Raw genomic sequence first — 72,089 nt, 5'->3', positions numbered from 1 at the left:
CCGGTCTACTCCTCCTCAACAGTACTGTCTGGTAGAGGGACCCTCTGTATATCCTACAGTACTGTCTGGTAGAGGGCTCTGTATAACTACAGTACTGTCTGGTAAGGGAGGTACTGTATAACTACAGTACTGTCTGGTAGAGGGCGGTCTGTATAGACTACAGTCCTGTCTGGTAGAGGGCTAGTCTGTATAGACTACAGTACTGTCTGGTAAGGGCTACTCTGTCAGACTACAGTCCTGTCTGGTAGAGGGCTCTGTATAGACTACAGTACTGTCTGGTATCTGTCCTCAACTACAGTACTGTCTGGTAAGGGACTGTGTCCTAACTACAGTACTGTCTGGTAAGGGCGGTCTGTATAACTACAGTACTGTCTGGTAACCCTACTGTATCAACTACAGTACTGTCTGGTAAGGGCTACTCTGTATAACTACAGTCCTGTCTGGTAAGGGCTAGGTCCTCATAACTACAGTACTGTCTGGTAAGGGCTACTGTCATAACCCAGTACTGTCCTCCTAAGGGCTTTCCTGTAGGCGGTCTGTAGACTACAGTTTGTCTGGTAGAATTTCTGTCCTAGACTACAGTACTGTCTGGTAAAGGGAGGTCTGTAAACTACAGTCCTGTCTGGTCAAGGGCTACTCTGTATAGACTACAGTACTGTCTGGTAGAGGGCTACTCTGTATAGACTACAGTCCTGTCTGGTAGAGGGCGGTCTGTATAGACTACAGTACCTCTGGTAGAAGGTCTGTATAGACTAAGTACTGTCTGGTAGAGGGAGGTCTGTATAACTACAGTACTGTCTGGTAGAGGGCTCTGTATAGACTACAGTCCTGTCTGGTAACATTAGTCTGTATAACTACAGTACTGTCTGGTAACCCTACTCTCATCCTACAGTCCTGTCTGGTAACCCTACTCTGTATAGACTACAGTACTGTCTGGTAGAGGGAGGTCTGTATAGACTACAGTACTGTCTGGTAGAGGGCGGTCTGTATAGACTAAGTACTGTCTGGTAGAGGGAGGTCTGTCAAGCCTACTCCTCCTCTGGTAGAGGGCGGTCTGTAAGACTACAGTCCTGTCTGGTAATTTTATTTCTGTATAGACTACAGTCCTGTCTGGTAGAGGGCGGTCTGTATAGACTACAGTCCTGTCTGGTAGAGGGCGGTCTGTATAACTACAGTCCTGTCTGGTAGAGGGCGGTCTGTATAACTACAGTCCTGTCTGGTAGAGGGCGGTCTGTATAGACTACAGTACTGTCTGGTAGAGGGCGGTCTGTATAGACTACAGTCCTGTCTGGTAGAGGGCGGTCTGTATAGACTACAGTCCTGTCTGGTAAGGGCGGTCTGTATAGACTACAGTCCTGTCTGGTAGAGGGCGGTCTGTATAGACTACAGTCCTGTCTGGTAGAGGGACCTCTGTATCAACTACAGTACTGTCTGGTAGAGGGCGGTCTGTATAACTACAGTACTGTCTGGTCAACCCTCTGTATAACTACTACTGTCTGGTAACCCTACAGTCTCTGTCAGAGGGAGGTAACCCAGTACTGTCTGGTAACCCTACGGTCTGTATAGACTACAGTACTGTCTGGTAGAGGGCGGTCTGTATAGACTACAGTCCTGTCTGGCAAGGGAGGTCTGTATAGACTACAGTACTGTCTGGTAGAGGGCGGTCTGTATAGACTACAGTCCTGTCTGGCAGAGGGACTCTGTATAGACTACAGTACTGTCTGGTAGAGGGAGGTCTGTATAACTACAGTACTGTCTGGTAGACAGAGTAGTCCAGTGACAGTCCTGTCTGGTAGAGGGCGGTCTGTATAGACTACAGTGCCTGTCTGGCAGAGGGAGGTCTGTATAGATGCAGTACTGTCTGGTAGAGGGAGGTCTGTATAGACTACAGTACTGTCTGGTTATGGAGGTCTGTATAGACTACAGTACTGTCTGGTAGAAGGGAAGGTCTGATATAGACTACAGTACTGTCTGGTAGAGGGCGGTCTGTAAAACAGTACTGTCTGGTAGAGGGAGGTCTGTATAGACTACAGTACTGTCTGGTAGAGGGCGGTCTGTATAGACTACAGTACTGTCTGGTAGAGGGCAGTCTGTATAGACTACAGTCCTGTCTGGTAGAGGGCGGTCTGTATAGACTACAGTCCTGTCTGGTAGAGGGCGGTCTGTATAGACTACAGTACTGTCTGGTAGAGGGCGGTCTGTATAGACTACAGTACTGTCTGGTAGAGGGAGGTCTGTATAGACTACAGTACTGTCTGGTAGAGGGCGGTCTGTATAGACTACAGTCCTGTCTGGTAGAGGGAGGTCTGTATAGACTACAGTACTGTCTGGTAGAGGGCGGTCTGTATAGACTACAGTACTGTCTGGTAGAGGGAGGTCTGTATAGACTACAGTACTGTCTGGTAGAGGGCGGTCTGTATAGACTACAGTACTGTCTGGTAGAGGGCGGTCTGTATAGACTACAGTACTGTCTGGTAGAGGGCGGTCTGTATAGACTACAGTCCTGTCTGGCAGAGGGCGGTCTGTATAGACTACAGTCCTGTCTGGCAGAGGGAGGTCTGTATAGACTACAGTACTGTCTGGTAGAGGGCGGTCTGTATAGACTACAGTCCTGTCTGGTAGAGGGAGGTCTGTATAGACTACAGTACTGTCTGGTAGAGGGAGGTCTGTATAGACTACAGTCCTGTCTGGTAGAGGGCGGTCTGTATAGACTACAGTCCTGTCTGGCAGAGGGAGGTCTGTATAGACTACAGTACTGTCTGGTAGAGGGAGGTCTGTATAGACTACAGTACTGTCTGGTAGAGGGCAGTCTGTATAGACTACAGTCCTGTCTGGTAGAGGGAGGTCTGTATAGACTACAGTACTGTCTGGTAGAGGGCGGTCTGTATAGACTACAGTACTGTCTGGTAGAGGGCGGTCTGTATAGACTACAGTACTGTCTGGTAGAGGGCGGTCTGTATAGACTACAGTACTGTCTGGTAGAGGGCAGTCTGTATAGACTACAGTACTGTCTGGTAGAGGGAGGTCTGTATAGACTACAGTACTGTCTGGTAGAGGGCGGTCTGTATAGACTACAGTACTGTCTGGTAGAGGGAGGTCTGTATAGACTACAGTACTGTCTGGTAGAGGGCGGTCTGTATAGACTACAGTCCTGTCTGGTAGAGGGAGGTCTGTATAGACTACAGTACTGTCTGGTAGAGGGCGGTCTGTATAGACTACAGTCCTGTCTGGTAGAGGGCGGTCTGTATAGACTACAGTCCTGTCTGGCAGAGGGCGGTCTGTATAGACTACAGTACTGTCTGGCAGAGGGCGGTCTGTATAGACTACAGTACTGTCTGGTAGAGGGCGGTCTGTATAGACTACAGTCCTGTCTGGCAGAGGGCGGTCTGTATAGACTACAGTACTGTCTGGTAGAGGGCGGTCTGTATAGACTACAGTACTGTCTGGTAGAGGGAGGTCTGTATAGACTACAGTCCTGTCTGGTAGAGGGCGGTCTGTATAGACTACAGTCCTGTCTGGTAGAGGGCGGTCTGTATAGACTACAGTCCTGTCGGGTAGAGGGAGGTCTGTATAGACTACAGTACTGTCTGGTAGAGGGCGGTCTGTATAGACTACAGTACTGTCTGGTAGAGGGCGGTCTGTATAGACTACAGTACTGTCTGGTAGAGGGCGGTCTGTATAGACTACAGTACTGTCTGGTAGAGGGAGGTCTGTATAGACTACAGTACTGTCTGGTAGAGGGCGGTCTGTATAGACTACAGTACTGTCTGGTAGAGGGAGGTCTGTATAGACTACAGTACTGTCTGGTAGAGGGCGGTCTGTATAGACTACAGTACTGTCTGGTAGAGGGAGGTCTGTATAGACTACAGTACTGTCTGGTAGAGGGCGGTCTGTATAGACTACAGTACTGTCTGGTAGAGGGCGGTCTGTATAGACTACAGTACTGTCTGGTAGAGGGAGGTCTGTATAGACTACAGTACTGTCTGGTAGAGGGAGGTCTGTATAGACTACAGTACTGTCTGGTAGAGGGCGGTCTGTATAGACTACAGTCCTGTCTGGTAGAGGGCGGTCTGTATAGACTACAGTACTGTCTGGTAGAGGGAGGTCTGTATAGACTACAGTACTGTCTGGTAGAGGGAGGTCTGTATAGACTACAGTACTGTCTGGTAGAGGGCGGTCTGTATAGACTACAGTCCTGTCTGGTAGAGGGAGGTCTGTATAGACTACAGTACTGTCTGGTAGAGGGCGGTCTGTATAGACTACAGTACTGTCTGGTAGAGGGCGGTCTGTATAGACTACAGTACTGTCTGGTAGAGGGCGGTCTGTATAGACTACAGTACTGTCTGGTAGAGGGCGGTCTGTATAGACTACAGTACTGTCTGGTAGAGGGAGGTCTGTATAGACTACAGTACTGTCTGGTAGAGGGCGGTCTGTATAGACTACAGTCCTGTCTGGCAGAGTGGCATTGTGCATACACCAGCATTTCCTCTGAAAATGACATTTCATGTCTGGGAGGCTGGGACAGGGCAGGGCAGTCAGTCTATCACTGGGTGAATGAGTACTGTGGGGGAGGGGGGGATTTTCAGACTGTTCAGTGCCAACCAGCAGAAATAGTCAGAGGGGGAGAGGGGGGGTCAGCGTCAGCGTCACCACAAGGGAATGTTTCTCCCCTCCCCCTCCTCCCCGACACAGTCCTCCCCTCCCCCTCCTTCCCCCATAGAGCCAGAGGGAGACATTGTTTAGTCTGAAGCTTGCAGCAGGAGAGCGTCACAGTGTCTCGTAAACAGACCCTCCCTTCCTACGTTCAAACTGCTAATTACACTATCAGCACACAGAGATCATCTTACTGTGTGTTACAGGGACAAGGTCTTATGTTGGATAATATTTTGAAGTCTTCGGAGCAAGTCAGTGCTTACGGTTCACAGTTCTGCTTGTGTGAAACATTTAGTGTGGTAGTACGTGCTGAGAGCCGTCTACTGTGTGTGTGTGTGTGTGTGTGTGTGTGTGTGTGTGTGTGTGTGTTTGTGCGTGTGTGTGCGTTTGTGTGTTTGTGTGTGTGTGTGCGTTTGTGTGTGTGTGCGTTTGTGTGTGTGTGCGTTTGTGTGTGCGTGCGTTTGTGTGTGTCTGTGCGTGCTTTTGTGTGTGTGTGTGCGTTTGTGTGTGTCTGTGCGTGTGTGTGCGTGTGTGTGCGTGTGTGAGTTTGTGTGCGTTTGTGTGCGTGTGTGCGTTTGTGTGTGCGTGTGTGCGTTTGTGTGCGTGTGTGCGTGTGTGTGTGTGTGTGTGTGAGTTTTTTCTTTACCTTCTACAACGATACTTCAGTGTTTGGTTTGTTAAATGTGATGCGCCACTCTGTCGCGTGTAGCATTGTCTGTGTTCATAGTTTTCTCTGTTTGCTACTTGAGTTGTCTCTCTCCTTCTCCTTCTCCTCCTGCATGCTGCCGTCACCCCGAGCCCTGCCCCGTCACCCCGAGCCCTGCCCCGTCACCCCGAGCCCTGCCCCGTCACCCCGAGCCCTGCTTCGTCACCCCGAGCCCTGCTCCGTCACCCTCGAGCCCTGCCCCGTCACCCCGAGCCCTATTCTGTCACCCCGAGCCCTGCCCCGTCACCCCGAGCCCTGCCCCGTCACCCCGAGCCCTGCCCCGTCACCCCGAGCCCTGCCCCGTCACCCCGAGCCCTGCCCCGTCACCCCGAGCCCTGCCCCGTCACCCCGAGCCCTGCCCAGTCACCCCGAGCCCTGCCCCGTCTCCCGAGCCCTGCCCCGTCACCCCGCCCCGTCACCCCGAGCCCTGCTCCGTCACCCTCGAGCCCTATTCTGTCACCCCCGAGCCCTGCCCCGTCACCCCGAGCCCTGCCCCGTCACCCCGAGCCCTGCCCCGTCACCCGAGCCCTGCCCCGTCACCCCGAGCCCTATTCTGTCACCCCCGTCACCCCGAGCCCTGCCCCGTCACCCCGAGCCCTGCCCCGTCACCCCGAGCCCTGCCCCGTCACCCCGAGCCCTGCCCAGTCACCCCGAGTCACCCCGAGCCCTGCCCCGTCACCCCGAGCCCTGCCCCGTCACCCCGCCCTGCCCGTCACCCCGAGCCCTGCCCCGTCACCCCGCCCCGTCACCCCGAGCCCTGCTCCGTCACCCTCAAGCCCTGCTCCGTCACCCCGAGCCCTGCCCCGTCACCCCGAGCCCTGCCCCGTCACCCCGAGCCCTGCCCCGTCACCCCGAGCCCTACTCCAGAGTCCAATGGCAGTGAGCTTTACACCACTTCAGCCAACGCTTGGCGTTGTGATCTTCGGCTTGTGTGCAGCTGCTCGGCCATGGAAACCCATTTCATGAAGCTCCTGACGAAGAGTTCTTGTGCTGATGTTGCTTCCAGAGGCCATTTTGGAACTCGGTAGTGAGTGTTGCTTCCAGGGGCTGTTTGGAACTCAGTAGTGAGCGTTGCTTACAGGGCATTTTGGAACTCAGTAGTTAGTGTTGCAGCTGAGGACAGATGCTTTTTACACGCCATTTACACTCTTCTGAGGACCCATTCTGTGAGCTTGTGTGGCCTACCACTTCACGGCTGAGCCGTTGTTGCTCCTAGATGTCTCCATTTCGCAATAACAGCACTTACAGTTGACCGGGGCAGCTCTAGCAGGGCAGTAATTTGACGAACTGACTTGTTGAAAAGGTGGCATCCTATGATGGTGCCACGTTGAAAGTTACTGAGCTCTTCAGTAAGGCCATTCTACTGCCAATGTTTGTCTATGTAGATTGCATGGCTGTGTGCTTGATTTTACACACCTGTGAGCAACGGGTGTGGCTGAAATAACCAAATCTACTAATTTGAAGGGGTGTACACATACTGCTGTATATACAATGTATCTAATAGGACCATTATTCTGTATTGTGAATTGATGTGGAATGTTATGATTGTTTCCTATCGTTTTGACAGAAAACCGGCAAAAATGGCAGTTTAAGCAGTGAGCGAAATTGTCAAACCTGGTAATATCAGGCTGTATAATGGGACATACACCTAACAACTTCAATGACAAATTTCACTGAACAGGGGAAAATAGCCATCACCATACAATACATCACATTGTATGAAGAAACAATACTACAAGTCGTAGCTCCATACTACTTGTCAGACAGAGAACCGATACTGGCCATATCCGAACACCCATACTAGCGTACTATTACGCGAAAAAATAATGTTTTATAGTTTGTGAGAATTCTAAAATAGTGCTCCGAATACTTAATCTAATGTGTGATTGCGTTGACTCTCTCCATTCGTTCATTTATGGAACAGTGCGTCAATTTATCTGATTATCAGTTGTTGTCAAACACGTGAGTCGGAAAAGACGAGTGAATTCTACAAGATCAAAAGTCGAAATTATTATGCAGTTTAGGTATGTAGTACATTAGTACACGTGTTGGGACACAGATAACTGGTTTTTGGGGGTGGGAATAGCATGGGGTGTGAGGGGTCTGGGGTCTGGGGTCTGGGGTAGGAATAGCATGGGGTGTGAGGGGTCTGGGGTCTGGGGTGGGAATAGCATGGGCTGTGAGGGGTCTGGGGTGGGAATGGCATGGGGTGTGAGGGGTCTGGGGTGGGAATGGCATGGGGTGTGAGGGGTCTGGGGTGGGAATAGCATGGGTGTGAGGGGTCTGGGGTGGGAATGGCATGGGGTGTGAGGGGTCTGGGGTGGGAATGGGGGGTGTGAGGGGTCTGGGGTGGGAATAGCATGGGGTGTGAGGGGTCTGGGGTGGGAATGGCATGGGGTGTGTCTGGGGTGGGAATGGGGTCTGGGGTGGGGCATGGGGTGGGGGGTCTGGGGTGGGAATGGCATGGGGTGGGTGGGAATGGGGGGTGTGAGGGGTCTGGGGTGGGAATGGCATGGGGTGTGAGGGGTCTGGGGTGGGAATGGCATGGGGTGTGAGGGGTCTGGGGTGGGAATGGCATGGGGTGTGAGGGGTCTGGGGTGGGAATGGCATGGGGTGTGAGGGGTCTGGGGTGGGAATAGCATGGGGTGTGATAATGGCATGGGGTGTGAGGGGTCTGGGGTGGGAATGGCATGGGGTGTGAGGGGTCTGGGGTGGGAATGGCATGGGGTGTGAGGGGTCTGGGGTGGGAATGGCATGGGGGGTGTGAGGGGGGGTCTGGGGGGTCTGGGGTAGGAATGGCATGGGGTGGGGTGAGGGGTCTGGGGTGGGCATGGGGTGGCTGGGGTGGGAATAGCATGGGGTGTGAGGGGTCTGGGGTGGGAATGGCATGGGGTGTGAGGGGTCTGGGGGAATCATGGGGTGTGAGGGGTCTGGGGTGGGAATGGCATGGGGTGTGAGGGGTCTGGGGTGGGAATGGCATGGGGTGTGAGGGATCTGGGGTGGGAATAGCATGGGGTGTGAGGGGTCTGTGAGTGGCTTTTGACTATTGTTTGGGATTCCTCATGTCTTACTCATTGGAAGAAAAAAGGTTTGGTCCGAATCGGATGTTCGGTACAATATTTATTTGATATTATATGGATGCTATACATTTTTAAAAATGGCCAATTTTGGGTGCAATCAATTATCCTGATTTCTCAGGGGTTCAAAATGTGTTATATTTCAACAAAAATAACGTTGCAGGAATGCTTATCTTCTCTGTTCCTAATGGCAGAAACCATTTCAAAACAACTTGAGATGGTGGGTGTCATGGTTTGCTGAAACGACCTGATGGAATGACCTAGCTACAGATGGGCACACCAGATAATAAGATATAACCAACATTATACTGGTAGTTATAGGTGTGTCAAAACATTGCCAGAGATATTTCAACTGACATGGTATTTGCGATACTGTCTTCGTTCCTCATTTTGTGGAAACAGGAGTCTCATAAAATGTCTGTGTCCAGTTGCAGGGGTCCGTTTGAATTTAGAAAAATGCTCAGTTGTTTAAAAAAAATAATAATACAAAATGAGACTCCTGTTCCCAAGAATTGAGGATGAAGATGGTATCACGAATACCAGGTTAAAAATGACCAGTATAAATGGTCCAAAATGTTTTGGTTAAATCACTTTATCTGTCTGGTGTTACAATCTGTAGCTCGGAAAGGCCCAGGTAATAGAATAGTCAATATAAACTGGGTGGTTTGGAGCCCTGAATGCTGATTGGCTGACAGCCGTGGTATATCAGACCATATACCATGGATATGACAAAACACTAATTTTTACTGCTCTAATTAAGTTGGTAAACAGTTTTAAAAAGCAATAAAGCACCTTGGGGGTTTATGAGATATGGTTAAGATATGAGAAATGGTTAAGAGATATATATATATATATATCCATTATCTCAAAGCTATTTTCAAACCTATTTTCCAATTACACCATATGGAAATGTATTTATGTATACTTATTTCATCGCATTAAGCAAAACATCGCAAGGCCAAGAAAGGTTCAACTTACCAGCGACGGGACTGAGGAGAAGGATGCCGTACAGCCCCAGTGCCAGCCCCGACATTCGGCCCAGGACTGCCATGGCTGGTGGGATTAATTGGGACGGGCGGTTTCTCCAAGGAGTTCTCCTTATTTCACCCCCTTCAATCTGTGAGCTAGACGAGCACATTCGCCCGGACTATCTAATAATCTAACATAGTCCAGATCAAATACGATGGATGAATAAATGTCTTCTAGGTTTAACAGTTGATATTTATGATTTTTTATCTACCCTTGATTGTCCAAACAGTCATTTAGGTCCCAGACAGTGCAACAACAAACAAAAAAATGTGATTAAAAAAATATTTAAAAAATCACAAGCTAACATCAATATTGCAACAATTGATGAGCTATGAAAATAGCTAACGTTGTCCGTCTACTTTAGGACCCAGCTAGCTGTTGTTTTTGATTGCCAAAACGTTTTATTTCGACATCCGAGTCTCCTCTGTACTGGGCTACAGTAACGTTACCTACAGTCAGCCATCAGACGTTAACCTTCTCATAACTAACAAGCAAACCAGCATTCACGAAAGAAAGAAAAGATATATATATATATACACTTCAAAACAACTATCTAGCACGCTGTTTATGATAGGATTTTACAAATCCATGAACGCAGCTAAAGTAACCTTACATTTCCCAAAGGCCAACTAACGTTAGATAACGAGACAGTCATATATTTTTTGTATGGCTGGTTCTGTCATGGATTTCTGACATCTGATCGGAGAGATAACCACGAAGATTATACTCATTTAGCTAAACGACTAAGCAAAATGGATGATCCAACTTGTTTTAAATATATATTCCGATCAAATCCGTCTGATATCCAACACGCAGACGAGAAGGAAAGAAATCCTCTTCTGCCCAGATGAAAATGTTTCACGTAGCGCAAGACTGACTGGTAGCGGGTCGGTACGCAGAGACCGTGGCGATTAGACTCCCAAAAAAGGCCTTTTAAACCGAAGAGGGAAAAAATGGTTGATTTAAAAATGTTGTATTATTCAAAACAGATTTCCAGTAACTATTATATGTAGCTAAAATGTCCATTTAATTTTTTCTATGTCCCTTTTAACCATAGCTTTCTGTTATCCGCGCCCAGCCTTCAACTTCGCTTCTGTACAGTCTAGGGCCGAGCTGCTACTGGGCTGGCTCATTCCAACGTTATGGTGCCTCGTCGTTTTGGGGAGGGATGTATATACATATATATTTACATTTTACTATTCTATCTGATAAAGTAAATGTTTGACTTTCAGAAAAACACATGGGTCATTCACAGGCACTTCATTTTTTGTTGGTGCATTTTTCAAACTGTTAGGTGCGTAATCCTAAACAGGATGGAAACGTGGGGCCTAAATTAGCCATAGCTCTGTGAGTGAGCAAGCATAATGGTGAACAAATCAACAGGATTTGAACTTCTCTATCAATATTGTAACATTTTGAAATGTGGTTAATTTTCGCTATAATTTTACACTAAATGAGAAGTGATATTTGTGGTTAATTTTCGCTATAATTTTACACTAAATGAGAAGTGATATTTGCTGGGACAGAAAAGGTTCCCATAATATTGGAATGAACCAGCTGGCTACACGCAGGCAGACAGACCGAGGCCCGCCTCCTCCACTCAATGCTCTCACCGGTCATTATCAACACAACGTCACAGTAAACTGCACTGCGGAGAATTCCGTCTGTCTGCTGGGGGTAAAGGCGACCCCAGGTCCGCTAAAAACAACTAGGTTTTGTTTTCAAATGATTGTTAAATGAATGTTACAACTTTTTGGGGAGGATTTGATATCATCACCTCTTGAAGAACTTCACATTTCCGATTATTCCACATTTAATCGGAGTCAAGCCATCTACATATAGAATTTGATGCATATGTTTGATTTATCCAACCTATGGACCACACAGAACGCACTGCAACTACCTCTGCAATGCAATGCTGCAAGGCAAACGTAGCTTTCCATTGGAAATTAATTTACTTCTGGTGTACCAAACCACAATTGTATTTTTTAAATTTTATTTTACCTTTATTTAACTAGGCAAGTCAGTTAAGAACAAATTATTATTTTCAATGATGACGTAGGAACAGTGGGTTAACTGCCTTGTTCAGGTGCAGAAAGACAGATTTTTACCTTGTCAGTTTAGTGATTCAATCTTGCAACCTTTCGTTACTGGTCCAACGCTCTGGTCCAACGCTCTAACCACTAGGCTACCTGCCTCTTCTAACCACTAGGCTACCTGCCTCCTCTAACCACTAGGCTTTCCATTCCATTGGAAATTAATTTACTTCTGGTGTACCAAACCACAATTGTATTTTTTAAATTTTATTTTACCTTTATTTAACTAGGCAAGTCAGTTAAGAACAAATTATTATTTTCAATGATGACGTAGGAACAGTGGGTTAACTGCCTTGTTCAGGTGCAGAAAGACAGATTTTTACCTTGTCAGTTTAGTGATTCAATCTTGCAACCTTTCGTTACTGGTCCAACGCTCTAACCACTAGGCTACCTGCCTCTTCTAACCACTAGGCTACCTGCCTCCTCTAACCACTAGGCTACCTGCCTCTTCTAACCACTAGGCTACCTGCCTCCTCTAACCACTAGGCTACCTGCCTCCCCCCTCTAACCACTAGGCTACCTGCATCCCTCCTCTAACCACTAGGCGACCTGCCTCCTCTAACCACTAGGCTACCTGCCTCCTCTAACCACTAGGCTACCTGCCTCCTCTAACCACTAGGCTACCTGCCTCCTCTAACCACTAGGCTACCTGCCTCCTCTAACCACTAGGCAACCTGCATCCTCTAACCACTAGGCTACCTTCCTCCCTCCTCTAACCACTAGGCTACCTGCCTCCTCTAACCACCAGGCTACCTGCCTCCTCTAACCACTAGGCTACCTGCCTCCTCTAACCACTAGGCTACCTGCCTCCTCTAACCACTAGGCAACCTGCATCCTCTAACCACTAGGCTACCTGCCTCCTCTAACCACCAGGCTACCTGCCTCCTCTAACCACTAGGCAACCTGCATCCTCTAACCACTAGGCAACCTGCATCCTCTAACCACTAGGCTACCTGCCTCCTCTAACCACTAGGCTACCTGCCGCCCCAACGCTATTGGTGTGATCAAGGCGTTACGCCTCATGTCCACTAGATGCATCAAACTCCCTAGTGGCGCAGCGGCCTAAGGCACTGCATCTCAGTGTAAGAGGCATCACTACAGTCCCTGGTTTGATTCCAGGCTGTTTCACATCCGGCCGTGATTGGGAGTCCCATAGGGCTGCGCACAATTCGCCCAGCATTGTCTGGGTTTGGGCCAGGGAAGGCCGTCATCGTAAATAAGAATTTAACTGACTTGCCTGGTTAAATTAAAAATGTGCATTCTGGCGGAAGTCATTCATTGTCAACGGAGCAGTCCACAACGCTACGTTGGGGGTACCTCACTAGGCTGAGGAGCGTTGTGTGTGCCGCCTTAAATATATTCAACCGCTGCTCTACCATGCGGTGGCACAAACACACACAGATACCAACCAGCTACCTTTTAAAAAGTGTGGAAAATGTGTTATAGACATCCGGCGAAACAAAACTAATGATCAGTAACATCGATTGTGAGGGTAGCCTATCCATTTGGCATCTAGCTAGCTAACTAAGCAAACACCTTGTCATTTAGCGTGCTTCATCAGAGATTAGGTTTTTTTTTTTGGAAAGAGCTTGACATCAGCAAGTTGTCATCCTGGTAAAGTGGTCAGTCAGACTGTCATCTTCACTATCAAACAATATTTGCATATAGCTATCTAGTATCCCCAGCCAGTTAGCTTGTTAACCTCAAAAAGTATAAGCTTTTAACACATTCATAAATGGCAAAAAAAACAACAACAAAAAACAAACATTTATCATAAGGAATAATGTTTTGAAGTGTCTGTCCTATATCAAGGAGACATGAGAAAGATCAGGAAATATTTTAGTTGTTTTTGGACACATATTTAACCCCTTGTTCTTATTGGCACAAAACGATCTCCATACTTCCATTGGGTTACCTTCAGATGAGTCTCGGGACAATGGTGGGGGTCCTAGAGTGAAACGGAGAACACCATCGTGTTTGTGAGAGTCTCCCGTTTCCATAGAAGGGTCAGTGGATGCTACAGGTGGTTTAGTGAGAAGAACAATTTTCAAGATGTCTCCTGGTCTGACAAACACCTCTCTAGTTCTGTCACCTTTCACCTCAGATGGGATGTCTCCTGGTCTGACAAACACCTCTCTAGTTCTGTCACCTTTCACCTCAGATGGGATGTCTCCTGGTCTGACAAACACCTCTCTAGCTCTGTCACCTTTCACCTCAGATGGGATGTCTCCTGGTCTGACAAACACCTCTCTAGTTCTGTCACCTTTCACCTCAGATGGGATGTCTCTTGGTCTGACAAACACCTCTCTAGTTCTGTCACCTTTCACCTCAGATGGGATGTCTCCTGGTCTGACAAACACCTCTCTAGTTCTGTCACCTTTCACCTCAGATGTGATGTCTCCTGGTCTGACCAACACCTCTCTAGTTCTGTCACCTTTCACCTCAGATGGGATGTCTCCTGGTCTGACAAACACCTCTCTAGTTCTGTCACCTTTCACCTCAGATGGGATGTCTTCTGGTCTGATAAACACCTCTCTAGTTCTGTCACCTTTCACCTCAGATGGGATGTCTTCTGGTCTGACAAACACCTCTCTAGTTCTGTCACCTTTCACCTCAGATGGGGAAGGCCGACATCGGCGGATAGGCAGGAGAAACTGAAATCTGTAGTTTAAACTGGAAAGATTTCAATGTTATTTTGTTACGCACAGGTGCGGCAATAGACCCTTAATGATATTAACTAGCGATGTTGATGTGATCTGTTATTAGCTAGCTAGCCAATTTGACGTGGTCAAGCAATTAAAGTTAACCATCATGTCTGTCAGCGGCAATCGTGATTAAAGAGTGACTGCCCCTAAAGATGCCTATTTGACCTCGTTATGAGTCAGAAAAATTGATTCTCGTGTCAAAATGGACTTCAAAGTGTAAATAGGATAAATTTGGTCATAAAGTCAGTCTCGTCTAAAAAGGTGTTTAAACCTGAGTGTGTTACAATGAGTTGAGTTTGGATTACAATTATGTCAACAAATCATGCCCCATTTTGCCAAGCTCCACATTCAAATCGACCCTCCGCCCACTTTGCTTCCCTTCATTGAATGGGGCCACGCCTTCCGTCCACTTTGCTTCCCTTCATTGAATGGGGCCACGCCTTCCGCCCACCTTGCTTCCCTTCATTGAATGGGGCTCAGTTGTTTCATCGCCACCAAGCGTGGTCAAAGGATCACGGGCCCCTATGTGGATTGACCTCCACAGTCAAAGTTCTGCCGAAAGACCGTATTAAGCTGTTGGAATAGTTTCTTGGAGTTCGTCAGTCCCCATGTCTGCACCAGTGTAACCAGTATAACCAGGGATACTGGACGATAATGACCTCTCTGGTATAACTTAGCTAATGACGTTAGATAACGTTATTGCTGGCTATATAGGTAGCTATAGTTGGATGAAACAAGGCAGTCTAGCTAACGAGGCAGGCTAGATAATGAGGCAGTCTAGCTAACGAGGAAGGCTAGATAACGAGGCGGGCTAGATAACGAGGCGGGCTAGCTAACGAGGAAGGCTAGATAACGAGGTGGGCTAGATAACGAGGCAGTCTAGCTAACGAGGCGGGCTAGCTAACGAGGAAGGCTAGATAACGAGGCGGGCTAGCTAACGAGGAAGGCTAGATAACAAGGCAGTCTAGCTAACGAGGCGGGCTAGATAACGAGGCAGTCTAGCTAACAAGGAAGGCTAGATAACGAGGCAGGCTAGATAACGAGGCAGGTTAGATAACGTTTCAACCTCGTTTCAATTAGGTTGTAGCTGAGAACAGTGTCTCAGTGATACTGCTGGTTATGTATCATTATCATTAAATGTCTGCTTGTTTTAGTCAATTGCAAACTACAGTACAACATTTATGCAAAGTGAAACTTGTCTAAAGACATTGCCTGTTCTCACTATTTAGAAAAACGTAATATTGTTGGGCTTCCCTCGTGCTCCTTTTCATGACAGTACTAGCAGCCACATCAAATCTAATTTTATTAGTCACATGCGCAGAATAAAACAGGTGGTTAGTTGAGGTAGTATGTAGATGTAGGTAGAGTTAATTAAAGTGACTATGCATAGATGATAACAGAGAGTGGCAGTGGTGTGGAGAGGGGAGAGGGGGCAATGCAAATAGTCTGGGTAGCCATTTGACTAGATGTTCAGGAGTCTTATGGCTTGGGGGTAGAAGCTGTTCAGAAACCTCTTGGACCTAGACTTGGAACTCTGGTTGCCGTGCGGTAACAGAGAGAACAGTCTGACTAGGGTGGCAGGGGTCTTTGAACATTTTTATGGCCTTCCTCTGACACCGCCTGGTATAGAGGTCCTGGATGGCAGTCTGGATGCTCTCGATAGTGCAGCTGTAGAACCTTTTGAGGATCTGAGGACCCATGCCAAATCTTTTCAGGCTCCTGAGGGGGAATAGGTTTTGTCGTGCCCTCTTCATGACTGTCATGGTGTGTTTGGACCATGTTAGTTTGTTGGTGATGCGGACACCAAGGAACTTGAAGCTCTCTACCTGCTCCACTGCAGCCCCGTTAATGAGAATGGGGGTGTGATCGGTCCTCTTTTTCCTGTAGTCCACAATCATCTCCTTTGTCTTGATCACAATTAGGGAGAGGTTATTGTCCTGGCACCACATGGCCAGATCTCTGACCTCCTCCCTATTGGCTGTCTCGTTGTTGTCGGTGATCAGGCCTACCACTGTTGTGTCATTGAGAAATGTAATGGTGTTGGAGTCTTGCTTAGCCGTGCAGTCCAGTTGCAGAGGGAGGTGATGTTTCTGGGATAATGTTGTTGATGTGAGCCATGACCAGCCTTTCAACGCATTTTATGGCTACAGACATGAGTGCTACGGCTCGGAAGTCATTTAGGCAGGTTACCTTGGTGTTCTTGGGCACAGGGACTATGGTGGTCTGCTTAAACATGTTGGTTTTACAGACTGGGTCTGGGAGAGGTTGAAAATGTCAGTGAAGACACTTGCTAGTTGGTCAGTGCATGCTTGCAGTACACGTCCTGGTAATCCGTCTGGCCCTGCGGCCTTGTGAATGTTGACCTGTCTAAAGGTCTTACTCACATTGGCTGCGGAGAGCGTGATCACAGAGTCTTCTGGTACAGCTGGTGCTCTCATGCATGTTTCAGTGTTATTTGCCTCTAAGCGAGCATAGAAGAAGTTTGGCTCATCTGGTAGGCTCGTGTCACTGGGCAGCTCTCGGCAGTGCTTCCCTTTGTAGTCTGTAATGGTTTGCAAACCCTGCCACATCTGACGAGCGTCAGAGCCGGTGTAGTACAACTCGATCTTAGTCCTGTTTTGATGCTTTGCCTCTTTGATGGTTTGTTGGAGGGCTTAGCGGGATTTCTCATAAGCTTCCGGGTTAGAGTCCCGCTCCTTGAAAGTGGCAGCCTTTAGCCTTTAGCTCAGTGCTGATGCTGCCTGTAATCCATGGCTTCTGGTTGGGGTACGTACGATCACTGTGGGCCAAAAAAACAAGGCCAACAAAACCCACTTAAAACACTTAAAAAACAATGTTGAAAAGGAGATGCTAGCTAACTTCGCTTTGTAGGCGTACGTTGGCTGGAATAAAAAATACATTAGGTCTAATTACCACTACATTCAGCCAACTACACAAAGTTTCTACCGATAGCTAGCATAGTCAACATCATCAGCTAACAGTAGGTTGGCAAATGGGTCTTTCTTTTTTGTCGAGCCTGATTGGAAATGAACCTACTTCTCAGGTATAGTTCACTTTTATTTTATATTGCTCCAGTTAATGGAGGCCAATGTTGAGAGATATCGCTACCCTTCGCGTTAGCCCAAAAATGTTGCAGCCGACAGGATTTTTTAGTGACAACATGTTTCTGGCTGCTTTCTTCTGTTACACACAGGTGTTCGACGCATGATAATTAGCACAGGTGTTTGGAGCATGATAATTAGCACAGGTGTTTGGAGCATGATAATTAGCACAGGTGTTAGGAGCATGATATTTAGCACAGGTGTTAGGAGCATGATAATTAGCACAGGTGTTAGGAGCATGATAATTAGCACAGGTGTTAGGAGCATGATAATTAACCCACAGGTGTTAGAAGCATGATAATTAGCACAGGTGTTAGGAGCATGATAATTAGCACAGGTGTTAGGAGCATGATAATTAACCCACAGGTGTTAGAAGCATGATAATTAGCACAGGTGTTAGGAGCATGATAATTAACCTACAGGTGTTAGAAGCATGATAATTAGCACAGGTGTTAGGAGCATGATAATTAACCCACAGGTGTTAGAAGCATGATAATTAGCACAGGTGTTAGGAGCATGATAATTAACCCACAGGTGTTAGAAGCATGATAATTAGCACAGGTGTTAGGAGCATGATAATTAACCCACAGGTGTTAGAAGCATGATAATTAGCACAGGTGTTAGGAGCATGATAATTAACCCACAGGTGTTAGAAGCATGATAATTAGCACAGGTGTTAGGAGCATGATAATTAGCACAGGTGTTAGAAGCATGATAATTAGCACAGGTGTTAGGAGCATGATAATTAGCACAGGTGTTAGGAGCATGATAATTAACCTACAGGTGTTAGGAGCATGATAATTAACCCACAGGTGTTAGGAGCATGATAATTAGCACAGGTGTTAGGAGCATGATAATTAACCCACAGGTGTTAGGAGCATGATAATTAACACAGGTGTTAGGAGCATGATAATTAACACAGGTGTTAGGAGCATGATAATTAACCCACAGGTGTTAGGAGCATGATAATTAGCACAGGTGTTAGGAGCATGATAATTAGCACAGGTGTTAGGAGCATGATAATTAACCCACAGGTGTTAGAAGCATGATAATTAGCACAGGTGTTAGGAGCATGATAATTAGCACAGGTGTTAGGAGCATGATAATTAGCACAGGTGTTAGGAGCATGATAATTAACCCACAGGTGTTAGGAGCATGATAATTAGCACAGGTGTTAGGAGCATGATAATTAACCCACAGGTGTTAGGAGCATGATAATTAACCCGCAGGTGTTAGGAGCATGATAATTAACCCGCAGGTGTTAGGAGTATGATAATTAACCCACAGGTGTTAGGAGCATGATAATTAACCTACAGGTGTTAGGAGCATGATAATTAACCCACAGGTGTTAGGAGCATGATAATTAACCCACAGGTGTTAGGAGCATGATAATTAACCCACAGGTGTTAGGAGCATGATAATTAACACAGGTGTTAGGAGCATGATAATTAACCTACAGGTGTTAGGAGCATGATAATTAACACAGGTGTTAGGAGCATGATAATTAACCCACAGGTGTTAGGAGCATGATAATTAACACAGGTGTTAGGAGCATGATAATTAACCTACAGGTGTTAGGAGCATGATAATTAGCACAGGTGTTAGGAGCATGATAATTAACCCACATGAGGGGGAATAGGTTTTGTCTTCATGTGTTAGAAGCATGATAATTAGCACAGGTGTTAGGAGCATGATAATTAGCACAGGTGTTAGGAGCATGATAATTAGCACAGGTGTTAGGAGCATGATAATTAACCCACAGGTGTTAGGAGCATGATAATTAGCACAGGTGTTAGGAGCATGATAATTAACCTACAGGTGTTAGGAGCATGATAATTAGCACAGGTGTTAGGAGCATGATAATTAACCCACAGGTGTTAGGGCATGATAATTAACACAGGTGTTAGGAGCATGATAATTAACCCACAGGTGTTAGGAGCATGATAATTAGCACAGGTGTTAGGAGCATGATAATTAACCCACAGGTGTTAGGAGCATGATAATTAACCCGCAGGTGTTAGGAGCATGATAATTAACCCGCAGGTGTTAGGAGCATGATAATTAACCCACAGGTGTTAGGAGCATGATAATTAACCTACAGGTGTTAGGAGCATGATAATTAACCCACAGGTGTTAGGAGCATGATAATTAACCCACAGGTGTTAGGAGCATGATAATTAACCCACAGGTGTTAGGAGCATGATAATTAACCCACAGGTGTTAGGAGCATGATAATTAACACAGGTGTTAGGAGCATGATAATTAACCCACAGGTGTTAGGAGCATGATAATTAGCACAGGTGTTAGGAGCATGATAATTAACACAGGTGTTAGGAGCATGATAATTAACCCACAGGTGTTAGAGCATGATAATTAACACAGGTGTTAGGAGCATGATAATTAACCTACAGGTGTTAGGAGCATGATAATTAGCACAGGTGTTAGGAGCATGATAATTAACCCACATGTGTTAGAAGCATGATAATTAGCACAAGTGTTAGGAGCATGATAATTAGCACAGGTGTTAGGAGCATGATAATTAGCACAGGTGTTAGGAGCATGATAATTAACCCACAGGTGTTAGGAGCATGATAATTAGCACAGGTGTTAGGAGCATGATAATTAACCTACAGGTGTTAGGAGCATGATAATTAACCCACAGGTGTTAGGAGCATGATAATTAGCACAGGTGTTAGGAGCATGATAATTAACCCACAGGTGTTAGGAGCATGATAATTAACACAGGTGTTAGGAGCATGATAATTAACCTACAGGTGTTAGGAGCATGATAATTAACACAGGTGTTAGGAGCATGATAATTAACCCACAGGTGTTAGGAGCATGATAATTAACACAGGTGTTAGGAGCATGATAATTAACCTACAGGTGTTAGGAGCATGATAATTAGCACAGGTGTTAGGAGCATGATAATTAACCCACATGTGTTAGAAGCATGATAATTAGCACAGGTGTTAGGAGCATGATAATTAGCACAGGTGTTAGGAGCATGATAATTAGCACAGGTGTTAGGAGCATGATAATTAACCCACAGGTGTTAGGAGCATGATAATTAGCACAGGTGTTAGGAGCATGATAATTAACCTACAGGTGTTAGGAGCATGATAATTAGCACAGGTGTTAGGAGCATGATAATTAACCCACAGGTGTTAGGAGCATGATAATTAACACAGGTGTTAGGAGCATGATAATTAACCCACAGGTGTTAGGAGCATGATAATTAGCACAGGTGTTAGGAGCATGATAATTAACCCACAGGTGTTAGGAGCATGATAATTAACCCGCAGGTGTTAGGAGCATGATAATTAACCCGCAGGTGTTAGGAGCATGATAATTAACCCACAGGTGTTAGGAGCATGATAATTAACCTACAGGTGTTAGGAGCATGATAATTAACCCACAGGTGTTAGGAGCATGATAATTAACCCACAGGTGTTAGGAGCATGATAATTAACCCACAGGTGTTAGGAGCATGATAATTAACCCACAGGTGTTAGGAGCATGATAATTAACACAGGTGTTAGGAGCATGATAATTAACCCACAGGTGTTAGGAGCATGATAATTAGCACAGGTGTTAGGAGCATGATAATTAACACAGGTGTTAGGAGCATGATAATTAACCCACAGGTGTTAGGAGCATGATAATTAACACAGGTGTTAGGAGCATGATAATTAACCTACAGGTGTTAGGAGCATGATAATTAGCACAGGTGTTAGGAGCATGATAATTAACCCACATGTGTTAGAAGCATGATAATTAGCACAGGTGTTAGGAGCATGATAATTAGCACAGGTGTTAGGAGCATGATAATTAGCACAGGTGTTAGGAGCATGATAATTAACCCACAGGTGTTAGGAGCATGATAATTAGCACAGGTGTTAGGAGCATGATAATTAACCTACAGGTGTTAGGAGCATGATAATTAACCCACAGGTGTTAGGAGCATGATAATTAGCACAGGTGTTAGGAGCATGATAATTAACCCACAGGTGTTAGGAGCATGATAATTAACACAGGTGTTAGGAGCATGATAATTAACCCACAGGTGTTAGGAGCATGATAATTAGCACAGGTGTTAGGAGCATGATAATTAGCACAGGTGTTAGGAGCATGATAATTAGCACAGGTGTTAGGAGCATGATAATTAACCCACAGGTGTTAGGAGCATGATAATTAACCCACAGGTGTTAGGAGCATGATAATTAACCCACAGGTGTTAGGAGCATGATAATTAACCTACAGGAGGTTCCTTCTGTCTCCGTAAACAAGTGTTGTGACGTGTAAATATGGCTGTGTGGGAACATTAACCTAAAAAAAAAAAATATTTCTTGCTTATGAGTGATAAGTTCCTATTGCTTTCAATCCCCTCTTCAAACTGACAGGTCTGACCCCTCTTCAAACTGACAGGTCTGACCCCTCTTCAAACGGACAGGTCTGACCCCTCTTCAAACTGACAGGTCTGACCCCTCTTCAAACTTCAGCCCTGAGACCTGTCTCCTCCCTACCTCCAGTCCTGAGACCTGCCTCCTCCCTACCTCCAGTCCTGAGACCTGCCTCCTACCTACCTCTCTACCTCCAGTCCTGAGACCTGCCTCCTACCTACCTCTCTACCTCCAACCCTGAGACCTGCCTCCTCCCTACCTCCAGCCCTGAGACCTGCCTCCTCGCTACCTCTCTACCTCCAGCCCTGAGACCAAGCCTCCTCCCTACCTCCAGCCCTGAGTCCTCTTCTCTCTACCTCCAGTCCTGAGACCTGCCTCCTCCCTACCTCTCTACCTCCAACCCTGAGACCTGCCTCCTCCCTACCTCCAGCCCTGAGACCTGCCTCCTCCCTACCTCTCTACCTCCAGCCCTGAGACCTGCCTCCTCCCTACCTCCAGCCCTGAGTCCTCTTCTCCCTACCTCCAGTCCTGAGACCTGCCTCCTCCCTACCTCTCCACCTCCAGCCCTGAGACCTGTCTCCTCTCTACCTCCAGCCATGAGACCTACCTCCTCCATACCTCCAGCCCTGAGACCTGCCTCCTCCCTACCTCTCTACCTCCAGCCCTGAGACCTGCCTCCTCTCTACCTCCAGCCCTGAGTCCTCTCCTCTCTACCTTCAGCCCTGAGACCTGCCTCCTCCCTACCTCTCTACCTCCAGCCCTGAGACCTGCCTCCTCTCTACCTCCAGCCCTGAGACCTGTCTCCTCTCTACCTCCAGCCCTGAGACCTTCCTCCTCCCTACCTCTCTACCTCCAGCCCTGAGACCAGCCTCCTCTCTACCTCCAGCCCTGAGACCTGTCTCCTCTATACCTCCAGCCCTGAGTCCTCTCCTCCCTACCTCCAGTCCTGAGACCTGCCTCCTCCCTACCTTTCTACCTCCAGCCCTGAGACCTGCCTCCTCCCTACCTCTCTACCTCCAGCCCTGAGACCTGCCTCCTCCCTACCTCTCTACCTCCAGCCCTGAGACCTGCCTCCTCCCTACCTCTCTACCTCCAGCCCTGAGACCTGCCTCCTCTCTACCTCCAGCCCTGAGACCTGCCTCCTCTCTACCTCCAGCCCTGAGACCTGTCTCCTCTATACCTCCAGCCCTGAGTCCTCTCCTCTCTACCTCCAGCCCTGAGACCTGCCTCCTCCCTACCTCTCTACCTCCAGCCCTGAGACCTGCCTCCTCCCTACCTCTCTACCTCCAGCCCTGAGACCTGCCTCCTCCCTACCTCTCTACCTCCAGCCCTGAGACCTGCCTCCTCCCTACCTCCAGCCCTGAGTCCTCTTCTCCCTACCTCCAGTCCTGAGACCTGCCTCCTCCCTACCTCTCCACCTCCAGCCCTGAGACCTGTCTCCTCTCTACCTCCAGCCATGAGACCTACCTCCTCCATACCTCCAGCCCTGAGACCTGCCTCCTCCCTACCTCTCTACCTCCAGCCCTGAGACCTGCCTCCTCTCTACCTCCAGCCCTGAGTCCTCTCCTCTCTACCTCCAGCCCTGAGACCTGCCTCCTCCCTACCTCTCTACCTCCAGCCCTGAGACCTGCCTCCTCCCTACCTCCAGTCCTGAGACCTGCCTCCTCCCTACCTCCAGCCCTGAAGCCTGCCTCCTCTCTACCTCCAGCCCTGAGACCTGCCTCCTCTCTACCTCCAGCCCTGAAGCCTGCTGGTGGACCTGCGTTGACTGTCACAGTCCTGGAGGGCAGGAGGCAGAGAGATCAACTCTTCATACATGTTGGCTTAGTGTATATGGTCAAGACAAATAACCAAACATGGGGTTTCTACAGAGCTGTGTAACATTTGGTTTGTGGATTAGAAGTAACGCAAACATTTTAGGATGTTAAAGACAGTGTGCAGTTTAATCTGTTGATCCTATTTTCTGCATATTCAATTATTATACATTTATAAAACATGAAGTATTCAGTTAAGTTCCTGTATGTCTGTCTCCAGCTGGTCTCTCTCTCCAGTGAAAGGACCCTTCGGATTCTCTCTGAGGAGCTCTTCTCTCTCTCTCCAGTGAGCAGCTCTTCTCTCTCTCTCTCCAGTGAAAGGACCCTTCAGATTCTCTCTGAGGAGCTCTTCTCTCTCTCTCCAGTGAAAGGACCCTTCGGATTCTCTCTGAGGAGCTCTTCCCACAGGCAGCTGGAGAGAGAATGCACAAGACACACAAGTCAATGTCAAAATTCAAATATCATCAACAACATAGCAGCATTACCCAACCAAATAGCAGCATTACCCAACCAAATAGCAGCATTACCCAACCAAATTTTTTATTTTACCTTTATTTAATCAGGCAAGTCAGTTAAGAACAAATTCTTATTTTCAATGACGGCCTGGGAACAGTGGGTTAACTGCCTGTTCAGGGGCAGAACGACAGATTTGTACCTTGTCAGTTTGGGGGTTTGAACTCGCAACCTTCCGGTTACTAGTCCAACGCTCTAACCACTAGGCTACCCTGCCGCCCCAAATAGCAGCATTACCCACCAAATAGCAGCATTACCCACCATATAGCAGCATTACCCAACCATATAGCAGCATTACCCACCATATAGCAGCATTACCCACCATATAGCAGCATTACCCACCATATAGCAGCATTACCCACCAAATAGCAGCATTACCCACCAAATAGCAGCATTACCCACCAAATAGCAGCATTACCCACCAAATAGCAAATAGCAGCATTACCCACCAAATAGCAGCATTACCCACCAAATAGCAGCATTACCCACCATATAGCAGCATTACCCACCATATAGCAGCATTACCCACCAAATAGCAGCATTACCCAACCAAATAGCAGCATTACCCACCAAATAGCAGCATTACCCACCAAATAGCAGCATTACCCAACCAAATAGCAGCATTACCCAACCAAATAGCAGCATTGCCCACCAAATAGCAGCATTACCCACCAAATAGCAGCATTACCCAACCAAATAGCAGCATTACCCACCAAATAGCAGCATTACCCACCAAATAGCAGCATTACCCAACCAAATAGCAGCATTACCCACCAAATAGCAGCATTACCCACCATATAGCAGCATTACCCACCAAATAGCAGCATTACCCAACCATATAGCAGCATTACCCACCAAATAGCAGCATTACCAACCAAATAGCAGCATTACCCACCATATAGCAGCATTACCCACCAAATAGCAGCATTACCCAACCAAATAGCAGCATTACCCACCATATAGCAGCATTACCCAACCAAATAGCAGCATTACCCACCAAATAGCAGCATTACCAACCAAATAGCAGCATTACCCACCATATAGCAGCATTACCCACCAAATAGCAGCATTACCCAACCATATAGCAGCATTACCCACCAAATAGCAGCATTACCAACCAAATAGCAGCATTACCCACCATATAGCAGCATTACCCACCAAATAGCAGCATTACCCAACCAAATAGCAGCATTACCCACCATATAGCAGCATTACCCACCAAATAGCAGCATTACCCAACCATATAGCAGCATTACCCACCAAATAGCAGCATTACCAACCAAATAGCAGCATTACCCACCATATAGCAGCATTACCCACCAAATAGCAGCATTACCCACCAAATAGCAGCATTACCCACCATATAGCAGCATTACCCACCATATAGCAGCATTACCCAACCAAATAGCAGCATTACCCACCAAATAGCAGCATTACCCACCAAATAGCAGCATTACCCACCAAATAGCAGCATTACCCAACCAAATAGCAGCATTACCCAACCAAATAGCAGCATTACCAACCAAAGAAAGGCCACTGCTCCTTTTCTCTCTCTCCTCCATCAGAGCAGTGACTTCTGTCTCCTTCTCCTCTGGTAGGGTCTCCACATCTCTCTCCTCCATCAGAGCCCACTCAAGTGATGCACCCCTCCGAGGGACGGCTGGAAGAGCCCCAGTAAGCCAGTGACTCTGTAATAGGTTTAGAGGCAGAGAATCCCAGTGGAAAGATGGGAACCGGCCAGGCAGAGACAGCAAGGGCGGTTCGTTGCTCCAGAGCCTTTCCGTTCCCCCTCACATTCCTGGGCCAGACTACACTCAATCATATGACCCACTGAAGAGATGAGTCTTCAGTAAAGACTTAAAGGTTGAGACCGAGTCTGCGTCTCTCACATGGGTAGGCAGACCATTCCATAAAAATGGAGCTCTATAGGAGAAAGCCCTGCCTCCTGCTGTTTACTTAGAAATACTAGGGACAATTAGGAGGCCTGCGTCTTGTGACCGTAGCGTAGGTATGTACGGCAGGACCAAATCAGAGAGGTAGGTAGGAGCAAGCCCATGTAATAGTTTGTAGGTTAGCAGTAAAACCTTGAAATCAGCCCTTGCTTTGACAGGAAGCCAGTGTAGGGAGGCTAGCACTGGAGTAATATGATCAAATATTTTGATTCTAGTCAGGATTCTAGCAGCCGTATTTAGCACTAACTGGAGTTTATTTAGTGCTTTATCTGGGTAGCCGGAAAGTAGAGCATTGCAGTAGTCTGACCCAGAAGTAACAAAAGCATGGATAAATTTTTCTGCATCATTTTTGGACAACGATTTTTTAAATGTCACGAAGATGGAAAAAAGCTGTCCTTGAAACAGTCCTGATATGTTCGTCAAAAGAAAGATCAGGGTCCAGATGAACGTCGAGGACCTTCACAGTTTTATTTGAGACGACTGAACAACCATCAAGATGAATTGTCAGATCCAACAGAAGATCTCTTTGTTTAAAAGTAAATCATTTCCCGACATTCGCTTCATTCCAGTCTAATGTCGAGACCAGTTCAGACCTGTAGTGTCTGGGCGTTAAGCTCCCTCTTGTCCTTTGCCAGGGCCAATTAAGAGCAGCCATGTTCTCCAGGGCATCACGACTCTCTGACACCCCTCTCTTTAGGAGGGTCTGACTGGACCACTGGGGTAGGACTGACTCACGGCCCAGAAGGAGGGAGAATAATTAGAGGGAGGAGACAGAGAGGGGGAAACAAGGGATGTGAGTAGCACGGCCACCAGTGGGAGACACTGAGTAAAATATGTGTTCCTGCTACATTTACAGTAAATGCACAGCTCACAAAGGGGATGAGAGGAAGCAAAGATAGCAAGGACAGGTTAATTGACTAGAATGCAAGGACAGGTTAATTGACTAGAATGCAAGGACAGGCTAATTGACTAGAATGCAAGGACAGGTTAATTGACTAGAATGCAAGGACAGGCTAATTGACTAGAATGCAAGGACAGGCTAATTGACTAGAATTCAAGGACAGGCTAATTGACTAGAATTCAAGGGGAGGCTAATTGACTAGAATTCAAGGGGAGGCTAATTGACTAGAATGCAAGGACAGGTTAATTGACTAGAATGCAAGGACAGGCTAATTGACTAGAATGCAAGGACAGGCTAATTGACTAGAATTCAAGGACAGGCTAATTGACTAGAATTCAAGGGGAGGCTAATTGACTAGAATTCAAGGGCAGGCTAATTGACTAGAATGCAAGGGCAGGCTAATTGACTAGAATGCAAGGACAGGCTAATTGACTAGAATTCAAGGACAGGTTAATTGACTAGAATGCAAGGACAGGTTAATTGACTAGAATGCAAGGACAGGTTAATTGACTAGAATGCAAGGACAGGCTAATTGACTAGAATGCAAGGACAGGTTAATTGACTAGAATGCAAGGACAGGCTAATTGACTAGAATGCAAGGACAGGCTAATTGACTAGAATGCAAGGACAGGTTAATCAAATCAAATTTTATTTGTCACATGCACATGGTTAGCAGATGTTAATGCGAGTGTAGCGAAATGCTTGTGCTTCCAGTTCTGTCAATGCAGTAATAACCAACAAGTAATCTAACTAACAATTCCAAAACTAATATCTTATACACAGTGTAAGGGGATAAAGAATATGTACATAAAGATATGAATGAGTGATGGTGCAGAGCAGCATAGGCAAGATACAGTAGATGGCATCGAGTACAGTATATACATATGAGATGAGTATGTAAACAAAGTGGCATAGTTAAAGTGGCTAGTGATACATGTATTACATATGGATGCAGTAGATGATAGAGTACAGTATATACGTATACATATGAGATGAATAATGTAGGGTATGTAAACATTATATTAGGTAGCATTGTTTAAAGTGGCTAGTGATATATTTTACATCCTTTCCTATCAATTCCCATTATTGAAGTGGCTGGAGTTGAGTCAGTGTGTTGGCAGCAGCCACTCAATGTTAGTGGTTGCTGTTTAACAGTCTGATGGCCTTGAGATAGAAGCTGTTTTTCAGTCTCTCGGTCCCAGCTTTGATGCACCTGTACTGACCTCGCCTTCTGGATGATAGCGGGGTGAACAGGCAGTGGCTCGGGCGGGTGTTGTCCTTAATGATCTTTATGGCCTTCCTGTAACATCGGGTGGTGTAGGTGTCCTGGAGGGCAGGTAGTTTGCCCCCGGTGATACGTTGTGCAGACCTCACTACCCTCTGGAGAGCCTTACGGTTGTGGGCGGAGCAGTTGCCGTACCAGCCGGTGATACAGCCCGCCAGGATGCTCTCGATTGTGCATCTGTAGAAGTTTGTGAGTGTTTTTGGTGACAAGCCGAATTTCTTCAGCCTCCTGAGGTTGAAGAGGCGCTGCTGCGCGTTCTTCGCGATGCTGTCTGTGTGAGTGGACCAATTTAGTTTGTCTGTGATGTGTATGCCGAGGAACTTAAAACTTACTACCCTCTCCACTACTGTTCCATCGATGTGGATAGGGGGGTGTTCCCTCTGCTGTTTCCTGAAGTCCACAATCATCTCCTTAGTTTTGTTGACGTTGAGTGTGAGGTTATTGTCCTGACACTACACTCCGAGGGCCCTCACCTCCTCCCTGTAGGCCGTCTCGTCGTTGTTGGTAATCAAGCCTACCACTGTTGTGTCGTCCGCAAACTTGATGATTGAGTTGGAGGCGTGCGTTGCCGCGCAGTCGTGGGTGAACAGGGAGTACAGGAGAGGGCTCAGAACGCACCCTTGTGGGGCCCCAGTGTTGAGGATCAGAGGGGTGGAGATGTTGTTGCCTACCCTCACCACCTGGGGGCGGCCCGTCAGGAAGTCCAGTACCCAGTTGCACAGGGCGGGGTCGAGACCCAGGGTCTCGAGCTTGATGACGAGCTTGGAGGGTACTATGGTGTTAAATGCCGAGCTGTAGTCGATGAACAGCATTCTCACATAGGTATTCCTCTTGTCCAGATGGGTTAGGGCAGTGTGCAGTGTGGTTGAGATTGCGTCGTCTGTGGACCTATTTGGGCGGTAAGCAAATTGGAGTGGGTCTAGGGTGTCAGGTAGGGTGGAGGTGATATGGTCCTTGACTAGTCTCTCAAAGCACTTCATGATGACGGTCCAGTACCCAGTTGCACAGGGCGGGGTCGAGACCCAGGGTCTCGAGCTTGATGACGAGCTTGGAGGGTACTATGGTGTTAAATGCCGAGCTGTAGTCGATGAACAGCATTCTCACATAGGTATTCCTCTTGTCCAGATGGGTTAGGGCAGTGTGCAGTGTGGTTGAGATTGCGTCGTCTGTGGACCTATTTGGGCGGTAAGCAAATTGGAGTGGGTCTAGGGTGTCAGGTAGGGTGGAGGTGATATGGTCCTTGACTAGTCTCTCAAAGCACTTCATGATGACGGAAGTGAGTGCTACGGGCGGTAGTCGTTTAGCTCAGTTACCTTAGCTTTCTTGGGAACAGGAACAATGGTGGCCCTCTTGAAGCATGTGGGAACAGCAGACTGGTATAGGGATTGATTGAATATGTCCGTAAACACACCAACCAGCTGGTCTGCGCATGCTCTGAGGGCACGGCTGGGGATGCCGTCTGGGCCTGCAGCCTTGCGAGGGTTAACACGTTTAAATGTTTTACTCACCTCGGCTGCAGTGAAGGAGAGACCGCATGTTTCCGTTGCAGGCCGTGTCAGTGGCACTGTATTGTCCTCAAAGCGGGCAAAAAAGGTTATTTAGTCTGCCTGGGAGCAAGACATCCTGGTCCATGACTAGAATTCAAGGACAGGCTAATTGACTAGAATGCGTTTGCCCAAGGAGGTAAGGGAGTGTAAGCAATAGGATACCATCATGATCTATTCTGTAGTATGACAGAACTCGAACGACAGAAACTACTATGTCCCAGGTGATAGGTGTATCTGTCATGTTCGTCACATACAAAACCAAAAACCCCTAGACATACAAAAACCCTCAACAAACAAAAAATTAATTTACCCACTCTAGTCACACCCTGACCTAAACAAAATATATAGAAAAACAGAGATATCTAAGGTCAGGGAGTGACAGTACCTTGCTCAGAAAATCCTTAGAATCAGCAGCTTCCTCTCCTGCCCCCTCCCTGTCCAGTACAGAGGGTCAGGGGGCGAGATGGCAGATTGTTTAACTTGACAGTGTGACTTCTGTTCCTCAGGAGGTCCAGTATCCAGTGTCACATAGCTGGGTTGATGTTCATGTCCTGTCTCTTAGTCAATAGTTTGTGGGGATTGACGGTATTGAAGGCGGAGCTAAATGAACAAGATGCCTGCGTGGGTGTTCGGTGTCTCCAGGTGTTGCAGTGTGTGGTGGAGTGTCGGGTCAACGGAGGCTTCAACTGACCTATTAGCTCTGTAAGCAAACCTGTTGGTCCATCAATGGGGATGTGCGTGATTTTAAGTAGACCAGGATTAGGCCTTCAAATGCTTTCAGGGCCATGGCTCTGAGGTCATTGAGACAGGTTGTTTTGGGACAGGGATGATGGTGGATACTTCAAAGCACTGTGGTACTAAACACTGGCATCAGGAAGTGTTAAATATGTCAGTGAACACTGGAGCCAGTGGTTCTTCACAGTGGTGGATTACAGCTGGGGCAGGTTGGATTACAGTTGGGGCAGGTTGGATTACAGCTGGGGCAGGCTGGATTACAGTTGGGGCAGGTTGGATTACAGTTGGGGCAGGTTGGATTACAGTTGGGGCAGGTTGGATTACAGCTGGGGCAGGTTGGATTACAGCTGGGGCAGGTTGGATTACAGCTCGGGCAGGTTGGTTTACAGCTCGGGCAGGTTGGATTTTAACTGGGATTACAGCTGGGGCAGGTTGGATTACAGCTGGGGCAGGTTGGATTATAACTGGGATTACAGTTGGGGCAGGTTGGATTACAGCTGGGGCAGATTGGATTACAGCTGGGGCAGATTGGATTATAACTGGGATTACAGCTGGGGCAAGTTCGATTACAGCTGGGGCATGTTGGATTACAGCTGGGATTACAACTGGGACAGGTTGGATTACAGCTGGGGCAGGTTGGAGTACAGCTGGGATTACAGCTGGGGCAGGTTGGATTACAGCTGGGATAACAGCTGGGGATTACAGCTGGGGCAGGTTGGATTACAGCTGGGATTACAGCTGGGGCAGGTTGGAGTACAGCTGGGATTACAGCTGGGGCAGGTTGGATTACAGCTGGGACAGGTTGGATTATAACTGGGATTACAGCGGGGGCAGGTTGGATTACAGCTGGGGCAGGTTGGATTATAACTGGGATTACAGCTGGGGCAGGTTGGATTACAGCTGGGATTACAACTGGGATAGGTTGGATTACAGCTGGGGCAGGTTGGATTACAGCTGTGATTACAGCTGGGGCAGGTTGGAGTACAGCTGGAATTACATCTGGGGCAGGTTGGATTACAGCTGGGATTACTGCAGAGGCAGGTTGGAGTACAGCTGGGGCAGGTTGGATTACAGCTGGGACAGGTTGGATTATAACTGGGATTACAGCTGGGGCAGGTTGGATTACAGCTGTGGCAGGTTGGATTATAACTGGGATTACAGTTGGGGCAGGTTTGATTACAGCTGGGGCAGGTTGGATTACAGCCGTGATTACAACTGGGACAGGTTGGATTACAGCTGGGGCATGTTGGAGTACAGCTGGGATTACAGCTGGGGCAGGTTGGATTATAGCTGGGATTACAGCTGGGGCAGGTTGGATTACAGCTGGGATTACAGCTGGGGCAGGTTGGAGTACAGCTGGGATTCCAGCTGGGCCAGGTTGGATTACAGCTGGGATTACAGCCGGGGCAGGTTGGATTACACCTGGGGCAGGTTGGATTACAGCTGGGATTACAGCTGGGGCAGGTTGGAGTACAGCTGGGATTACAGCTGGGCCAGGTTGGATTACAGCTGGGATTACAGAAGCAGTAGGGATTTTAGAAGCAGTGATTTTAGAAGCAGTGCAAGGTCTAATTGCACTGCAACGTAAATATGCAAATCCATGCTAGAACGCGCCAATAGGATCTCGCTAGCTCGTGCTTGGCTCTGCCCACCTCGTTCTACCCACTATGATTCATTTGCTCCCACTGTAAACGACACAGATGAACTATCTTGAGTTAGTTATAAATATCTTTGATCAAGATAGCATGTAGATGGCTTTCCTACCTTCAAATGAAGGGTCCTTCGATACATACTGTGAATAGAGACAAGTTAAATATGTACCCTTTAATAGGGATATTGAAACATATCCATTATATTTTACATTAATTTCGCTTTTCCTAAAATAACTTCTTCACGGAAGGATTCAGAAGTGTAAACTTTACCTCTGACCCGAAAACAGAGGAACGATGCAGGACCCGTTGTGCAGAAAATGTCACTTGATAGATAGTCATGTCTCCTTGTCTTTGATAGCGAGTGTATGTATCCTATCCAATGATCTACCCTGGATTGCTGATGCAATGCACTAGCCAATGAGAGGATTTAAGTAGGAATGAATGGAATTCCACAGTATTTCAATGAAAAGGACACAATTACATGTATTTTGGTATTTTGTTGTTGTCATTAGTAACATTAGAACTTTAAAAACAATTATACTTTAAGAAAAATGTTTTGATATATTTTATGTTTAGCTCACATAATATAATGTAAAAATATGCATTAAGGTGTCTGTAATATAATAAATATGGAAAAAAACACATTTAGACATTAATACATGCATTTCTAAAACTTCCAAAATATATTTTACACTGGTAGGAGAGAGCCAAGATGGAGGCACGGTGGCATCAAAACACTGGTGGGGGAGAGCCAAGATGGAGACACGGTGGCATCAACACACTGGTGGGGGAGAGGCAAGATGGAGGCACGGTGGCATCAACACACTGGTGGGGGAGAGGCAAGATGGAGGCACGGTGGCATTAAAACACTGGTGGGGGAGAGGCAAGATGGAGGCACGGTGGCATCAACACACTGGTGGGGGAGAGCCAAGATGGAGGCACGGTGGCATCAACACACTGGTGGGGGAGAGGCAAGATGGAGGCGCAGTGGCATTAAAACACTGGTGGGGGAGAGGTAAGATGGAGGCACGGTGGCATTAAAACACTGGCGGGGGAGAGCCAAGATGGAGGCATGGTGGCATCAACACACTGGTGGGGGAGAGGCAAGATGGAGGCACGGTGGCATCAACACACTGGCGGGGGAGAGGCAAGATGGAGACACGGTGGCATCAACACACTGGTGGGGGAGAGGCAAGATGGAGGCACGGTGGCATCAACACACTGGTGGGGGAGAGGCAAGATGGCGGCACGGTGGCATTAAAACACTGGTGGGGGAGAGGCAAGATGGAGGCACGGTGGCATCAACACACTGGTGGGGGAGAGGCAAGATGGAGGCACGGTGGCATTAAAACACTGGCGGGGGAGAGCCAAGATAGAGGCACGGTGGCATCAAAACACTGGTGGGGGAGAGCCAAGATGGAGGCACGGTGGCATCAAAACACTGGTGGGGGAGAGGCAAGATGGAGGCGCAGTGGCATCAACACACCACCCCCATACAAGTCATCTAGTGTATATATAAATCACTGATCATATGTCCAGCAGGTGGCACAGCTCTACAGTAACAGAAACACAAAACGACCAGAGCAGCTGTATGTGGGCCAAAGTCACAAAATTGTATTTAAATCATTGTAAGACAACAAAGAGTATAAATATTTGATTTAAAACAACATTTTGAACTCCGGGAACAAACATTATAGCTAGACCACTCATGGGTGGTGAATGCAGGAGCTAATCCTCAGTAGCTTATCGTTTCAGGATGTACAGTATAGCATTAGTAGGCAGTACAGATAATGCACAGAACAAAGTATACACGTTCATGTTTAACATACACTGCACCATAGACATAAACACCTGATTTGCTTGTGATATTCCTATCTCGACAGGACAAATGAAAGACTCATTTCCTTGACAATATCTTATTATTTCTTCATTTTACATTGAATGAATGTCAGATCCCCGTATAACATACAAGTATATTTAGATGCAGGGCATTATGTTCTCCCTTAACATAAGATGGGAAACCCATCAATGTTTCTATTGAAGCTAATAAATTACTGTAAATAACCACATATAAAAAGAGATTATTTTTGAATTATGATATTGTAATTATTTACGAGCTCTATTATTACGATGGCAAGACAGCAGCTGAAAAATCATGGCACGGCATAAAACTCACGTTTATTCTAGAGGCAATCAAGAATTCAAGCCTTCAATTTGAATGCAATGCAAAGCAACAAAAATGATGACTCAGTATTATAAATACAAGGTCGTTTTAAGACTTTGAAGTCTAATCTTGGAAGGCTGTCGTCTCGGAACCTAGAAGGCTGTCGTCTCGGAACCTAGAAGGCTGTTGTCTCGGAACCTAGAAGTCTGTCGTCTCGGAACCTAGAAGGCTGTTGTCTCGGAACCTAGAAGTCTGTCGTCTCGGAACCTAGAAGTCTGTCATCTCGGAACCTACAAGTCTGTCGTCTCGGAACCTAGAAGTCTGTCATCTCGGAACCTAGAAGTCTGTCATCTCGGAACCTAGAAGTCTGTCATCTCGGAACCTAGAAGTCTGTCATCTCGGAACCTAGAAGTCTGTCATCTCGGAACCTACAAGTCTGTCATGACACGAGAGATTAGCTGTTAGGTAATTGTCCAGCTTGGATTCCTTTGCTATAGCAGTTCAGTTTCATAGTAGATCATATCCAGTTTAAAACCTTTGGTAGCGCAGGGCCACTGACACAACCTGCATTTGAATTTCATTCTCAACCTTTCTAATCAGCTGTTATTTCCAGACCTACACACTCCTCCTTTCTCCTTTCCCATGAGTCTTTGCTGAAGCAGTTCAGATTAACTCTCAAGCTTTATATGAAGTTGTAAATTACAACAAACAAACAGTACACATTCCCATCTCCTCTTTCTTCCCCTGTTGGAGCCAGTTTCTATCTTTCTTTGGTTATGCAAATATCTGTTTATTAGGTCATATTGCACCATTTAGAATCATTGCGATTCTATATAAGGTGTATACATTCATTTGGCTATGTGGTCTTATGATTTAAATGAGAGAAACAGTTACAAATACTGGCGGGCCCGCCCAGATATGTAAATTGGGTATTTAGAGACAGGAAGTGAGGCTTGCTGGTTATGGCAAATGTTTGAGATACTGTGAAGGCATACATGTTTTGAACCACGTGTCTTACCTTGCTTTTTTTAGTTTAAATTGAATATTGGAACCTTTGTTATTATCCAAATTTATTATTTTGAATTTTACGAATAGAAACTTTTAGTTTGAATAAATCAAGCCACTGGATTCTTGACTTTCGATGGGATTTTGGATGTGCATCTCATGGCGGAAAGCCGCTGCGATCCAATCTATTCTCCTGTAACAGTGGAAAGCCGCTGCGATCCAATCTATTCTCCTGTAACAGTGGAAAGCCGCTGCGATCCAATCTATTCTCCTGTAACAGTGGAAAGCCGCTGCGATCCAATCTATTCTCCTGTAACAGTGGAAAGCCGCTGCGATCCAATCTATTCTCCTGTAACAGTGGAAAGCCGCTGCGATCCAATCTATTCTCCTGTAACAGTGGAAAGCCGCTGCGATCCAATCTATTCTCCTGTAACAGTGGAAAGCCGCTGCGATCCAATCTATTCTCCTGTAACAGTGGAAAGCCGCTGCGATCCAATCTATTCTCCTGTAACAGTGGAAAGCCGCTGCGATCCAATCTATTCTCCTGTAACAGTGGAAAGCCGCTGCGATCCAATCTATTCTCCTGTAACAGTGGAAAGCCGCTGCGATCCAATCTATTCTCCTGTAACAGTGGAAAGCCGCTGCGATCCAATCTATTCTCCTGTAACAGTGGAAAGCCGCTGCGATCCAATCTATTCTCCTGTAACAGTGGAAAGCCGCTGCGATCCAATCTATTCTCCTGTAACAGTGGAAAGCCGCTGCGATCCAATCTATTCTCCTGTAACAGTGGAAAGCCGCTGCGATCCAATCTATTCTCCTGTAACAGTGGAAAGCCGCTGCGATCCAATCTATTCTCCTGTAACAGTGGAAAGCCGCTGCGATCCAATCTATTCTCCTGTAACAGTGGAAAGCCGCTGCGATCCAATCTATTCTCCTGTAACAGTGGAAAGCCGCTGCGATCCAATCTATTCTCCTGTAACAGTGGAAAGCCGCTGCGATCCAATCTATTCTCCTGTAACAGTGGAAAGCCGCTGCGATCCAATCTATTCTCCTGTAACAGTGGAAAGCCGCTGCGATCCAATCTATTCTCCTGTAACAGTGGAAAGCCGCTGCGATCCAATCTATTCTCCTGTAACAGTGGAAAGCCGCTGCGATCCAATCTATTCTCCTGTAACAGTGGAAAGCCGCTGCGATCCAATCTATTCTCCTGTAACAGTGGAAAGCCGCTGCGATCCAATCTATTCTCCTGTAACAGTGGAAAGCCGCTGCGATCCAATCTATTCTCCTGTAACAGTGGAAAGCCGCTGCGATCCAATCTATTCTCCTGTAACAGTGGAAAGCCGCTGCGATCCAATCTATTCTCCTGTAACAGTGGAAAGCCGCTGCGATCCAATCTATTCTCCTGTAACAGTGGAAAGCCGCTGCGATCCAATCTATTCTCCTGTAACAGTGGAAAGCCGCTGCGATCCAATCTATTCTCCTGTAACAGTGGAAAGCCGCTGCGATCCAATCTATTCTCCTGTAACAGTGGAAAGCCGCTGCGATCCAATCTATTCTCCTGTAACAGTGGAAAGCCGCTGCGATCCAATCTATTCTCCTGTAACAGTGGAAAGCCGCTGCGATCCAATCTATTCTCCTGTAACAGTGGAAAGCCGCTGCGATCCAATCTATTCTCCTGTAACAGTGGAAAGCCGCTGCGATCCAATCTATTCTCCTGTAACAGTGGAAAGCCGCTGCGATCCAATCTATTCTCCTGTAACAGTGGAAAGCCGCTGCGATCCAATCTATTCTCCTGTAACAGTGGAAAGCCGCTGCGATCCAATCTATTCTCCTGTAACAGTGGAAAGCCGCTGCGATCCAATCTATTCTCCTGTAACAGTGGAAAGCCGCTGCGATCCAATCTATTCTCCTGTAACAGTGGAAAGCCGCTGCGATCCAATCTATTCTCCTGTAACAGTGGAAAGCCGCTGCGATCCAATCTATTCTCCTGTAACAGTGGAAAGCCGCTGCGATCCAATCTATTCTCCTGTAACAGTGGAAAGCCGCTGCGATCCAATCTATTCTCCTGTAACAGTGGAAAGCCGCTGCGATCCAATCTATTCTCCTGTAACAGTGGAAAGCCGCTGCGATCCAATCTATTCTCCTGTAACAGTGGAAAGCCGCTGCGATCCAATCTATTCTCCTGTAACAGTGGAAAGCCGCTGCGATCCAATCTATTCTCCTGTAACAGTGGAAAGCCGCTGCGATCCAATCTATTCTCCTGTAACAGTGGAAAGCCGCTGCGATCCAATCTATTCTCCTGTAACAGTGGAAAGCCGCTGCGATCCAATCTATTCTCCTGTAACAGTGGAAAGCCGCTGCGATCCAATCTATTCTCCTGTAACAGTGGAAAGCCGCTGCGATCCAATCTATTCTCCTGTAACAGTGGAAAGCCGCTGCGATCCAATCTATTCTCCTGTAACAGTGGAAAGCCGCTGCGATCCAATCTATTCTCCTGTAACAGTGGAAAGCCGCTGCGATCCAATCTATTCTCCTGTAACAGTGGAAAGCCGCTGCGATCCAATCTATTCTCCTGTAACAGTGGAAAGCCGCTGCGATCCAATCTATTCTCCTGTAACAGTGGAAAGCCGCTGCGATCCAATCTATTCTCCTGTAACAGTGGAAAGCCGCTGCGATCCAATCTATTCTCCTGTAACAGTGGAAAGCCGCTGCGATCCAATCTATTCTCCTGTAACAGTGTCCATGTTTTCCATAAGATGGCGCCGTACCGCAATGCTGTCGTCTTCAGAGCTTCGACCCAACTTTGCTATACAGTAACATGCTATACAGTAACATGCTATACAGTAACATGCTATACAGTAACATGCTATACATGACATCAAAGCTCTGGCTCTGTGCTCCACAGATCGGGGTTTCGACTGACAGACGTCATAGACTTGAGCACTGTGTGCAACAAAGACCTTTCCCCCAGCCCTCCCGCTATAATAGGGCAACTTTAGCAAATGTTTTGTTGACTGAGCGATGCTGTAAATTACAAGGACTCTGTGTATTTTAGAAGTTGAAATGTTGCAGATTATAATAAATATCGCTATGTTACCATTAATATATTATCATAAATATGTATATATTCCTGCCACCAACCAGTCACCTTTCAGCCATGTTTATGTGCATCCTTCGACCATCACAACCACTGCGCCACCGGGAGGCCCCCGACCAATCACTTTTTATGTAGAAACCCACCTCCACCCCTCCAGGACCCTGGACATTGAATAAGGTTCTGGTTCTGACCTGTATATACAACCACTCCAGGACCCTGGACATTGAATAAGGTTCTGACCTGTATATACAACCACTCCAGAACCCTGGACATTGAATAAGGTACTGACCTGTATATACAACCACTCCAGAACCCTGGACATTGAATAAGGTTCTGACCTGTCTATACAACCACTCCAGGACCCTGGACATTGAATAAGGTTCTGACCTGTCTATACAACCACTCCAGGACCCTGGACATTGAATAAGGTTCTGACCTGTATATACAACCACTCCAGGACCCTGGACATTGAATAAGGTTCTGACCTGTATATATAACCACTCCAGGACCCTGGACATTGAATAAGGTTCTGACCTGTATATACAACCACTCCAGGACCCTGGACATTGAATAAGGTTCTGACCTGTATATACAACCACTCCAGGACCCTGGACATTGAATAAGGTTCTGACCTGTATATACAACCACTCCAGAACCCTGGACATTGAATAAGGTTCTGACCTGTCTATACAACCACTCCAGGACCCTGGACATTGAATAAGGTACTGACCTGTCTATACAACCACTCCAGGACCCTGGACATTGAATAAGGTTCTGACCTGTATATACAACCACTCCAGAACCCTGGACATTGAATAAGGTTCTGACCTGTCTATACAACCACTCCAGAACCCTGGACATTGAATAAGGTTCTGACCTGTATATACAACCACTCCAGGACCCTGGACATTGAATAAGGTTCTGAACTGTCTATACAACCACTCCAGGACCCTGGACATTGAATAAGGTTCTGACCTGTCTATACAACCACTCCAGGACCCTGGACATTGAATAAGGTTCTGACCTGTCTATACAACCACTCCAGGACCCTGGACATTGAATAAGGTTCTGACCTGTATATACAACCACTCCAGGACCCTGGACATTGAATAAGGTACTGACCTGTATATACAACCACTCCAGGACCCTGGACATTGAATAAGGTTCTGACCTCTATATACAACCACTCCAGGACCCTGGACATTGAATAAGGTTCTGACCTGTCTATACAACCACTCCAGGACCCTGGACATTGAATAAGGTACTGACCTGTCTATACAACCACTCCAGAACCCTGGACATTGAATAAGGTACTGACCTGTCTATACAACCACTCCAGAACCCTGGACATTGAATAAGGTTCTGACCTGTATATACAACCACTCCAGAACCCTGGACATTGAATAAGGTTCTGACCTGTATATACAACCACTCCAGGACCCTGGACATTGAATAAGGTACTGACCTGTCTATACAACCACTCCAGAACCCTGGACATTGAATAAGGTTCTGACCTGTATATACAACCACTCCAGGACCCTGGACATTGAATAAGGTTCTGACCTCTATATACAACCACTCCAGGACCCTGGACATTGAATAAGATTCTGACCTGTATATACAACCACTCCAGGACCCTGGACATTGAATAAGGTACTGACCTGTATATACAACCACTCCAGAACCCTGGACATTGAATAAGGTACTGACCTGTATATACAACCACTCCAGAACCCTGGACATTGAATAAGGTACTGACCTGTATATACAACCACTCCAGGACCCTGGACATTGAATAAGGTTCTGACCTGTCTATACAACCACTCCAGGACCCTGGACATTGAATAAGGTTCTGACCTGTCTATACAACCACTCCAGGACCCTGGACATTGAATAAGGTTCTGACCTGTCTATACAACCACTCCAGGACCCTGGACATTGAATAAGGTTCTGACCTGTATATACAACCACTCCAGGACCCTGGACATTGAATAAGGTTCTGACCTGTATATATAACCACTCCAGGACCCTGGACATTGAATAAGGTTCTGACCTGTCTATACAACCACTCCAGGACCCTGGACATTGAATAAGGTTCTGACCTGTCTATACAACCACTCCAGGACCCTGGACATTGAATAAGGTTCTGACCTGTCTATACAACCACTCCAGGACCCTGGACATTGAATAAGGTTCTGACCTGTATATACAACCACTACAGGACCCTGGACATTGAATAAGGTTCTGACCTGTCTATACAACCACTCCAGAACCCTGGACATTGAATAAGGTTCTGGTACTGACCTGTCTATACAACCACTCCAGGACCCTGGACATTGAATAAGGTTCTGACCTGTATATACAACCACTCCAGAACCCTGGACATTGAATAAGTTCTGGTACTGACCTGTATATACAACCACTCCAGAACCCTGGACATTGAATAAGGTTCTGACCTGTCTATACAACCACTCCAGAACCCTGGACATTGAATAAGGTACTGACCTGTATATACAACCACTCCAGAACCCTGGACATTGAATAAGTTCTGGTACTGACCTGTATATACAACCACTCCAGAACCCTGGACATTGAATAAGGTTCTGACCTGTATATACAACCACTCCAGGACCCTGGACATTGAATAAGGTTCTGGTTCTGACCTGTATATACAACCACTCCAGAACCCTGGACATTGAATAAGGTACTGACCTGTCTATACAACCACTCCAGGACCCTGGACATTGAATAAGTTCTGGTACTGACCTGTATATACAACCACTCCAGAACCCTGGACATTGAATAAGGTTCTGACCTGTATATACAACCACTCCAGGACCCTGGACATTGAATAAGGTTCTGGTTCTGACCTGTATATACAACCACTCCAGAACCCTGGACATTGAATAAGGTTCTGACCTCTATATACAACCACTCCAGGACCCTGGACATTGAATAAGGTACTGACCTGTATATACAACCACTCCAGAACCCTGGACATTGAATAAGGTACTGACCTGTCTATACAACCACTCCAGAACCCTGGACATTGAATAAGGTTCTGGTACTGACCTGTATATACAACCACTCCAGGACCCTGGACATTGAATAAGGTTCTGGTACTGACCTGTATATACAACCACTCCAGGACCCTGGACATTGGATAAGGTTCTGGTACTGACCTGTATATACAACCACTCCAGAACCCCTGAACATTGAATAAGGTACTGACCTGTATATACAACCACTCCAGGACCCTGGACATTGAATAAGGTTCTGTCCTGTATATACTTGCGTTCTCGTGTTTCTTTTACTCACATCATTGTTTTTATGGATGAATTCTTACTTTAATGTTTTATTCTATATTTCATCTATATTATTATTATCATCATCGTCACTGAATTGTGGGTTAGAGCTCTCAATGAATTCCGCTGTACTGTTTTGTTGTTTACAAACCAACGTCACACATTCCTCCCCTCATTTTCCACAATCTCATGATGCTGCTGCAACATCATCTCTCTCGTCGTTTTAAAAGCAGGATTCTCCCACAGCCTGGATCTCCGACACAACTGGGGAGACAATTGCAGTTCTGTCTGCCTTTCTATCTGTCGGCCATTCTGTCTGTCGGGCTGTCTGCCTTTGTCTGTCTGCCGGTCTGTCTGCCTTTGTCTGTCTGCTTTTCGGTTGGTCTGTCTGGCTGTCTGCCTTTCTGTTAGTCTGTCTGCCTTTCTGTCGGTCTGTCTGCCTTTGTCTGTCTGCCTTTCTGTTGGTCTGTCTGGCTGTCTGCCTTTCTGTTGGTCTGTCTCTCTTTCTGTTGGTCTGTCTGCCTTTCTGTTGGTCTGTCTGCCTTTCTGTTGGTCTGTCTTGGTCTGTCTGCCTTTCGGTTGGTCTGTCTGCCTTTCGGTTGGTCTGTTTGGCTGTCTGCCTTTCTGTTGGTCTGTCTGACTGTCTGCCTTTCTGTTGGTCTGTCTCTCTTTCTGTTGGTTTGTCTGCCTTTCTGTTGGTCTGTCTGCCTTTCTGTTGGTCTGTCTGCCTTTCTGTTGGTCTGTCTGCCTTTCTGTTGGTCTGTCTGCCTTTCTGTTGGTCTGTCTCTCTTTCTGTTGGTCTGTCTGCCTGCCTGCCTTTCTGTTGGTCTGTCTCTCTTTCTGTTGGTCTGTCTGACTGTCTGCCTTTCTGTTGGTCTGTCTCTCTTTCTGTTGGTCTGTCTGCCTTTCTGTTGGTCTGTCTGCCTTTCTGTTGGTCTGTCTGCCTTTCTGTTGGTCTGTCCGCATTTCTGTTGGTCTGCCTGCCTGCCTGTCTGCCTTTCTGTTGGTCTGTCTGCCTGCCTGCCTTTCTGTTGGTCTGTCTGTCTGCCTGTCTGCCTTTCTGTTGGTCTGTCTGTCTGCCTGCCTGCCTTTCTGTTGGTCTGTCTGTCTGCCTGCCTGCCTTTCTGTTGGTCTGTCTGTCTGCCTGCCTGCCTGTCTGTCCAGCAACACTAGAAAAGCTGTAATTCATTCCCCTTCCATTGCTCCACCACACCATGTGTCTCTAACCGGCTCAGATAGTGGAGCGTCAGGAACAGGGAGGAATCAGTGTGTCTTCAGTCTGAAGACTTTAGACAGGGGAGAGGTGGCACTGGAATAGACGAGAAAGGACCCTGCTGTGGTATTGAAATATTCCCAGTCCGTACAGCCGATGGTTGGGAGCCGGTGGATAGGGACAAATCCCTCATATCCCTGCCACCTGGAGGGACAAGCACAGCAGGATATAGGTCAAACTATTTATGTTTTCACGTCATATTAAAGTAATTTACCACACTGTAAGGACTTTTAACACAACAAAATGCCAGTGTTTAACACTGTTTAAAAGAGTACCTCACCTGTATATAACACTGTTTAAAAGAGTACCTGACCTGTCTATAACACTGTCTATAACACACTGAAACCCCACCTCTTCAAGGAATACCTAGGATAGGATAAGTAATCCTTCTCACCACCCCCCCCTTAATGATTTAGATGCACTATTGTAATGTGGCTGTTCCACTGGATGTCAGAAGGTGAATTCACCAATTTGTAAGTCGCTCTGGATAAGAGCGTCTGCTAAATGACTTAAATGTAAATGTAAATGTTTAAAAGAGTACCTCACCTGTCTATAACACTGTTTAAAAGAGTACCTCACCTGTCTATAACACTGTTTAAAAGAGTACCTCACCTGTCTATAACACTGTTTAAAAGAGTAACTCACCTGTATATAACACTGTTTAAAAGAGTACCTCACCTGTCTATAACACTGTTTAAAAGAGTAACTCACCTGTATATAACACTGTTTAAAAGAGTATCTCACCTGTATATAACACTGTTTAAAAGAGTACCTCACCTGTCTATAACACTGTTTAAAAGAGTACCTCACCTGTATATAACACTGTTTAAAGAATACGAGGATCCATCGTGAGAATTGGCCACAACAAGGAACTTCTCTTCACCCACCGAGAAGAATTCCCAGTCCACCGCACTGCAAAGATCAAACCACAGTGGAGTGTTTAGGCACCAGGTGTGTACCAGGTGTGTACCGGGTGTGTACCAGGTGTGTACCAGGAGTGTACCAGGAGTGTACCAGGAGTGTACCGGGTGTGTACCAGGTGTGTACCAGGTGTGTACCAGGTGTGTACCGGGTGTGTACCAGGTGTGTACCAGGAGTGTACCAGGAGTGTACCGAGTGTGTACCAGGTGTGTACCAGGAGTGTACCGGGTGTGTACCGGGTGTGTACCAGGTGTGTACCAGGAGTGTACCGGGTGTGTACCAGGTGTGTACCGGGTGTTTACCAGGAGTGTACCGGGTGTGTACCAGGAGTGTACCGGGTGTGTACCAGGTGTGTACCAGGTGTGGTGTTCATGTGTCTGACGCATCGCTCCAAAGGGATTAAGTTGTTGAAATTGAATTGGAGAGAGGACAAAGTGGTAAAGAATACGTTGAAAAGGACTTTTATAGAGAACTGAATGCCCTCTGGTGTGGCTCAGTGGACTAACCTGTTTGTGACGATGTCCTGGAACTTAACGAAGGTCTGTGTGATCACGTTCAGTTCGTAGATGGTTGAGTTGATGTTGTAGTGACTAGGGCCTCTCTCGTTCAGTTTCTGGCCGTTAGCCACCGCCAGGAAGTACCGATCCTTGACCTGGAACATCTCCCAGTCCGTCGCTCCCACCGTCTGCAGGGGTCAGAGGTTAGGGGTCAAGGAGAAGGTTCAAGGTCAGTAAAAAAAAACATCCTAGAAATGTTCCATACACACAAAAGCTTATTTCTCTCACATGTTGTGTATACATGTGTTTACATCCCTGTTAGTGAACATTCCTTCTTTGCAAAGATCATCCATCCATCTGACAGGTGTGGCAGATCAAGAAGCTGATGAAACAGCATGATCATTACACAGGTGCACCTTGTGTTGGGGACAATAAAAGGCCACTTTAAAATGTGCAATGCAATGCCACAGATGTGTAAAGTTGAGGGAGCGAGCAACCACAGACCATGTGTAGGGCGTTGTGTGGGCAAGCGGCTTGCTGATGTCAACGTTGTGAACAGAGTGCCCCATAGTGGGGTTATGGTATGGGCAGGCATAAGCTACACACAATGAACACAATTGCATTTAATCGATGGCAATTTGAATGCACAGAGATACCATGATGAGATCCTGAGGCCCATTGTTGTGCCATTCATCCTCCTCCATCACCTCATGTTTCAGCATGGTAATACACGGCCCCGTGTTGCAAGGATCTGGACACAATTCCTGGAAGCTGAAAATATCCCAGTTCTTTCATGGCCTGTATACTCACCAGACATGTCACCTCATTGAGCATGTTTGGGATGCTCTGGATCGACATGTACGACAGCGTGTTCCAGTTCCCACCAATATCCAGCAACTTCACACAGCCATTGAAGAGGAGTGGGACAACATTCCACAGGCCACAAGATCAATCAACAGCCTGATCAATCAACAGCCTGATCAATCAACAACCTGATCAATCAACAGTCTGATCAACTCCATGTGAAGGAGATCATGAGGCGCTGGTGGTCACACCAGATACTGCCTGGTTTTCTGTGAATGTCACGTCTTCTCCCGCTCCTCCCCCTCCGGCGTTGCCAGGATACTAACCACCAGTCCTGGGATCCACCATTACGCACACCTGGCATCAAACATTACGTCATCATTACGCACACCCGGCATCAAACATTACATCATCATTACGCACACCTGGCATCAAACATTACGTCATCATTACGCACACCTGGCATCAAACATTACGTCATCATTACGCACACCTGGACTCCATTACCTCACGTATTACCTCCCCTGTACCTGGCCCTCCGTTCGGTTCTTTACCCAGTCAGCATTGTGTTTCATGTCTATACACTACTGGTGTTTGTTCTATTGTTCCGTTTATTACTAAACTCACCACCTGCACTTGTTTTCTGACTCCCAGCGTGTACGTGACAGAGAAGGAGACAAATCCTTTTAATACCAGATACTGACTGGTTTTCTGATCCACACCAGATACTGACTGGTTTTCTGATCCACACCAGATACTGACTGGTTTTCTGATCACACCAGATACTGACTGGTTTTCTGATCACACCAGATTCTGACTGGTTTTCTGATCACACCAGATACTGACTGGTTTTCCGATCACACCAGATACTGACTGGTTTTCCGATCACACCAGATACTGACTGGTTTTCCGATCACACCAGATACTGACTGGTTTTCTGATCCACACCAGATACTGACTGGTTTTCTGATCACACCAGATACTGACTGGTTTTCTGATCACACCAGATACTGACTGGTTTTCTGATCACACCAGATACTGACTGGTTTTCTGATCACACCAGATACTGACTGGTTTTCTGATCACACCAGATACTGACTGGTTTTCTGATCACACCAGATACTGACTGGTTTTCTGATCCACACCAGATACTGACTGGTTTTCTGATCACACCAGATACTGACTGGTTTTCTGATCACACCAGATACTGACTGGTTTTCTGATCACACCAGATACTGACTGGTTTTCTGATCACACCAGATACTGACTGGTTTTCTGATCACACCAGATACTGACTGGTTTTCTGATCACACCAGATACTGACTGGTTTTCTGATCCACACCAGATACTGACTGGTTTTCTGATCCACACCAGATACTGACTGGTTTTCTGATCACACCAGATACTGACTGGTTTTCTGATCACACCAGATACTGACTGGTTTTCTGATCACACCAGATACTGACTGGTTTTCTGATCCACACCCCTACTTTTAAAAAAGTAAGAAAGTAATCTGTGACCAACACATGCATATCTGTATTCCCAGTCATGTCAAGTCCATAGATTAGGGCCGAATTAATTCATTTAAATTGACTGATTTCCTCATATGAACTGTAACTCAGTAAAATCATTGAAATTGTTGCATGTTTCGTTTATATCTTTGTTCAGTACAGGTCGGGGTTAACTGTCGCTCAGATTCAGACAACGATGGAGATCGGGGCATATCCTGGAGAAGAAACAGCTTGAGTAATGATTGGTGGTTTCATCATGTGTTGTTATATACAGGACATCTAGTCTGTCTGCCAGGAGAACTAGAGCAACAGTCTGATGCCATGAAGCTGTGAAGTCTCTGTCTGCCAGGAGAACTAGAGCAACAGTCTGATGCCATGAAGCTGTGAAGTCTCTGTCTGCCAGGAGAACTAGAGCAACAGTCTGATGCCATTAAGCTGTGAAGTCTCTGTCTGCCAGGAGAACTAGAGCAACAGTCTGATGCCATGAAGCTGTGAAGTCTCTGTCTGCCAGGAGAACTAGAGCAACAGTCTGATGTCATGAAGCTGTGAAGTCTCTGTCTGCCAGGAGAACTAGAGCAACAGTCTGAAGCTGTGAAGTCTCTGTCTGCCAGGAGAACTAGAGCAACAGTCTGATGCCATTAAGCTGTGAAGTCTCTGTCTGTATACCAAATGGCACCCTAATCCATATTTAGTGCACTAGTTTTGACCAGGGCTCGTGGGGAATGTAGGGGTTTAAAAGTGCTATTTGGGATGTACCTTCTTTGACCCGCCCAAAAGAACTTGTCAAAACAGCCATGATGGCGTCAAGCGTAACTAACCGGGCTGGAATTTCCCCCCGAGCTCAGAGACCAAACGTCTTTCTGATGTCTAACATGTGGCGGAGGGGCTACCAACTACAGTCTACTGTTGATATGTACACAGGATGATAAGTGATTTAACTTGTACTTCACTCGTTAATTATACCCTGCTTGCTTTCAAACCGTACAGCAGAGTAGAGCTCTATTGATACATCCTTCTACAGTCAGCTTTAAGGCTCTGTCCCAGGTGGCACCCTAGTCCCTATGAGCTCTGGTCAAACGTAATGCACTCTATAGGGAATAGGGTGCGTTTGGGACACAGACCTAGAACCACAACAGCCTCTTGTTCAGGATTGATCTTCTGTTGGGCAGCAGTCAAGGAAACGATTTTCTCCTATTAAACGGTCACAACAGACTGAAACCATCGAAGAACAACCCCACAGAGCCATAAACACAGAGCTGTGATGTTTTAGAGAGTGATAACTTCGAGAGTGGTTGTGATTGCACTGAGTCAACAGGTATAGAGCAGGAGGTGAAACACTGTCTATACTTTTGTCATGTATACTAAATGCCATCTATCATATCTGTATTCAAAGGATCAGCGGGGGCAGCTAGGCCGGGGGCAGCTAGGTCGGGGGCAGCTAGCCTAGCTAGGTCGGGGGCAGCTAGGTCGGGGGCAGCTAGGTCGGGGGCAGCTAAGTCGGGGGCAGCTAGGTCGGGGGCAGCTAGGTCGGGGGCAGCTAGGCCGGGGGCAGCTAGGTCGGGGGCAGCTAGGCCGGGGGCAGCTAGGTCGGGGCAGCTAGGGCCGGGGCAGCTAGGTCGGGGGGCAGCTAGGTCGGGGGCAGCTGGGTCGGGGGCAGCTAGGTCGGGGGCAGCTCGGTCGGGGCAGCTGGGCCGGGGGCAGCTAGGTCGGGGCAGCTAGCCTATCTAGGTCGGGGGCAGCTAGGTCGGGGGCAGCTAGACCGGGGGCAGCTAGGCCGGGGGCAGCTAGGTCGGGGGCAGCTAGGTCGGGGGCAGCTAGCCTAGCTAGGCCGGGGGCAGCTAGGCCGGGGGCAGCTAGCCTAGCTAGGTCGGGGGCAGCTAGGCCGGGGGCAGCTAGGTCGGGGGGCAGCTAGGTCGGGGGCAGCTAGCCTAGCTAGGTCGGGGGTAGCTAGGTGGGGGGCAGCTAGGTCGGGGGGTAGCTAGGTCGGGGGGCAGCTAGGTCGGGGGGCAGCTAGGTCGGGGGCAGCTAGGTCGGGGGTAGCTAGGTGGGGGGGCAGCTAGGTCGGGGGCAGCTAGGCCGCATATTCCATTTGAGTTAACATTAATAAACCCGCTCAGAGATCAGGTTCATACCTGTTTGTCTATGGCCGGATAAGATCAATTTCCTAAGAGCGATTCAACTTAATTTATTCCTTTTGAGTTTGCAATCATTTATATCTTCTATGACTAACAACAATGTGGGGAGCTCCACACAGCTGATGATTCTATCATAAAGAGAGAGAGTATCGACTGAGTCTAGCCTTGATTTATCCAGGCTTCTTATCGTGATGAGCAAGACTAAGAAGTAAACCTCTGAGTCTGCATGATGTTATTTCTGTGTGGTGAAGTCAGTCTGCCCTCTAATGCCCTGCAGCGTGTCTGACTGACTGAGGTTACAGCTGGAGACGAGGTTCACAGCCAGAGGAGCTGAGTATCTTCCCACCTCCCAGATTATTCCTTCTCCTTTCATCTCTCTTCCTCTCTCCTCCTCTTCCTCTCTTCTCTCTCCTCTCTCCACCTCCGCTCTCCTCTTTCCACTCTCCTCCTCTGTTCCTCTCTCCTCCTCCATCCTCTCCTCTCTCCTCCTCTCTTCTCTCTCCACCTCCGCTCTCCTCTTTCCACTCTCCTCCTCTGTTCCTCTCTCCTCCTCCATCCTCTCCTCTCTCCTCCTCTCTTCTCTCTTCTCCTCCTCCTCTTTCCTCTCTCCTCTTCCTCCTCTCCACCTCTCTTCTTTCTCCTTCTCTCTCCACCTCCTCCTCTTTCCTCTCCTCTTCCTCCTCTCCACCTCTCTTCTTTCTCCTTCTCTCTCCACCTCCTCCTCTTTCCTCTCTCCTCTTCCTCCTCTCCACCTCTCTCCACCTCCGCTCTTCTCTTTCCACTCTCCTCCTCTCTCCTTCTCTCTCCTCCAGCCACAAGAGGTAACTCATCTCCCATAAATAGTGCTGAGGATTTACTGTTTTCTGAGGTTGGTTCGGTTACAGTTTTTGAAAAAGAATCAAGTTTTTTCACTTTCGGTTTCGATGTATTCATTCACAATAAATGCGTTATTTGGGTTCGATGCTGCAACAACACAGAATAAAACAATTGATGGTAGTGACTGCCCATCACTGTCACTTCATAAGTCTCCAATCATCATTTATTCACAACACTTTACTTCACATAATGATGATTATTTCATTAATAAAACCCCAATGATGCTCGTGACTGCCCATTTCTGCATATCACTTATTAATAAACCATTGTTTATTCACAATACACTACTTTAATAAAGTAATGTATTGTGTATTGTCTTGTGTCAGTCCATTGAAACGTCAATTATTTAAACTTGTCTAATAAAACTATATATTTTGAACGTTGAGCCTTTTCCTGTCCAAAGCTGTTGTGTATATTACATTGTTTAATTTCATGCCTTTTTATTTCATTCAAAGTTATCATCTATCTCTTCTCTGCTCAGGAAGTAGCAGCCAGCCATCTACCGTTGTGCTCCCCAAAGACTCCTGCTTCAGGCTGGCTACTGGCCAGCTGACTGGCTAGCTGGCTGGCTGCATAGCTGGCTAGCTGACAGGCTAGCTTGCTGGCTACTGGCTAGCTGGCTGCTTGGCTGGCTAGCTGCCTGGCTAGCTTGCTGGCTACTGGCTAGCTGGCTGGCTACTGGCTAGTTGGCTGGCTGGCTAGCTGGCTGGATGGATGGCTAGCTGCCTGCCGTCCTACCAAATCCACAGCAGTTCTTCACAATAGATAAGGAATACTTTTAACACTGCCAAATAACAACTATCAATCAATTAGATGTATTGTCATGTAGAGATACCTAATCAACCGCTCTCTATCCCTTTCATGTCTCTCTTCCTCTCTGTGTCTGCCGGCCTCCCGGCAAGAACCAGTGAGGCCAGGCAGCTGTAGACACAATGGTTTCAGGTCATTGTAGTTAATTACCACTTTTATTGCACTTAAAGCTTCAATATGTACGTTTTTGGGCGACCTGACCAAATTCACATAGAAATGTGATTTATAGATCTTTGCATGCAGTTGAAAGCATGTCTAATAACAGTAGATCTATTCTGTGTGTGCTATTTATATACTTCCTGTTCTGAAGTTAAGTTTTTGTGGCTTTCACTTTTAAATATACCATTTTTTGGTTAGGGAAAATACATTTTGCTGCGGTTTAGATGGTACAATGATTCTCCACAAAATGACTGCTAACTGAAATTAGGCGAACTATTACAATTTTAGCAAACAGGAAATGACGGAGCAATTTCTACATAGTGAATCTTTAACTATAAGGAGTTGGACAACAGAGAAAAAATATCTCTAGAGAAACGGCACAAACTGTGAATTGAGCAGTAAAATAAAGAACTAAAAGGAATTTAAAAATTATCTGGTAACTTTCCCCAAATCCCCCAGGATTTTCCAGAAATCCCAATTGGACTATTCACTTGATTTATTATGATTTTATTTTATTGCTTATTTCTTCTAAATTCCAGGGGAAACTTCCAACCAGGATTTTGCAGCCCTAGCTATGCCTCTTAGCTACTAACTGGACCATCTCACCTTGATGTATTGAAATGGCTTGAACATTCCTCCCAGCCAGATGTATATGGTGGAGTTGATGTTGGTGGATATTCCATCGAAAGTGTTGGCCACCACCAGGAAGTGGTATGGGCCCACGGAAAAGAACTCCCAGTCGTAGGCCCCAGAAGTCTCGAGGGTCTGATTCACCTCAAACACCTTGGTCCCTGGGTTCCACCGGTAAATCACACTGTCGATGTTGTGATTGTTGTCACCTATAAAATACATGGACGGGATTGTATACCACAGCACAAACTATACCTTTCAACCTTTCATCAAGACAAAAAATATGGCCAATAGTGTCATGGGCGGTTAGCATTTTATATCATACCCCCAAGACATGCTAACCTCTCACCATTACAATAACAGGGGAGGTTAGCATTTTATATCATACCCCCAAAGACATGCTAACCTCTCACCATTACAATAACAGGGGAGGTTAGCATTTTATATCATACCCCCAAGACATGCTAACCTCTCACCATTACAATAACAGGGGAGGTTAGCATTTTATATCATACCCCCAAGACATGCTAACCTCTCACCATTACAATAACAGGGGAGGTTAGCATTTTAAATACTACCCCCAAGACATGCTAACCACTCACCATTACAATAACAGGGGAGGTTAGCATTTTATATCATACCCCCAAGACATGCTAACCTCTCACCATTACAATAACAGGGGAGGTTAGCATTTTATATCATACCCCCAAGACATGCTAACCTCTAACCATTACAATAACAGGGGCGGTTAGCATTTTAAATACTACCCCCAAGACATGCTAACCACTCACCATTACAATAACAGGGGAGGTTAGCATTTTATATCATACCCCCAAGACATGCTAACCTCTCACCATTACAATAACAGGGGAGGTTAGCATTTTATATCATACCCCCAAGACATGCTAACCTCTCACCATTAACAGGGGAGGTTAGCATTTTATATCATACCCCCAAGACATGCTAACCTCTCACCATTAACAGGGGAGGTTAGCATTTTATATCATACCCCCAAGACATGCTAACCTCTCACCATTACAATAACAGGGGAGGTTAGCATTTTATATCATACCCCCAAGACATGCTAACCTCTCACCATTACAATAACAGGGGAGGTTGGCATTTTATATCATACCCCCAAGACATGCTAACCTCTCACCATTACAATAACAGGGGAGGTTAGCATTTTATATCATACCCCCAAGACATGCTAACCTCTCACCATTACAATAACAGGGGAGGTTAGCATTTTATATCATACCCCCAAGACATGCTAACCTCTCACCATTAACAGGGGAGGTTAGCATTTTATATCATAACTCCAAGACATGCTAACCTCTCACCATTACAATACCAGGGGAGGTTAGCATTTTATATCATACCCCCAAGACATGCTAACCTCTCACCATTACAATAACAGGGGAGGTTAGCATTTTATATCATACCCCCAAGACATGCTAACCTCTCACCATTACAATAACAGCAGGAGGTTAGCATTTTAATGTCACTGGTCGACCAACAACACCTCCTCACTTCCAGTGACATTTTAGGATGTTTAGCTGAAGCTGAATTTAAGCATTTATTTTCTTGTGTGACCAAAACTCAACAGCATGAGCCAATAGGCAGGATTTATGTTTTGAGCCAATAGGCAGGATATATGCTTTGAGCCAATAGGCAGGATTTATGCTTTGAGCCAATAGGCAGGGTATATGCTTTGAGCCAATAGGCAAGATTTATGCTTTGAGCCAATAGGCAGGGTACAGTGCCTTGCGAAAGTATTCGGGCCCCCTTGAACTTTGCGACCTTTTGCCACATTTCAAGCTTCAAACATAAAGATATAAAACTGTATTTTTTTGTGAAGAATCAACAACAAGTGGGACACAATCATGAAGTGGAACGACATTTATAGGATATTTCAAACTTTTTTAACAAATCAAAAACTGAAAAATTGGGCGTGCAAAATTATTCAGCCCCTTTACTTTCAGTGCAGCAAACTCTCTCCAGAAGTTCAGTGAGGATCTCTGAATGATCCAGTGTTGACCTAAATGACTAAGGATGATAAATACAATCCAACTGTGTGTAATCAAGTCTCCGTATAAATGCACCTGCACTGTGATATTCTCAGAGGTCCGTTAAAAGCGCAAAGAGCATCATGAAGAACAAGGAACACACCAGGCAGGTCCGAGATACTTTTGTCGCAAAGTTCAAGGGGGCCGAATACTTTCGCAAGGCACTGTATATGCTTTAAGCCAATAGGCAGGATTTATGCTTTGAGCCAATAGGCAGGGTATATGCTTTCAGCCAATAGGCAAGATTTATGCTTTGAGCCAATAGGCAGGGTATATGCTTTGAGCCAATAGGCAGGATATATGCTTTGAGCCAATAGGCAGGGTATATGCTTTGAGCCAATAGGCAGGGTATATGCTTTGAGCCAATAGGCAGGGTATATGCTTTGAGCCAATAGGCAGGGTATATGCTTTGAGCCAATAGGCAGGGTATATGCTTTGAGCCAATAGGCAGGATATATGCTTTGAGCCAATAGGCAGGATATATGCTTTGAGCCAATAGGCAGGGTATATGCTTTGAGCCAATAGGCAGGGTATATGCTTTGAGCCAATAGGCAGGGTACATGCTTTGAGCCAATAGGCAGGGTATATGCTTTGAGCCAATAGGCAGGGTATATGAGCCAATAGGCAGGATATATGCTTTGAGCCAATAGGCAGGATATATGCTTTGATTGAAACCAAATACAAGATAGTCGACGAGTTAACACCATGTGCTCTAATTCAATCAGCAACAGTCAGTCAATAAGGTTTAACTGAATATTCCCTTTAAACAGATTGAGATCAATTGATTGGCATGTAGATGCAGTTTGAATATTTCTCCGGTAAAACGTGAAGAATTATCATTCACAACTGACAGTGATTCTCTTTATAAAATGTATTAGGTATGCCTAACTTGGTGTTTGAGGCTATTAAAAATCAACGTTGCGATTGGAGGATGCATGTTATGCATATTCTGTAATAATATTCAGTAGATTTACATCTGTTGTTACAAACCTTGATTGGGAAATGATGACGTAGATTGAGATAAATAGGATATACTACACCACATACTGCAACGGTACAATGTTACTGTAAAACAACTGACTACCTACCTTCATACACAGGCTGGAGGCTTCCAGCTTTGTTGTTTAATTTTTGTGTGTATTTGGATCAGATTATCTTGGATTTTGTCATTCCTGTGGCTCTTTGCATCCCGTATCTGTGTGCACACCCTTCCCTCCCCCTCTAGACCCCTCCACCCCTCCTTCCCTACCCCTCTAGACCCCTCCACCCCTCCTTCCCTCCCCCTCTAGACCCTTCCACCCCTCCACCCCTCCTTCCCTCCCCCTCTAGACCCCTCCGCCTCTAGAACTCTCCACCCCTCCTTCCCTCCCCTCTCGACCCCTCCCCCTCTAGACCCCTCCCCCTCTAGACCCCTCCACCCCTCCTTCCCTCCCCCTCTCGACCCCTCCCCCTCTAGACCCCTCCACCCCTTCTTCCCTCCCCCTCTAGACCCCTCCACCTCTAGAACTCTCCACCCCTCCTTCCCTCCCCCTCTCGACCCCTCCCCCTCTAGACCCCTCCACCCCTCCTTCCCTCCCCCTCTAGACCCCTCCACCTCTAGAACTCTCCACCCCTCCTTCCCTCCCCATCTAGACCTCTCCACCCCTCCTTCCCTCCCCATCTAGACCTCTCCCCCCCCTCCTTCCCTCCCCCTAGACCTCTCCACCCCTCCACCTCTCCTTCCCTCCACCTCTCCTCTCCTTCCCTCTTCTCAACCTCTCCATTCCCCCCACCTCTCCTTCCCTCCACCTCTCCCTTCCCTCCCCTTCACCTCTCCTCTCCTTCCCTCCCCTCCAACTCTCTCCCTTCTCCTTCCCTCCACCTCTCCCCCTTCTCCTCCCCTCCACCTCTCCCTTCCCATCCTGTGAAGTTATAGTGTTCCCTGTCTTTCATTGATCAAAGCTCAAAAGACCCATAAAGGAGCCATAAAGGAGCGCTTTTCATGGATCTAACAAGACATCTAACAGTTAAATCAGAGCAACCCACATGAGCACAGCCTGTACACCTGCAGCAGTCGGCACTCTGCCAGCACTCTGCCAGCACTCTGCCAGCACTCTGCCAGCACTCTGCCAGCACTCTGCCAGCACTCTGCCAGCACTCTGCCAGCACTCTGCCAGCACGTAGAAGCCCGCAGCCCCTTGTTAGAGCAGTGATGCCAGCAGAGAGACTGTGGACTGAGAGAAGTCAGGGAGGTATTCTTGGTTGGGCAAATCTTACTGGTCTTTAAACATTGTATTGTAATTGGCTGAGCACAATCTTAGCCTGGGATTATTGGTGGAATTGAAATCCTTTTCTCACATAATCCTTCCAAAGTATACAACACAGTCGTAAATGGCAGACAGACTGCATTGTACCCTCGCCTGTTATGTCTTAGCTGGCCATCACATACAAGATTTAGTTCTGAGATGACCTGTTCTGTGATTTGCCATTGGGGTACCTTACCTCGTCTGTGATTGGCCACAACCAGGAAATGTTGTTCCTGTATGCTGAAGGCCTCCCAGTCCAGAGCACTGTGTGTCTCTATGGTCTGATAAGGTAGAAACATTAACTTCCTGCTGCTCCACTTGTAGATCACTGACTCCTCCCACTCCTCGCCAGGCTGGCCCTTGGAGTTAGCCACTGCTAGGAAAATCTGTGACAGGAGGACAATCAAATCATATCAAATTTTATTTGTCACATGCGCCGAATACAACAGGTGTAGTAGACCTTACAGTGAAATGCTGAATACAACAGGTGTAGTAGACCTCACAGTGAAATGCTGAATACAACAGGTGTAGTAGACCTTACAGTGAAATGCTGAATACAACAGGTGTAGTACACCTTACAGTGAAATGCTGAATACAACAGGTGTAGTAGACCTGACAGTGAAATGCTGAATACAACAGGTGTAGTAGACATCCCAGTGAAATGCTGAATACAACAGGTGTAGTAGACCTCACAGTGAAATGCTGAATACAACAGGTGTAGTAGACCTCACAGTGAAATGCTGAATACAACAGGTGTAGTAGACCTTACAGTGAAATGCTGAATACAACAGGTGTAGTAGACCTCCCAGTGAAATGCTGAATACAACAGGTGTAGTAGACCTCACAGTGAAATGCTGAATACAACAGGTGTAGTAGACCTCACAGTGAAATGCTGAATACAACAGGTGTAGTAGACCTCACAGTGAAATGCTGAATACAACAGGTGTAGTAGACCTTACAGTGAAATGCTGAATACAACAGGTGTAGTAGACCTTACAGTGAAATGCTGAATGCAACAGGTGTAGTAGACCTGACAGTGAAATGCTGAATACAACAGGTTTAGTAGACCTGACAGTGAAATGCTGAATACAAGAGGTGTAGTAGACCTCACAGTGAAATGCTGAATACAACAGGTGTAGTAGACCTGAATACAACAGGTGTAGTAGACCTCACACTGAAATGCTGAATACAACAGGTGTAGTGGACCTCCCAGTGAAATGCTGAATACAACAGGTGTAGTAGACCTCACAGTGAAATGCTGAATACAACAGGTGTAGTAGACCTCACAGTGAAATGCTGAATACAACAGGTGTAGTAGACCTTACAGTGAAATGCTGAATACAACAGGTGTAGTAGACCTTACAGTGAAATGCTGAATACAACAGGTGTAGTAGACCTGACAGTGAAATGCTGAATACAACAGGTTTAGTAGACCTGACAGTGAAATGCTGAATACAACAGGTGTAGTAGACCTGAATACAACAGGTGTAGTAGACCTGACAGGTGTAGTGGACCTCACAGTGAAATGATGAATACAACAGGTGTAGTAGACCTCCCAGTGAAATGCTGAATACAACAGGTGTAGTGGACCTCCCAGTGAAATGCTGAATACAACAGGTGTAGTAGACCTCACAGTGAAATGCTGAATACAACAGGTGTAGTAGACCTTACTGTGAAATGCTGAATACAACAGGTGTAGTAGACCTGACAGTGAAATGCTGAATACAACAGGTGTAGTAGACCTTACAGTGATATGCTGAATACAACAGGTGTAGTAGACCTTACAGTGAAATGATGAATACAACAGGTGTAGTAGACGTCACTGTGAAATGCTGAATACAACAGGTGTAGTAGACCTCACAGTGAAATGCTGAATACAACAGGTGTAGTAGACCTCACAGTGAAATGCTGAATACAACAGGTGTAGTAGACCTTACAGTGAAATGCTGAATACAACAGGTGTAGTAGACCTCACAGTGAAATGCTGAATACAACAGGTGTAGTAGACCTCACAGTGAAATGCTGAATACAACAGGTGTAGTAGACCTTACAGTGAAATGCTGAATACAACAGGTGTAGTAGACCTTACAGTGAAATGCTTACTTACGAGCCCTGAACCAACAATGAAGTTTTAAGAAAATACCTCAAAAAAAGATAAATAAAGTAACAAATAATTAAAGAGCAAATAACAATAGCGAGGCTATATACAGGGTATTACGGTACAGAGTCAATGTGGAGGCTATATACAGGGTATTACGGTACAGAGTCAATGTGGAGGCTATATACAGGGTATTACGGTACAGAGTCAATGTGGAGGCTATATACAGGGTATTACGGTACAGAGTCAATGTGGAGGCTATATAAAGGGGGTACCGTACAGAGTCACAGTGGAGGCTATATACAGGGGGTACCGTACAGAGTCACAGTGGAGGCTATATACAGGGGGTACCGGTACAGAGTCAATGTGGAGGCTATATACAGGGGGTACCGGTACAGAGTCAATGTGGAGGCTATATACAGGGGGCACCGGTACAGAGTCAATGTGGAGGCTATATACAGGGGGTACCGGTACAGAGTCAATGTGGAGGCTATATACAGGGGGTACCGGTACAGAGTCAATGTGGAGGCTATATACAGGGGTACCGGTTCGTTGAGGTAATTGAGGTAATATGTACATGTAGTTAGAGTTATTAAAGTGACTATGCACAGATAATAACAGAGACTGGGAGTACAGGAGGGGACTGAGCACGCACCCCTGAGGGGCCCCCGTGTTGAGGATCAGCATGGCGGATGTGTTGTTCCTACCCTTTCCACCTGGGGGAGGCCTGTCAGGAAGTCCAGGATCCAGTTGCAGAGTAAGGTGTTAAGTCCCAGGGTCCTTAGCTTAGTGATGAGCTTTGAGGGCACTATGGTGTTGAACGCTGAGCTGTAGTCAATGAATAGCATTCTCACATAGGTGTTCCTTTTGTCCAGGTGGGAAAGGGCAGTGTGGAGTGCAATAGAGATTGTATCATCTGTGGATCTGTTTGGGCGGTATGCAAATTGGAGTGGGTCTAGGGTTTCTGGGATAATTGAGTTGATGTGAGCCATGACCAGCCTTTCAAAGCACTTCATGGCTACAGACATGAGTGCTACGGGTCGGTAGTCATTTAGTCAGGTTACTTTAGTGTTCTTGGGCACAGAGAGTATGGTGGTCTGCTTGAAACATGTTGATATTCCAGACTCAGACAAGGAGGGGTTGAAAATATCAGTGAAGACACTTGTCAGCTCGGAATGCACGTCCTGGTAATCCGTCTAGCCCTGCGGCCTTGTGAATGTTGGCCTGTCTTACCCATACCGGTTGCGGAGAGCGTGATCACACAGTCGTCCGGAACAGCTGGTGCTCTCATGCATGTTTCAGTGTTACTTGCCTCGAAGTGAGCAAAGAAGGCATTTAGCTCGTCTGGTAGGCTCGTGTCACTGGGCAGCTCTCGGCTGTGCTTCCCCTTGTAGTCTATAGTAGTTTGAAAGCCCTACCACATCCGATGAGCGTCAGAACCATTGTAGTAGGATTTGATCTTGTTCCTGTATTGACGCTTTGCCTGTTTGATGGTTCGTCGGAGGGCTTAGCTGGCGTCCGGGTTAGTCCTTGAAAGCGGCAGCTCTAGCCCTTAGCTCAGTGTAGATGTTATCTACAATTCATGGCTTCTGGTTGGGGTATGTACGTACAGTCACTGTGGGGACGATGTCGTTGATGCACTTATTAATGAAGCCGGTGACTGATGTGGAGAACTCCTCAATGCCTTTGGATGAGTCCCGGAAACATATTTGTGCTAGCGAACGTTCCTGTAGCTTAGCATCTGACCACTTCCGTATTAAGTGCATCACTTCCTGTTTGAGATTTTGCTTGTAAGCAGGAATCAGGAAGATAGATTTATGGTCCGACTTGCCAAATGGAGTGCGAGGGAGAGCATGCGTCTGTATGCGTCTGTATGTGGAGTAAAGGTGATCTAGAGTTTTTTTCACCTCCAGTCGAACAGGTGTCATGCTGGTAGAAATGAAAACAGACAGATTTCAGCTTTTACCACCATCCCTTTGACCCGACGTTCTTTCCTGCTGATGCTCAGCCAAGTTTTTGAGAAATATATTACAGTTCTTCAGGTCTCGCTGATAGGATAGTCTCAATCGGAGCTCGTCCAGTTTGTTTTCCTGTGATGGTAAATTCGCCAGTAGAACAGAGGGATTATTTAATGTGGCGCTGACTCATTGAAGTAGAAATCTTAATACAAATCGAGGTTAATGAACTGATGTCCAGAGGCTCTTTCTGGTCATGGGACACGATGTACAAAAAAAAGTTAAGATCAGCGGAAAAACCCCTCGACAAATAGCAGAATTGGTCCCGTAAAACGTCCGCTATACATTCCAGTGTCCTTTATAGTGAGCATCTTCTGATGTAAAATGTCAGTTCATTCACAGTCAAGTTTACTACAATCTTTCTGCACATCAAATATAACGTAACACATGATCAAGATGAACACGGTGAGTGAGAAAACACCTAATGTCCGTCCAAAATGGCACCCTATTCCCTACATAGTGCACTACTTTTGACCGTGGCCCATAGGTCTCTGGTCTAAAGTAGTGCACTATATAGGGAATAAGGTGCCATTTCAGACACACCCCAGTGATAAGTACACTGCAGCAGGTATTGACAGAACAGAGAACCAAACGGCTTCTGACTCCTAGCTGTAATTAACTGTGAGATGACACTAAAGGGGAAGTGGGGAGGTGGTGGTCATAAATCATCATTATAAACATCAGACAAAATACATTTCTGTGATTATACATGTGTGATTTACGACAGCAGCCTTCAGCTCCCTCTTCCTCGGTTCATGACCACATCAAAGACCTCTCTGTGCTGGGACTGGGAGCAGCTGTGGACAATACACAGGGTTTGTGTTGTGTTTGCTCTAGGGGTGCAGTCTCTGTTGTTGAGAGCAGAAAGACTCGACCGGTAACATGTTCCACCATTACCCTCATAGACAGCGGTCTGATGAGTGTTCATATAGCAGGCTAAACTGGTTGAGATGATGTCATCCAACATTACCCTCATAGACAGCGGTCTGATGAGTGTTCATCCAGCAGGCTAAACTGGTTGAGATGATGTCATCCAACATTACCCTCATAGACAGCGGTCTGATGAGTGTTCATCCAGCAGGCTAAACTGGTTGAGATGATGTCATCCAACATTACCCTCATAGACAGCGGTCTGATGAGTGTTCATCCAGCAGGCTAAACTGGTTGAGATGATGTCATCCAACCAGCCATGGCCACTGGGAAAGTTTAGCAAGTCAAACTAGTCACTAGGCATATTAAGATGACTTTAAATCTTGGATTTTGTCCCAAATGGCACCCTACTCTGTTTTGTAGTGCACTACTTTTGATCATAGACCATACCTAGACAGGTACTCACCTTGTTGCCCACAGTGAAGTACTTCCATGCCCGTGCTTCATAGGTGATGATGTTCTGATACACTTGAAACTTCCCATCCACCCACTTGTAGATTCCAGAGCCCGGCTTGGTCTGGCGATTGGCTGTGGCAGCGAACAGCCCTTGGGAGGGGATGTGGAACACCTCGATGTCGAACGTCTCCGAGTTGGTGTAAAGGTCTTGGTAGTCTTCAACATAGTCCAGACGCTCTTTCTCTGTGCATTAGAGACGAACGTTATTCAGTTGGTCGGTTGTCACTGATGCATCAAGGCTATAGAATAAGTGATTATTCCTGAACACAAGACAACAATTCGACCAGGAAGAGGTTACCCTGGACCTGGAGTACCAGAGCCAAACTACCAACCTCTGGTTCCACCAATCACCTCACCAAACATAGTTGGCTAAATTCTTCACACCTGGTCTCCCATTAAAATCCAAACCATGACAATGCCTGTGGCACTGCAGAACCAGGGATGTTAACTCCTGGTCTGAAATCTATTACTTCAGTCAGACACAAAAATCTGACCTTGCAGCAGAGGCAGCCACAGCCGTCCATCACACAGGAGCAGGCCTTTCTTCAGTGTGTTAAACCACAGCTGGCCCTCCTCTGCCTTGGCACAGGGAGGCTGGGTCCCCGGGGTTATGAACACTTCTGCCTCTGTTATGGAGGAGAGAGAGCATTGAGTCGAATTTCATTTCAATTGAAGTGAATGGAATTGAATTGATCCTGATGATCCTATTCAATTGTCGTACATGTCTGGTGACTAGATGCATGGGGAAACAACATTGATGTGTATTGACAGCTCCTAACCAATATTGAGATGTATTGACAGCTCCTAACCAACATTGATGTGTATTGACAGCTCCTAACCAACATTGAGATGTATAGACAGCTCCTAACCAACATTGATGTGTATAGACAGCTCCTAACCAACATTGATGTGTATAGACAGCTCCTAACCAACATTGAGATGTATAGACAGCTCCTAACCAACATTGATGTGTATAGACAGCTCCTAACCAACATTGATGTGTATAGACAGCTCCTAACCAACATTGAGATGTATTGACAGCTCCTAACCAACATTGAGATGTATTGACAGCTCCTAACCAACATTGAGATGTATTGACAGCTCCTAACCAATATTGAGATGTATTGACAGCTCCTAACCAACATTGAGATGTATTGACAGCTCCTAACCAATATTGAGATGTATAGACAGCTCCTAACCAATATTGAGATGTATAGACAGCTCCTAGCCAATATTGAGATGTATAGACAGCTCCTAACCAATATTGAGATGTATAGACAGCTCCTAACCAATATTGAGATGCATAGACAGCTCCTAGCCAATATTGAGATGTATAGACAGCTCCTAGCCAATATTGAGATGTATAGACAGCTCCTAACCAATATTGAGATGTATAGACAGCTCCTAACCAACATTGAGATGTATTGACAGCTCCTAACCAATATTGAGATGTATAGACAGCTGCTAACCAACATTGATGTGTATTGACAGCTCCTAACCAACATTGATGTGTATTGACAGCTCCTAACCAATATTGAGATGTATAGACAGCTCCTAACCAACATTGAGATGTATTGACAGCTCCTAACCAATATTGAGATGTATAGACAGCTGCTAACCAACATTGATGTGTATTGACAGCTCCTAACCAACATTGATGTGTATTGACAGCTCCTAACCAACATTGAGATGTATAGACAGCTCCTAACCAATATTGAGGTGTATTGACAGCTCCTAACCAACATTGATGTGTATTGACAGCTCCTAACCAACATTGATGTGTATTGACAGCTCCTAGCCAATATTGAGATGTATAGACAGCTCCTAGCCAATATTGAGATGTATAGACAGCTCCTAGCCAATATTGAGATGTATAGACAGCTCCTAACCAATATTGAGATGTATAGACAGCTCCTAACCAATATTGAGATGTATAGACAGCTCCTAACCAACATTGATGTGTATTGACAGCTCCTAACCAACATTGATGTGTATTGACAGCTCCTAGCCAATATTGAGATGTATAGACAGCTCCTAACCAATATTGAGATGTATAGACAGCTCCTAACCAACATTGATGTGTATAGACAGCTCCTAACCAATGAGGGTATATTTCTATTAATTCAAGTTTATCCAACCTGAGAGGTGTAAAAACATTGATTGGTTTAATTTACAAAGTAACAGCGGTAGAATGCTCCACATGGAGACATTACATACATAAACAATGATGGAATATAAAAACGCCATCAAGCCTGGAGTTTTCTTTCCACAGTGGTCCTGCTGCTGACTGTTCTACGTTGACGTCTTGATTTGCTTGCAGCAGTTGAGCCGAGGAGCTTCCAAAATCAAAGTCTACGCCCTTTCACAAAGACGATTCATTGTTCTGCCAAGGCAGTGAGAGGTGCCAAAACCCACACTGAATCACTAATGATGAATGTTTGTCAGCAGTAAAACGATAAGTACGTATTCAATGACAGATTTCACACTCAGAGGATGACCAGACACATCCGTCAAGCTGTCTGAATGCAGTGTTTAGCTTGGGATCCTATTCACAGTATCAAAACGTGTGAAGCAAACAAATGAGATCTTAAATAAACAATTAGTGATGGATCCATGTATCGTTTAGTTTTGGATCCGATACCTGACGTCACGTAGAGTAACTGATAGTCTTCATTCTGTTAAGCTGGGTCCCAAACGACACAATATTCAATAAATAGTGCCCTACTTTTTTACCCTATAGTTACTGCCCAAATACAGAGCATTCGTAAAGTATTCAGACCCTTTGACACCCCCCCCCAAGACAATTGCGTTACAGCCTTATTCCTCATCAATCTCCACACAAAAACCCACAATGACAAAGTGAAAACAGATTGTTAGAAATGTTTGGAAATGTATAAAATGAAAAACAGAAATAACTTATTTACAGAAGTATTCAGACCCTTTGCTACGAGACTTGAAATTGAGTTCAGGTGCATCCTGTTTCCATTGATCATCCTTGAGATGTTTTGACAACTTGATCGGAGTCCACCTGTGGTAAATCCAGTTGATTGGACATGATTTGGAAAGGCTCACACCTGTCTATATAAGGTCCCACAGTTGACAGTTCATGTCAGAGCAAAAACCAAGCCATGAGGTCGAAGGAATTGTTCGTAGAGCTCTGAGACAGGATTGTGTCAAGGCACAGATCTGGGGAAGGGGACCAAAACATTTCTGCAGCATTGAAGGTCACCAAGAACACAGTGGCCTCAGCAGCAGAGACTGTGAGACTTGTCAGGATCGAGGGAAAGATAAACGGAGCAAAGTACAGAGAGATCATTGATGGAAACGTGCTACAGAGCGCTCCGGTCCTCGGACGGTGAACCTTCTCCCCAATCTAACAGGACAACGACCTTAAGCACACAGCCAAGACAAGTGGATTCTGGAGTCTCTAAATGTCCTTGGGTGGTTCAGCCAGAGCTCGGACTTGAACACGATTGAACATCTCTGGAGAGACCTGAAAATATCTGTGCAGCAACGCTCCCCATCCAACCTGACAGAGCTTGAGAGGATCTGCAGAGAAGAATGGGAGAAACTCCCCAAATATAGGTGTGCCAAGCTTGTAGCATCATACCCAAGAAGACTCGAGGCTGGAATCGCTGCCAAAGGTGCTTCAACAAAGTACTGAGTAAAGGGTCTGAATATTTAGGTAATGTGATATTGCGTTTTTTATTTTGAATAATTTTGCTAAAATGTTATTTAAAAAAAAATGTTGCTATGTCATGATGAAATACAATTCAATCCGTTTTAGGATAAGGCTGTAACGTAACAAAATGCGTTAAAAGTCACGGGGTCTGAATACTTTCTGAATGCTGTGTATCTATGGTAATTTGAGCCTCTCTATCAGGAGAACAGCAGTATACACAACAACATCCCTGTGTTTTCACAGAGACACATGAAACACCCGACCCTACATCACTGTCACAACCACTGACTCAACTCACAGATACAGTTACCCTGTTCATCATACCATCACAACACAGAGGATAGTATATCTTCTCTACTCACCATAAGGAGACAGAGGAGAGAGGGTAGTATATCATCTCTACTCACCATAATGATACAGAGGATAGAGGGTAGTGTATCATCTCTACTCACCATAAGGAGACAGAGGATAGTATATCATCTCTACTCACCATAAGGAGACAGAGGAGAGAGGGTAGTATATAATCTCTACTCACCATAAGGAGACAGAGGATAGAGGGTAGTGTATCATCTCTACTCACCATAAGGAGACAGAGGATCGAGGGTAGTATATCATCTCTACTCACCATAATGATACAGAGGATAGAGGGTAGTATATCATCTCTACTCACCGTAAGGATACAGAGGATAGTGTATCATCTCTACTCACCATAAGGAGGCAGAGGATAGTATATCATCTCTACTCACCATAATGATACAGAGGATAGAGGGTAGTGTATCATCTCTACTCACCATAAGGAGGCAGAGGATAGTATATCATCTCTACTCACCATAATGATACAGAGGATAGAGGGTAGTGTATCATCTCTACTCGCCATAAGGAGAGAGAGGATACTATATAATCTCTACTCACCATAAGGAGACGGAGGATAGAGGGTAGTATATCATCTCTACTCACCATAAGGAGACAGAGGATAGTGTATCATCTCTACTTGCCATAAGGAGAGAGAGGAAACTATATAATCTCTACTCACCATAAGGAGATAGAGGATAGAGGGTAGTATATCATCTCTACTCAGCATAATGATACAGAGGATAGAGGGTAGTATATAATCTCTACTCACCATAAGGAGACAGAGGATAGAGGATAGTATATCATCTCTACTCACCATAATGATACAGAGGATAGAGGGTAGTGTATCATCTCTACTCGCCATAAGGAGAGAGAGGATACTATATAATCTCTACTCACCATAAGGAGACGGAGGATAGAGGGTAGTATATCATCTCTACTCACCATAAGGAGACAGAGGATAGTGTATCATCTCTACTTGCCATAAGGAGAGAGAGGAAACTATATAATCTCTACTCACCAAAAGGAGATAGAGGATAGAGGGTAGTATATCATCTCTACTCAGCATAATGATACAGAGGATAGAGGGTAGTATATAATCTCTACTCACCATAAGGAGACAGAGGATAGAGGATAGTATATCATCTCTACTCACCATAATGATACAGAGGATAGAGGATACTATATAATCTCTACTCACCATAAGGAGACGGAGGATAGAGGGAAGTGTATCATCTCTACTCACCATAAGGAGCCAGAAGATAGTATATCATCTCTACTCACCATAAGGAGACAGAGGAGAGTGTATCATCTCTACTCACCATAAGGAGAGGGAGGATAGTATATAATCTCTACTCACCATAAGGAGACAGAGGATAGAGGGTAGTATATCATCTCTACTCACCATAAAGAGACAGAGGAGAGAGGGTAGTATATAATCTCTACTCACCATAAGGAGCCAGAGGATAGAGGGTAGTGTATCATCTCTACTCACCATAAGGAGATAGAGGATAGAGGGTAGTATATCATCTCTACTCACCATAAGGAGACCGAGGATAGTATATCATCTCTACTCACCATAATGATACAGAGGGTAGTATATCATCTCTCCTCACCATAATGATACAGAGGATAGAGGGTAGTATATCATCTCTACTCACCATAAGGAGACAGAGGATAGAGGGAAGTATATAATCTCTACTCACCGTAAGGAGACAGAGGATAGAGGGTAGTATATCATCTCTACTCACCATAAGGAGACAGAGGATAGAGGGTAGTGTATCATCTCTACTCACCATAATGATACAGAGGATAGTATATAATCTCTACTCACCATAAGGAGACAGAGGGTAGTGTATAATCTCTATTCACCATAATGATACAGAGGATAGAGGGTAGTATATCATCTCTACTCACCATAATGATACAGAGGATAGTATATAATCTCTACTCACCATAAGGAGCCAGAGGATAGAGGGTAGTGTATCATCTCTACTCACCATAAGGAGACAGAGGATAGTATATCATCTCTACTCACCATAATGATACAGAGGATAGAGGGTAGTATATCATCTCTACTCACCATAAGGAGACAGAGGATAGAGGATAGTATATCATCTCTACTCACCATAATGATACAGAGGATAGAGGGTAGTATATCGTCTCTACTCACCATAAGGAGACAGAGGATAGAGGGAAGTGTATCATCTCTACTCACCATAAGGAGCCAGAGGATAGTATATCATCTCTACTCACCATAAGGAGACAGAGGAGAGTATATCATCTCTACTCACCATAATGATACAGAGGATAGAGGGTAGTATATCGTCTCTACTCACCATAAGGAGACAGAGGATAGAGGGAAGTGTATCATCTCTACTCACCATAAGGAGCCAGAGGATAGTATATCATCTCTACTCACCATAAGGAGACAGAGGAGAGTGTATCATCTCTACTCACCATAAGGAGAGGGAGGATAGTATATAATCTCTACTCACCATAAGGAGACAGAGGATAGAGGGTAGTATATCCTCTCTACTCACCATAAGGAGACAGAGGGTAGTATATCATCTCTACTCCCCATAATGATATAGAGGGTAGTATATCATCTCTACTCACCATAAGGAGACAGAGGATGGAGGGTAGTATATCATCTCTACTCACCATAATGATACAGAGGATAGAGGGTAGTATATCATCTCTACTCACCATAAGGAGACAGAGGGTAGTGTATCATCTCTACTCACCATAAGGAGACAGAGGATAGTATATCATCTCTACTCACCATAATGATACAGAGGGTAGTATATCATCTCTACTCACCATAAGGATACAGAGGATAGAGGGTAGTATATCATCTCTACTCACCATAAGGAGACAGAGGGTAGAGGGTAGTATATCATCTCTACTCACCATAAGGAGACAGAGGATAGAGGGAAGTATATCATCTCTACTCACCATAAGGAGACAGAGGATAGAGGGTAGTATATCATCTCTACTCACCATAAGGAGACAGAGGATAGAGGGTAGTATATCATCTCTACTCACCATAATGATACAGAGGGTAGTATATAATCTCTACTCACCATAATGATACAGAGGGTAGTGTATCATCTCTACTCACCATAAGGAGACAGAGGGTAGAGGGTAGTATATCATCTCTACTCACCATAAGGAGACAGAGGATAGAGGGAAGTATATCATCTCTACTCACCATAAGGAGACAGAGGATAGAGGGTAGTATATCATCTCTACTCACCATAAGGAGACAGAGGATAGAGGGTAGTATATCATCTCTACTCACCATAAGGAGACAGAGGATAGAGGGAAGTATATAATCTCTACTCACCATAATGATACAGAGGGTAGTGTATCATCTCTACTCACCATAATGATATAGAGGGTAGTGTATCATCTCTACTCACCATAAGGAGACAGATTATAGAGGATAGTGTATCATCTCTACTCACCATAAGGATACAGAGGATAGAGGGTAGTATATCATCTCTACTCACCATAAGGATACAGAGGATAGAGAGTAGTATATCATCTCTACTCACCATAAGGAGACAGAGGATAGAGGGTAGTATATCATCTCTACTCACCATAAGGATACAGAGGATAGAGGGTAGTATATCATCTCTACTCACCATAAGGAGACAGAGGGTAGAGGGTAGTATATCATCTCTACTCACCATAAGGAGACAGAGGATAGAGGGAAGTATATCATCTCTACTCACCATAAGGAGACAGAGGATAGAGGGTAGTATATCATCTCTACTCACCATAAGGAGACAGAGGATAGAGGGTAGTATATCATCTCTACTCACCATAATGATACAGAGGGTAGTATATAATCTCTACTCACCATAATGATACAGAGGGTAGTGTATCATCTCTACTCACCATAAGGAGACAGAGGGTAGAGGGTAGTATATCATCTCTACTCACCATAAGGAGACAGAGGATAGAGGGAAGTATATCATCTCTACTCACCATAAGGAGACAGAGGATAGAGGTAGTATATCATCTCTACTCACCATAAGGAGACAGAGGATAGAGGGTAGTATATCATCTCTACTCACCATAAGGAGACAGAGGATAGAGGAAGTATATAATCTCTACTCACCATAATGATACAGAGGGTAGTGTATCATCTCTACTCACCATAATGATATAGAGGGTAGTGTATCATCTCTACTCACCATAAGGAGACAGATTTATAGAGGATAGTGTATCATCTCTACTCACCATAAGGATACAGAGGATAGAGGTAGTATATCATCTCTACTCACCATAAGGATACAGAGGATGAGGTAGAGTCACTTCTCTACTCTCACCATAAGGAGGGTACGGGGTAGTATATCATCTCTACTCACCATAAGGAGACAGAGGATAGAGGAGACAGTATATCATCTCTACTCACCATAAGGAGACAGAGGATAGAGGTAGTATATCATCTCTACTCACCATAAGGAGACAGAGGATAGAGGGTAGTATATCATCTCTACTCACCATAATGATACAGAGGGTAGTATATAATCTCTACTCACCATAATGATACAGAGGGTAGTGTATCATCTCTACTCACCATAAGGAGACAGAGGGTGAGGTAGTATATCATCTCTACTCACCATAAGGAGACAGAGGATAGAGGAAGTATATCATCTCTACTCACCATAAGGAGACAGAGGATAGAGGGTAGTATATCATCTCTACTCACCATAAGGAGACAGAGGATAGAGGGTAGTATATCATCTCTACTCACCATAAGGAGACAGAGGATAGAGGGAAGTATATAATCTCTACTCACCATAATGATACAGAGGGTAGTGTATCATCTCTACTCACCATAATGATATAGAGGGTAGTGTATCATCTCTACTCACCATAAGGGGAGACAGATTATAGAGGATAGTGTATCATCTCTACTCACCATAAGGATACAGAGGATAGAGGGTAGTATATCATCTCTACTCACCATAAGGATACAGAGGATAGAGAGTAGTATATCATCTCTACTCACCATAAGGAGACAGAGGATAGAGGGTAGTATATCATCTCTACTCACCATAAGGATACAGAGGATAGAGGGTAGTATATCATCTCTACTCACCATAAGGAGACAGAGGGTAGAGGGTAGTATATCATCTCTACTCACCATAAGGAGACAGAGGATAGAGGGAAGTATATCATCTCTACTCACCATAAGGAGACAGAGGATAGAGGGTAGTATATCATCTCTACTCACCATAAGGAGACAGAGGATAGAGGGTAGTATATCATCTCTACTCACCATAATGATACAGAGGGTAGTATATAATCTCTACTCACCATAATGATACAGAGGGTAGTGTATCATCTCTACTCACCATAAGGAGACAGAGGGTAGAGGGTAGTATATCATCTCTACTCACCATAAGGAGACAGAGGATAGAGGGAAGTATATCATCTCTACTCACCATAAGGAGACAGAGGATAGAGGGTAGTATATCATCTCTACTCACCATAAGGAGACAGAGGATAGAGGGTAGTATATCATCTCTACTCACCATAAGGAGACAGAGGATAGAGGGAAGTATATAATCTCTACTCACCATAATGATACAGAGGGTAGTGTATCATCTCTACTCACCATAATGATATAGAGGGTAGTGTATCATCTCTACTCACCATAAGGAGACAGATTATAGAGGATAGTGTATCATCTCTACTCACCATAAGGATACAGAGGATAGAGGGTAGTATATCATCTCTACTCACCATAAGGATACAGAGGATAGAGAGTAGTATATCATCTCTACTCACCATAAGGAGACAGAGGATAGAGGGTAGTATATCATCTCTACTCACCATAAGGATACAGAGGATAGAGGGTAGTATATCATCTCTACTCACCATAAGGAGACAGAGGATAGAGGGTAGTATATCATCTCTACTCACCATAATGATACAGAGGATAGAGGGTAGTATATCATCTCTACTCACCGTAAGGATACAGGGGGACTATGTCGTTTCCAGTGGGTGTGATGGGCATGGTGAGCAGGGCCTGAGGGACAGAGAGGACTGCCAGTCTGGGGTCTGAAGAGGGACACACTCGGGAGGTAGCATCTGACCCAGGCAACAGAACCAGCTGTCGCAGCAGACCCTGAGAAAGAGAGAGAGTTAGTAACAGACCATGTGTAGCATACCCTATTATAGAGAGAGAGTTAGTAACAGACCATGTGTAGCATACCCTATTATAGAGAGAGCGTTAGTAACAGACCATGTGTAGCATACCCTATTATAGAGAGAGAGTTAGTAACAGACCATGTGTAGCATACCCTATTATAGAGAGAGAGTTAGTAACAGACCATGTGTAGCATACCTATTATAGAGAGAGGGTTAGTAACAGACCATGTGTAGCATACCTTATTATAGAGAGAGTTAGTAACAGACCATGTGTAGCATACCCTATTATAGAGAGTTAGTAACAGACCATGTGTAGCATACCTATTATTTAGTAACAGAGAGAGAGTTAGTAACAGACCATGTGTAGCATACCCTATTATAGAGAGAGTTAGTAACAGACCATGTGTAGCATACCTATTATAGAGCGTTAGTAACAGACCATGTGTAGCATACCCTATTATAGAGAGAGAGTTAGTAACAGACCATGTGTAGCATACCCTATTATAGAGAGAGTTAGTAACAGACCATGTGTGGCATACCCTATTATAGAGAGAGTTAGTAACAGACCATGTGTAGCACCTATTATAGAGAGAGAGTTAGTAACAGACCATGTGGCAGCATACCTATTATAGAGAGAGAGTTAGTAACAGACCATGTGTAGCATACCCTATTATAG

The 72,089-nt window shown here is 45.8% G+C and overlaps 2 protein-coding genes across 2 annotated transcripts in view; both read right to left on the bottom strand.

Moving 5' to 3' along the window:
- The window catches only part of LOC135537372 (bone morphogenetic protein receptor type-2-like), a 114,318-nt gene extending 104,115 nt beyond the window's left edge, over positions 1-10,203 (bottom strand). Inside the window, exon 1 of the mRNA XM_064963556.1 lies at positions 9,415-10,203. Within this exon, the coding sequence (XP_064819628.1) occupies positions 9,415-9,574 (160 nt within the window). The 5' untranslated portion in view covers positions 9,575-10,203. The remainder of the gene's footprint in view (positions 1-9,414) is intronic.
- A 32,687-nt stretch (positions 10,204-42,890) lies between these two features.
- LOC135537373 (thrombospondin-type laminin G domain and EAR repeat-containing protein-like) lies at positions 42,891-71,390 on the bottom strand (the record flags this gene model as incomplete). Its single annotated transcript, XM_064963557.1, has 8 exons — positions 42,891-43,157; positions 43,824-43,925; positions 44,441-44,619; positions 51,333-51,565; positions 55,907-56,096; positions 61,160-61,392; positions 61,704-61,835; positions 71,231-71,390. Coding segments are annotated over 8 exons (1,383 nt in total), but the record flags the coding sequence as incomplete, so codon positions are not given.
- Positions 71,391-72,089: the final 699 nt, after the last annotated feature.

The sequence above is a fragment of the Oncorhynchus masou genome, unplaced genomic scaffold, assembly GCF_036934945.1.
Source record: "Oncorhynchus masou masou isolate Uvic2021 unplaced genomic scaffold, UVic_Omas_1.1 unplaced_scaffold_758, whole genome shotgun sequence".
NCBI classification, from domain to species: Eukaryota; Metazoa; Chordata; class Actinopteri; order Salmoniformes; family Salmonidae; genus Oncorhynchus; species Oncorhynchus masou.
This window is presented reverse-complemented; position numbering and strand designations above follow the sequence as displayed.